A 60,948-nucleotide genomic window follows, 5' to 3' on the forward strand; every position below is an offset into this window, starting at 1 on the left:
TTTTTTGGCATTTTTGAAAGCTTTCTTACCAGTCCCAATGTGAGATTTAGCATTTACGTTACATAAAAGGGTCTGAATTTGTCTTTTCACCACCCACAATTTCATATTTATATCACACACAATGTCAAACCGATTTTAAATATATCAAATGAAAGCTCTCACTCAAGATTATCACTGTATACTTTCACTAATTAAACACTTTATTGTAACACAACACAATAATTGTCAAGTGAAGTCAAGTCAGCTTTATTTATATAGCGCTTTTTACAATGTTCATTGTTATATTGCTATAAATTCCTCTATGCAGTGTTAATGAAATAAAACTATAAAATTCTAGCAGCCAGGCAAACAGTGCAATGCTAGTATGCTAACGGTGGCGAGGAACCCAAAACTCCATTGGAGGAGAAACAAACCCTCAGAGGGAAACCAGGCCTAACCAGCGGATCCCAGTTCTCCTCTGGCAAAAGCTGCAGCCTCTGCACAAGCTCAACAGTGCGAGCACAACAAGGCAAAATAGATTATCATTAATAATCTAATAGCGGCTAAAATTTTGTAGTTGTCACGTCCTTTGTCCAGCTCTATCATCACAGATTTTGTCAGGTCTGGGTATGGACTGTGTCCTGCCCGCTCTGGTACCCTTGGAACAATGAGACTGGCTGAGAGTAGAGGACTGTTCTGCACTATTTGAAGCAACAAATGCATCAGTTGTTATTGGAAGTGTTCCTGGTTCCGGTTGATCTGACTAGTGCAGCCTAAACCTTCATAATATTTATATTATAATAGTGTAGTGTATGCAAGATTAGTCCCCAAAGACTACAAGAGGGCCGCGGTCCTCCGGGAATGATGAGATTCAAATATACAGGAGAACTAAACCAGACACAGGTGAAACTAACGATTGACTATATGAACAATAAACAGAACCTGAACGTGACACTTATAGATTATAAATGTTATTTTTTCTGGAACAGAGAAACAGTTTGATGCTGCAATGCTGGACATTAGTCTGATTTGAAAACATATCGTCTCATAGTAAGGTAGACAGTCACAAGATACAGATATTCGGTGAACCATTTAAAAGCTTGGCATACTCTTTTGACAAAATTGCACGGATCAGATATTTACTGTCAACAGCTATATTATGCAATTATATTATAATTTAAATGTCTAATATAATTTACATTTCTTTCAGTAAACACATTATAAAGCATTCAGTATTCAAAGATGGTAGTTTCTTACATGACAGACTATAATAACTGTTAATTATGTGATGTGATTGAAATATCGATCAAATGAATAAACAAACATTCACTTTAAAATATTTCAGGTTTTATGTTGTTTTATGTTTATGTTGTTTGGTACCGTTTCATTATTGTCAGCTAGAAATAACTTTCTACACATACCTGGTTTAATGGAGCTGAGCTCAGATGATCGCCAGTGTCAGATGCATAAAAACACAAAATGGAAAAGGAAAGAGTCTTCTAGCTTTAAGTGTGAGAGGCTTGTGGTGAAATGATGATCTAAACAAACCGACTTTACTTTTAAGATGTGCTGCTTGCACAACGTGCACACGTCTGAAGATAAGCAGAGCAACTGCGTGCATGGCACCACAAGAATGAGACGAGAAACACTGAATGATACAAAGCAGATGGTAAAATGACATATCAGTATTTTATGCAGTTTTTTATTAAGTCCAAAGCTTATAGCATATAGTACCACAGCGTTATGTTCTCTGACCTGAATCACAGTTTGTAAATGTCAAGAGATTCACTTCTGTGTCCACAAACTGTTCTTCTGTATATCTGACTTTTCTCCAATAAATGGATTTATCGCAATGTACTGAATTTAACATTAAAATGCAAAGTGAAAAACTGAACTCTTGTAATTGATGACAATGTTTAAAGAAGAAAACCAGCTGTGCTTTATTTTCTTTTTTGTCGCTTTATTTTAGTTGATATGTTTTAATAGGCCTAAATCATTTACATTGTAAATAGAGAATGTGAAGCTATGATATGGAGCATTGCATGCTGGGACAGCACCATCAGTTTTACAGGATCGCTCTCTGCTAGTCTTGTCTTGATTATAAATGAATTGTAATAAAGTACATTTAATAAGTAAGGGATAATGTACAGGCAGCCGGTTGTTATCGCAGAAATAAGCCCTGACAGTACGATCAGGTATCAGGTAGGAACAGCCGACTGCTTGTACATTATCCCACTTATTACACGGCTACTTACTACATGAGAAAAAAATGAAATGTGATTTTGAAATATTTGATAAGCTCATTTTACCGAATGCAGACCTTCCACGTTTACTGTAAGAAACGACATTCAAATGTCACGAACAAGCGTTTGGTTTAATCATTTGTGAATCTAATGTATGTTATTATAAAACGGTCAGTTCTGGTCCTTCATTATGATTGGTTGAGCCGAGTTCCAAGCTGTATACAACAAAATACCCTGAATTGTAATGACAGACCCTAAATTTCACTTTATTTACTTAATTTTATGAAACATATACTATGCAAATGGAATAAGCCCCACAAAGCAGTGCGTTACAGTGCATTTTATAACAACTAAGGGGGTCGTATACATATATATATATATATTCATATTTCATTTGTCAAAAAAACCTAGCAAAATGATTCGCTGCATCCGGGTGACCGTGTGTTATTAGTTTTGAGAGGTTGTTATCTGGGAATAACAGACCTGCAAATGTCCCGACCGGCCAATCAGAACCAAGCGTCCCAACGGGTCGTGTAATAAGCGTCTGATAAAACGACTGATACCTGTGCGATATGATCCAGTCGAGTCTGCAGGAGTTTCACTGGATCTGTGAAATACATCTTTTCCTGCGGTTTCATCTTCACAATAATGAAAGGAATATGCAGGAAACAAAAGAGACGAGAAAAGCTGATAAACAAAACCTTCACTTGGGCTGTCGACTGTTTTGCCAATTTGCAAACGATTGTCCCCTGATAGCAAACTACACCTGACAGACGTCTGCATTCACATCTGGAAGACATTGTGTGCTCATCTGCTATACGTCTGATGTTAGATGTCACACAGACGTCTGTAATATATTTATCATTGAGAATGGATTTAAAACTGATATCAAGCAGATGTTTTTACACAGCAGATGTTTTCCAGATCTTTAGCAGATGTACCTGTGCTAGCCGGATCCTTTCCACACCAGGTGAACTCTGTCCATACAGCACACATAAACTCAATGAACTCTCAATAATATCATATATGGCAGTGGCTTTATCTATAGAATGAGAGTCGTTGTCAATGAATGTGTTGTTGGTTCATTGTCTGCATTTAGCATCACAACTGGGGCTGATCATTGTTCTGCTGTAGACGCAGTTTCTGGGTTTAGTTTGACTCACCTGGTCAGATATTGTCAGGTAGTTACAGTCGGCCTGACACACTCTGCACTGACCACTAAACTCTGGAAGACAAAATGTTTGTTACCCGACTAAAAAAGGTCTTAAATAAAAGTGAAAATCACATTTAACTGTTATTATACCAAAGTAAATCCCGCACTCACTTGTATTCATGCAGTCCTGACAGAATATATGACCACAGCTGGACACTACAAATGGTTTCCCTCTTCTCAGAAAACAGTTATTACAGTGAAACCAATCCATGTCTCTGCAGGACCAACAAAACTAATTCTCATATTTACCTCAGAAATGATTTCTTATATAATCGTCGTGTAAAGGTGAATGTTGCGTGTTAACACGTAAGAATGTTTATCTTGGTGTTTGTGTGAAGGGTTTAGCTGCAGTTCACAGAGTAACAGACCGAAACTGAAGCGAAACAAGTCCTGTCAGAACCGGCTCGACTCGAGTGACGTGTCGTTGAGTAAAGTCTCCAGTAGAGGTCGCCAACGCCTCACGATGCTATTGCTGTGTTTCGATTGCGTCATAGATTTACTTTACATACGCGCTTGTTTATAAAATGATTCATATTTCAACCATTTAAAGTCTCTCATTACTATACAAACAGCTAAACATACGTCATCAAGACAAAAAAAAGTAAGTGGAGTAAAAAATTGTCGAAGAAGAAGAAGAAGAAGAAGGCTCCTCTGATATGACAATTTCTCCCAAATGCTACAGTAAAATAAGTCCATATATGGTGTGCATATAGTGTGGGATGCCCCGTACAGGAACCGACCATCCGTTTGTGAAACGTATTAGAAATCATGTTTCTATAGGCATTTAAAGTGGAAAAATCGCCATTTCTACCAAATGCTACAGTAAAATGAGTCCATATATGGTGTGCATATAGTGTGGGATGTCCCCTACAGGATCCGATCATCCGTTTGTGAAACTTATTGGAAATCATGTTTCTATAGGCATTTAAAGTGGAAAAATCGCCATTTCTACCAAATGCTACAGTAAAATGAGTCCATATATGGTGTGCATATAGTGTGGGATGTCCCCTACAGGATCCGATCATCCGTTTGTGAAACTTATTAGGAATCATGTTTCTATAGGCATTTAAAGTGGAAAAATCGCCATTTCTACCAAATGCTACAGTAAAATGAGTCCATATATGGTGTGCATATAGTGTGGGATGTCCCCTACAGGATCCGATCATCCGTTTGTGAAACTTATTAGGAATCATGTTTCTATAGGCATTTAAAGTGGAAAAATCGCCATTTCTACCAAATGCTACAGTAAAATGAGTCCATATATGCTGTGCATATACTGTGGGATGCCCCCTACAGGATCCGAATATCCGTTTGTGAAACTTATTAGGAATCATGTTTCTATAGGCATTTAAAGTGGAAAAATCGCCATTTCTACCAAATGCTACAGTAAAATGAGTCCATATATGGTGTGCATATACTGTGGGATGCCCCCTACAGGATCCGATCATCCGTTTGTGAAACTTATTGGAAATCATGTTTCTATAGGCATTTAAAGTGGAAAAATGACAATTTCTCCCAAATGCTACAGTAAAATGAGTCCATATATGGTGTGCATATAGTGTGGGATGACCCCTACAGGAAGAGACCATCTGTTTGTGAAACTTATTAGAAATCATGTTTCTATAGGCATTTAAAGTGGAAAAATGACAATTTCTCCCAAATGCTACAGTAAAATGAGTCCATATATGGTGTGCATATAGTGTGGGATGTCCCCTACAGAGTCCGACCATCCGTTTGTGAAACTTATTAGGAATCATGTTTCTATAGGCATTTAAAGTGGAAAAATTACAATTTCTCCCAAATGCTACACTGTTAACGATTTGCTTGTATTTTTACAGTACGTTACTGGCAGCACGGTTGCCAGTAAGTTACTGTATTTTGATTTACAGTGCTGTACTGTAATAGATTACTACAGTACAAAAGATATTGCTGTATAGATACAACAGTACTTTACTGTATTTTTACTATATTTTTACTGCAATTTACTGTAATTCCTATATTGACAAATTACTATTTAATTCGTATTGGCAATAATTACAAATATTATTATATATTTTAGCTAGTTTGGATATAAATCTGTAGTTATTAATATTATAAAACTGCTATACTTGACATTATGAATCAAAAGGCAATCCAGGCAAATTTTTTATTGAATCATTTCATTGAAACAAAAAGTATTAAAACATTTAAAACAGTATTGAAGAATGATGTATTACATTAACAACATATAATGACTATGTACAGTAGTCAACATTTAAAGTGGATCAAAAAGACGAGAACAATACCTATTCTTGTAACTTTTTTGACTTACTTCAAATGTTGACTACTATATATATTACAACATTTAAGTGAGCAAAAATATTCATACATTACATATCAAAACAAACAATAGCAACAAAGTGACAGGTGTCATCTAACACTGGCAAAGAAAACACTGGTCTGTAGTTAAAATGTTCCATTCAAACTGAGTGTCGTGTGTTAGAGTGTTGTGTGTGGCTGTGTGAGAGTGTTGTGTGTGGCTGTGTGAGAGTGTTGTGTGTGGCTGTGTGAGAGTGTTGTGTGTGGCTGTGTGAGAGTGTTGTGTGTGGCTGTGTGAGAGTGTTGTGTGGGGCTGTGTGAGAGTGTTGTGTGTGGCTGTGTGAGAGTGTTGTGTGGGGCTGTGTGAGAGTGTTGTGTGTGGGTATGTGAGAGTGTCGTGTGTGAGAGTGTTGCGTGTGGCTGTGTGAGAGTGTTGCGTGTGGCTGTGTGAGAGTGTTGTGTGGTGCTGTGTTAGAGTGTTGTGTGGTGCTGTGTGAGAGTGTTGTGTGGTGCTGTGTGAGAGTGTTGCGTGTGGCTGTGTGAGAGTGTTGCGTGTGGCTGTGTGAGAGTGTTGTGTGTGGCTGTGTGAGAGTGTTGTGTGGTGCTGTGTGAGAGTGTTGCGTGTGGCTGTGTGAGAGTGTTGCGTGGGGCTGTGTCAGAGTGTTGTGTGTGGCTGTGTGAGAGTGTTGTGTGGTGCTGTGTGAGAGTGTTGCGTGTGGCTGTGTGAGAGTGTTGTGTGTGGCTGTGTGAGAGTGTTGTGTGGGGCTGTGTGAGAGTGTTGTGTGTGGGTATGTGAGAGTGTCGTATGTGAGAGTGTCGTGTGTGAGAGTGTTGTGTGTGGCTGTGTGAGAGTGTTGTGTGTGGCTGTGTGAGAGTGTTGTGTGTGGCTGTGTGAGAGTGTTGTGTGGGGCTGTGTGAGAGTGTTGTGTGTGGGTATGTGAGAGTGTCGTGTGTGAGAGTGTTGCGTGTGGCTGTGTGAGAGTGTTGCGTGGTGCTGTGTTAGAGTGTTGTGTGGTGCTGTGTGAGAGTGTTGCGTGTGGCTGTGTGAGAGTGTTGCGTGTGGCTGTGTGAGAGTGTTGCGTGTGGCTGTGTGAGAGTGTTGTGTGGTGCTGTGTTAGAGTATTGTGTGGTGCTGTGTGAGAGTGTTGTGTGGTGCTGTGTGAGAGTGTTGCGTGTGGCTGTGTGAGAGTGTTGTGTGTGGCTGTGTGAGAGTGTTGTGTGGGGCTGTGTCAGAGTGTTGTGTGTGGCTGTGTGAGAGTGTTGTGTGTGGCTGTGTGAGAGTGTTGTGTGGGGCTGTGTGAGAGTGTTGTGTGTGGGTATGTGAGAGTGTCGTGTGTGGCTGTGTGAGAGTGTCGCGTGTGGCTGTGTGAGAGTGTTGCGTGTGGCTGTGTGAGAGTGTTGCGTGTGGCTGTGTGAGAGTGTTGTGTGGTGCTGTGTGAGAGTGTTGCGTGTGGCTGTGTGAGAGTGTTGTGTGGGGCTGTGTGAGAGTGTTGTGTGGGGCTGTGTGAGAGTGTTGTGTGTGGGTATGTGAGAGTGTCGTATGTGAGAGTGTCGTGTGTGAGAGTGTTGTGTGTGGCTGTGTGAGAGTGTTGTGTGTGGCTGTGTGAGAGTGTTGTGTGTGGCTGTGTGAGAGTGTTGTGTGGGGCTGTGTGAGAGTGTCGTGTGTGAGAGTGTTGCGTGTGGCTGTGTGAGAGTGTTGTGTGGTGCTGTGTTAGAGTGTTGTGTGGTGCTGTGTGAGAGTGTTGCGTGTGGCTGTGTGAGAGTGTTGCGTGTGGCTGTGTGAGAGTGTTGCGTGTGGCTGTGTGAGAGTGTTGTGTGGTGCTGTGTTAGAGTATTGTGTGGTGCTGTGTGAGAGTGTTGCGTGTGGCGCTGTGTGAGAGTGTTGCGTGTGGCTGTGTGAGAGTGTTGTGTGTGGCTGTGTGAGAGTGTTGTGTGGGGCTGTGTCAGAGTGTTGTGTGTGGCTGTGTGAGAGTGTTGTGTGTGGCTGTGTGAGAGTGTTGTGTGGGGCTGTGTGAGAGTGTTGTGTGTGGGTATGTGAGAGTGTCGTGTGTGGCTGTGTGAGAGTGTTGCGTGTGGCTGTGTGAGAGTGTTGCGTGTGGCTGTGTGAGAGTGTTGTGTGTGGCTGTGTGAGAGTGTTGTGTGTGGCTGTGTGAGAGTGTTGTGTGGGGCTGTGTGAGAGTGTTGTGTGGGGCTGTGTGAGAGTGTTGTGTGGTGCTGTGTGAGAGTGTTGTGTGTGGCTGTGTGAGAGTGTCGTGTGTGGCTGTGTGAGAGTGTCGCGTGGGGCTGTGTGAGAGTGTTGTGTGTGGCTGTGTGAGAGTGTTGCGTGTGGCTGTGTGAGAGTGTTGTGTGGTGCTGTGTTAGAGTATTGTGTGGTGCTGTGTGAGAGTGTTGTGTGGTGCTGTGTGAGAGTGTTGCGTGTGGCTGTGTGAGAGTGTTGTGTGTGGCTGTGTGAGAGTGTTGTGTGGGGCTGTGTCAGAGTGTTGTGTGTGGCTGTGTGAGAGTGTTGTGTGTGGCTGTGTGAGAGTGTTGTGTGGGGCTGTGTGAGAGTGTTGTGTGTGGGTATGTGAGAGTGTCGTGTGTGGCTGTGTGAGAGTGTTGCGTGTGGCTGTGTGAGAGTGTTGCGTGTGGCTGTGTGAGAGTGTTGTGTGTGGCTGTGTGAGAGTGTTGTGTGTGGCTGTGTGAGAGTGTTGTGTGGGGCTGTGTGAGAGTGTTGTGTGGGGCTGTGTGAGAGTGTTGTGTGGTGCTGTGTGAGAGTGTTGTGTGTGGCTGTGTGAGAGTGTCGTGTGTGGCTGTGTGAGAGTGTCGCGTGGGGCTGTGTGAGAGTGTTGTGTGTGGCTGTGTGAGAGTGTTGCGTGTGGCTGTGTGAGAGTGTTGTGTGGTGCTGTGTTAGAGTATTGTGTGGTGCTGTGTGAGAGTGTTGTGTGGTGCTGTGTGAGAGTGTTGCGTGTGGCTGTGTGAGAGTGTTGTGTGTGGCTGTGTGAGAGTGTTGTGTGGGGCTGTGTCAGAGTGTTGTGTGTGGCTGTGTGAGAGTGTTGTGTGTGGCTGTGTGAGAGTGTTGTGTGGGGCTGTGTGAGAGTGTTGTGTGTGGGTATGTGAGAGTGTCGTGTGTGGCTGTGTGAGAGTGTTGCGTGTGGCTGTGTGAGAGTGTTGCGTGTGGCTGTGTGAGAGTGTTGTGTGTGGCTGTGTGAGAGTGTTGTGTGTGGCTGTGTGAGAGTGTTGTGTGGGGCTGTGTGAGAGTGTTGTGTGGGGCTGTGTGAGAGTGTTGTGTGGTGCTGTGTGAGAGTGTTGTGTGTGGCTGTGTGAGAGTGTCGTGTGTGGCTGTGTGAGAGTGTTGCGTGTGGCTGTGTGAGAGTGTTGTGTGTGGCTGTGTGAGAGTGTTGTGTGGGGCTGTGTGAGAGTGTTGTGTGCGGGTGTGTGAGAGTGTTGCGTGTGGCTGTGTGAGAGTGTTGTGTGTGGCTGTGTGAGAGTGTTGTGTGGTGCTGTGTGAGAGTGTTGTGTGGGGCTGTGTGAGAGTGTTGTGTGTGAGAGTGTTGCGTGTGGCTGTGTGAGAGTGTTGTGTGGGTGTGAGTATTTTTGTCGAGAAACTACATGACTTGCAGTTGTAACTGGACATCCTGGGATGACTTGCTTGGTTTAAAAATTACCAAATCCAGCCAAAATATCAATGGTGAGACTGTAACACAAAAAGCCACAAATAACAAAATCTGTTAGCCATTGAAATAAGTACAAATTGTGAAGTAAATGGTGAAAGAAAATTCAGTAACACTTTACTATAAGGTTTTATTCCATAACATTTATTAATGGTTTAGATAATATGAACTAAGAATGAACAATATATTTTTCAACATTAATAATATTTGAGAATTCATTATGAATTAACTAATGTGAACAGAGATAAATTGATTGATTTAAAATGTATTGCCAAATGTTAAAATGTATTAACATCCTATGTTAACAAATAGAACCTTATTGTAAGTGTTACTAAAAAGTCAGAAGTAAAACCAGAAACAAATTTGAATAAAAGTTGTATTATAAATACATGGTCAATACTTACAGAAACTCATAAGCCCAGGGTGCAAAAGTGGACCAAACTGTGACGTTAGAGCTGTAAGAAGAAATATATAATGATATGTTACTTGCTGAAATTTAGAAACCATTCTGTTTATTATATACGCTTAAGATAGTCAATCAAAAATGTAGCAAAATGATCATTTAAATGTTTTCCCCTCTATACATTAACATTAAGAGTTCAAATATTTGGGATTGCATTGTCTATACCGTTGGTGTAGCGAAAGTCAATGTGTTTTTGGAAATGCATTTAAAGCTGATCGCGCTCCTCTTTCCGTACAGCGTCATTACGTAAAGGCGGAGTCAGCAGCGCTCTTTAGCAAAGTACGTGCATTGATTTGAGGTGTTGGAAGCAATATCGCTACAAATATATTGTCATACAAAACTTTTTGGCCAACTGAATGTAAAACACTCTAAAGAACATCATATCTGCTTCTGCGGATATACCGTAAATACAGAAATAAGCGCCGCAAACACATTTATAAATCTGTTGGTAATGAAATCTGTATGTATCGCACTCATCACAGTTAAATATGAGGTTTCATTTTGTGTGAAGCAGTTTGGTAGCTGTGTGGGCTACTTTACAGTGACTTTGTTATTTCGTATGAGATTTATTTTGGAGGAATCTTAGTTGAATTGGTCAAAGATTATTTTATTTGAACACAAACGCGAGTTTATCTATTACCAAATACAAGTCGGTTTACCTAGCTTGCCATATAAACGAACTTCAACTATTCGACAGAAAATAAACTCACCAAAACCCTCATAAATGGTTGAAATAATCCTATATTCATTAAGTGAGATGTATAAAACGGGTTTAAGCAGTGGGCTGACTTAGTTTAATTTCTGAGGTAGAAGCAACGTTTGTTGGCGATATCGCTCTCATATCACGTTTAAAACAACACTGTGACAAACTGTTGTGCAAAATACTAAAACAAAATAATTTTTTTGTATGAAACACATAAAATAAACCAAACTACAAACTTACCAAACTGCCAGAAATCGATTATCCTCCTCCAGCTGCAGCCAGGATGGGCTCTGTGTGATTTGACGTGATGACGTTGTGGCGCACTTTCGTTACACGTTACAGCAAAGCTACAGCGAGGTTACAGCGAGACCAAAATTTACTGTAAAAGTTTCGCGCTCAATGAAAATTACCCAGAATGCATTATGAGCTGCAGTATTTTACTGTAATATACAGATGCAGTATTGTACTGTGGATTTTTACAGTAATGTGCTGCTAATTTACAGCGACATCTAACAGTGTACAGTAAACCATTACCATTAGTTGTAAGTCATTATAGTAGGAAAGCATGGTTTTTAAAAACGCTATAATACGCTTTCAAAAGCCATTCCACAGTTAAACTTGTACAAATTTATGTTACTGTATTAAAATCATGTATTTGCATTTTGTAGCTAATCATTTAGACACTAACAACACATTTACTATAGGATAGGCCTACACATTAAAAAAATAATTTCATAGGAGGCTACAGGTAAAACAATTTTAACCCGTTTTATTTCATGGAAATATCAGTAACAGTAACTGTTAAACAAAAGTTGCAGACGGAGACATTGCTTTCACAACATGCATAATGCAAACATTCTGACAAAAATGTTCATCAATTACGGAAATTCTAAACGTAAAACAAAATATATAATATTAAGGAGACACAGACGATCTGCATTTAAATAAAGCTTTAAAAGCGGTGTTTCTAGAAATTACCGTAGTCTACGAAGTATGCGCGCATAATGAATCAAACGGCGGCTGGCTTGACCGCGGTCTCCGTCATTACATGTAACTTATGAAAGTGAAACTGTTACAGCAGAAGCCATTTTACAGTGAGAAGAATCGCCATTTTTATTACAGATAAGAAAATACTGTGAGTATCACATTTATTCAGTAGATTCAATCGCCTGTTTTACTTCATTTACATCGCGTTTATTGTTGTGTGTTGTTTTTTGTATTGAACTATTGCTCCTGTGTGACATATCGCTCATTGCTCCCTGAATTCTTCATAAGTCGCTTTGGATAAAATCATCTGCTAAATGACTAAATGTAAATGTTATTCTTGTCATTAGGAAGCGTGTTTATAAACAGTAATATGTGACTTGTTTGCCGATTCTCTTGTGAAAATACTCGATATAATGTCTTAAGTGAAAGTGGAAAGATTCATTCCTGCACCATTTTTCTGGCAACAGAACAAGTCCAGGGGCGGATGACCACAAATCTCTTTAGGTTTCTAAAATGAAGTCACAATCCAGTCCGCTATTTAAACTCTGTATTACTCCAGTAACTTAACAGAGGAAGACGTTTAGATTAAAATAGAGGTAAATTAAATGTGTGAAAATTAAAATGCTGAATCTTCTGAAAGTTAACATGCTTTTTAAATCGGTCATTATTACAGTGCCTACATTTGCTATGTTATGGTTTCAAAATATAAAGAACACTTAGAAAATAGTAGGCTAATATAGCCGCCATAAATGGGGAAAACTTCTCATTGGGGACCAAAGCCCATAGTATTGGGTTAAGCCCCCAATGTCTCCCACGTCTGGCTCCGCCCCTTCAGTCCATGTTAGAAATGTAAAGCACAATAGGGCAGTTCAACAATAATATGAGACACTTCACTGTTTAAAAGATGAAATGTGCAGCTTAGCTGAGGATGACTGGTTTATAGAAGTGTCTAACACAGTGTTTTTATTGCAGGAACAATGAGTCTCTCCAGAAGGATTAAAAGGTGAGATGATTAAAGATTTTAATATACAAATTTGTCCTTTTTAACTGTAATTGAGAAACGTGTTACATGTGTTTGGTTTGTCTGATAGCTGTCAGAGTTTATACTTAAAACTACTTTCATTTCAAATTAATATTAGTTTGTGTGGGGAGGGGTTTCTTTGGTTTTCTTTATTGTTTGTATTATTAAATTCTCTTTAGATAAGCAGGGTTCATATCTCACTATAGCACTGAATTACAGTGATTAATCTTACTGTATCACTTGCAGAGGGATTTTAAAAGGTTGGACTACAGACAGATTCAGTTTTCTTGCTTCAAACTGGGATGTACGAGATTTAGCTAAATTTATGCATCAAACATATTATTACATGTACGCAATATAGTTGTCCTTACAAATATGTTCATTTATAATAGTTTATCTTAGCAGAAATTACTTTTTACTTTATTTTCTGAATATTTTTGTTCATATATCCTATATTTATTCTAGTATACTATACACATTTATCACATTACTGATACATTTCATAAACTCATTACATAAATGTTGTTTTAGTTTGACTGGTGGAGAATCTCCTAAACCCAGCTGTGTGTCCATGAAGAGTGAAGCATCAATGGAACCTCCACTTAAGTTCAGTTCAGGAGACTGTGATGATCCAGATGTGAGGTGAGAACAGTCTGATGGTTTAGACGAGTAAATCACTTCATCAGTCTTTATTCTCTGATCTGAGTCTGTGCTGTTGATGTTACTGCAGATATTCACTGAACACTTTACTGACAGATACACACATTAATCCATGTGTTCACTGTATGAAACACATATTTACTTTATTGTTACATTACAGAAACACAACAAATGTCTCATTCAAAGGGAAGCACATGGAGTCTGTTTTCAAGGTGAGTCTGTGTCTGTGTCTGTGTCTGTGTGTGTCTGTGTCTGTGCGTGTCTGTGTGTGTGCGTGTCTGTGTGTGTGCGTGTCTGTGTGTGTGCATTTGTCTGTGTGCGCTTGTGCGCGTTTGTCTGTGTATGTTTGTGTGTGTGCGCGCGTTTGTCAGTGTGTGTGTGTGCATTTGTCTGTGTGTGTTCGTGTGTGCGCGTTTGTCTGTGTGTGTGTGCACGTTTGTCTGCGTGTGTGCGCGTTTGTCTGTGTATGTTTGTGTGTGTGCGCGCGTTTGTCAGTGTGTGTGTGTGTGTGCATTTGTCTGTGTGTGTTCGTGTGTGCGCGTTTGTCTGTGTGTGTGTGCACGTTTGTCTGCGTGTGTGCGCGTTTGTCTGTGTGTGTGTGTTTGTGTGTGTGTGTGTGCACGTTTGTCTGTGTGTGTGCGCGTTTGTCTGTGTATGTGTGCGCGTTTGTCTGTGTGTGTGTGCGCGCGTCTGTCTGTGTGTGTGTGTTTGTGTGTGTATGTGCGTCTGTCTGTGTGTGTTCGTGTGTGTATGTGTGTTTGTCTGTGTGTAAAGTTGAGAAATGGATGCAAAGCAATTACCGTGTAACAACCGTTTATATATAAATATTTATTAGGGATTTTTTTACAGAATTCTCTTTTAAAGAATGTGTCTTTTTTAGTATTTGCTTTGATTAACAATCATTTATTTTACATTCATTTGATTTATTTTCAATATCATGTTTCATTCACAGTTTATTCTGAAATGTAGATGCTCTTCTTCAAATGAGGCTTTAAAATAATTTTACCACAAAATATGTTTCTAAGGCCAAAATCAAATCTGTATGTTTAAGGGGCGTTTCATGAGATTCTTTTACTGTCAGTCGTACTGCAGCTTTACACAGATTACTGTTATTATTACTGATGATTCTGAAACATGTTTAGATGTTTAGTTTCAAACTGATTCATTGTAGTAAGAAGTCACGATCATATTGATTTGAAATAGATCTCAGTGTGTTATCAATGCTGATGTGTATTTGATGCTTTGAGAATCATTTGAAGCCAAAATATGAATGAAAGAAAATATGATTTTGTTTGTGTAGTTTTGATGTGTGTTTATAGTGTTTAAATGTGTTACAGGTTCCATGAAATGAGGTTCAAGCTATTTAGAAAAAAACTGTGTTCACTAAAATGAGCATTAAAACCTTTTTCTGCCCTCATAAGAAAACAAAATCATGTGTGTTTGAACAATGTTTTCAGGAGCTTGAGCACAAACTCATCTCTCTGATGAAGAAAGAGCTGAAGATCTTCAAGAGTCTACTGAGTCCAGATTACCCATCATGCTCTGAGAGAGAAGAGGAGGATGATGAAGATCAGATCAGAGTCAGAGAGATGTTTCTGAAGATCACACTGAACGTCCTGAGGAAGATGAAGCAGACAGACCTCGCTTACAAACTACAGACCAGTAAGAGCTCTCAGTCATGTGACTATGACATCACTTTACCTTCAGACGAACAGACACAGTGTCTGTATTTACTGATGATTATTAGTGAAAATACATTTACAGTTAATAAATCAACAGAATAGAACCATGAAGCTTTTTGTGTTCAACTAATGTCATGATCAGCAAAATCTTAAAACCCTCTTAAGGTCAAATATAAGAACAAATTAGGCAAAATATATATTTTTTTTCTAATCGTATACATGTATATTTTATTAATATTCTCTTTGTTTATCAGAACTGGCCCCTTTATACATGAAGAAACACAAATCCAGACTAAAAGAGAAATTCCAGAGAATGAATGAAGGAATCTCAAGTCAAGGAAGCTCAACACTTGTGAATGAGATCTACACAGAGCTGTACATCACAGAGGGAGGGAGTGAAGACATCAATAATGAACATGAGGCGAGACAGATTGAGACGGCATCCAGAAGATCAGAGACACAAGAAACACAAATCAAATGTAATGACATCTTTAAAGTCTCACCTGAACTAAACAAACCCATCAGAAGTGTGCTGACTAAAGGAGTCGCTGGAATTGGAAAAACAGTCTCTGTGCAGAAGTTCATTCTGGATTGGGCTGAAGAAAAAACAAATCAAGATCTTCACTTCATATTTCCACTTCCTTTCAGAGAACTGAATCTGATCAAACAGACAAATATCAGTCTGATGGATCTTCTTCATCAGTTCTTCACAGATACAACAGAACTGAGATCGACAGACTTTGATGATTATAAAGTTGTGTTTATCTTTGATGGTCTGGATGAGTGTCGTCTTCCTCTAGATTTCTCAAAGAATCCGAGTTTGTTTGATGTCAGAGAATCAGCGTCAGTGGATGTGCTGCTGACAAACCTCATCAAGGGGAATCTGCTTCCTTCTGCTCTGATCTGGATCACCTCTCGACCAGCAGCAGCCAATCAGATTCCTCCTGAGTGTGTTGATCTGATCACAGATGTACGAGGATTCAATGACCCTCAGAAGGACGAGTATTTCAGGAAGAGAATCAATGATGAGAGTCTGGCCAACAGAATCATCACACACATGAAATCATCCAGAAGTCTGTACATCATGTGTCACATCCCAGTCTTCTGCTGGATTTCAGCCACTGTTCTCCAGAGAATGTTGAGTGAAGCAGAGAGTCCAGCACAGATCCCCAAGACTCTCACTCAAATGTTCACACACTTCCTGATGTTTCAGATCAAACTGAAGAGTCAGAAGTATGATGGGAAATGTGAGGTAGATTTTCAGCAGGCTAGAAAGAGTCTTGAGTCTCTGGGAAAACTGGCTTTTCAACAGCTGGAGAAAGGGAACCTGATCTTCTATGAGGAGGATCTGAGAGAGTGTGACATTGATGTCAGAGAAGCGTCAGTGTACTCAGGAGTTTGTACTCAGATCTTCAGAGAGGAGTTTGGACTGAACCTGGGGAAGGTGTTCAGCTTTGTGCATCTGAGCGTTCAGGAGTTTCTTGCTGCTTTATTCAAGTTTCTGTCATTTCTTCAGCAAACATCAGAAAACTTCAGCGGATTGAGATCAAACATGAGTGATTTACTGAAGAGTGAAGTGGACAAGGCCTTACAGAGTGAGAACGGACACCTGGATCTTTACCTCAGATTTCTTCTGGGTCTCTCACTGGAGTCCAGTCAGACAATCTTACGAGATCTGATGACACAGACAGGAAGAAGCTTTGACAGTAAACAGGAAATAGTTGAGTACATTAAGATGAAGATCAGAGAGAATCTCTCTCCAGAGAAATCCATCAATCTGTTTCACTGTCTGAATGAACTCAATGATCATTCTCTAGTGCAGGAAGTACAAACATATGTGAACAGAGGAGATGAGTTTAGTCTTACTGGAGTCCGTCTCTCTCCTGCTCAGTGGTCGGCTCTGGTGTTTGTGTTACTGAACTCAGAAGAGAAGCTGGATGAGTTTAATCTGAGTAAATATGATCCATCAGATGAATGTCTTCTGAGGCTTCTGCCAGTGATCAAAGCATCCAGAACAGCTGAGTGAGTCTTTACCTGCAGTTTCACCTGAACATCTAACAGTCCACATTACTGTAGTTAATGTCCTACAGAGACACAATAAAACATGATGGAATTGTTCACTGCATCTATAGAGTGAGAGCTGCTCTCTTGTGGCTTTTTTCTGATTTTCATTCATTTGTTTTTTATTTATAATTGTCTGTCAGGGTTCAGTTCTTGCAGTGATTCTCTATCAGGTGCAGATGTTGCTTCAGCTCTTGTGCAGATGATTCTCATTGTTCAAACATTATCTCTTGATGTGTTTATATCTTCACTGTTATCTTGTTATTTCTCTTTCAGTCTGAGTCGCTGTAATCTGACAGAGGAAAGTTGTTCATCACTGGCGTCAGTTCTCAGATCAAACTCCTCAAGTCTGACAGAACTGAACCTGAGTCTCAATAATCTGAAGGATTCAGGAGTGAAGCTGCTCTCTGATGGACTGAAGAATACAAACTGTAAACTGAAGACATTACAGTAAGAAAATCCTTAAAGCAATAAAGTTAAACATGTGTATGTATTATGTAAATGAAGGTCTTCATAAGTTTATCAGAATCATCTTTATATGTAAGAGACTCAACAGTGACTGTCAGTCAATGACTCTCTGTTGATTCAGATTCATACAGAATTATCACCAAACTGAGATCATTTTAATAACTAACTTCAATATATTAAACTATTCATGATATTATTGTGATTTACAATCATTTAATTTATTACTTGTATCATGTAAAAAGGGACATAATTTGATGAATAATAAACGAATAATATATAAATAATAAAAAATATATTAAAGTATAATTAACTATATTAAATAATTGTACTATTATTGATTGTCTAAATGTTATTTTCTTCTCTCTTCAGTCTGTCGTTCTGCAGTATTGGATCTGAAGGTTGCGTTGCTCTGACTTCAGCTCTGAGATCAAACCCCTCACATCTGACACAACTGGATCTGAGATATAATAATCCAGAAGATTCAGGAGTGAAGCTGCTCTCTGATCTACTGAAGGATCCTCAATGTAAACTACAGAAACTACTGTGAGTTACTGATCAAATTATCATTTAGTTATAAACAATGTTTGTTTAATACAGTACAAGTGACTGTCGAGTATTTTATTCTTGTGTAAATTTGATGTAGTCACTTTACTTGTATTGTTTTCTCTTGGATAATCTCATTTGTAAATCTCTCTCGATAAAAACATTTCCCCAGTTAATAAATGTAATTGTATTATGCAGAAGGTTTCTCTACATTTACATTAAGTTAACATGACATACTTTTCTTGTGTTTCTGGACACACACATCATGTTTTATTGAAGTTCACTGTCTGTCGTGAAACAGGGTGAACGTGGTGGAAGAATCCAAGTGCAGGCAGCAGTGAAGGGGTTAACAGATTTGAATATATACACAACAAAAACACCCACGATGGGGTAACAAAACAAGAATTAAACACACTTGACAAGAACACTAACTACAAAATACCAAGACTAAACAAAACACTCACTAGCATATACTTCGAGGATTATCATGACGATGGTCCGATGAACAAGGCATCTAGACAGGGAAACAAGTACAACAAACCAGCACAAGACAATAGACAAGAGACAAGAGGGCATTATATAGGGAGACTAACAAAGGAGATAACGGTGGGCAGGTGTGGGTAATGAGACACAGGAGGAAAGCTATACTAGGAACGAGAGGGGCGGGGCCAAATGACGAGACTGGAGAGAACGCATATTATGTCCTGATTGACAATAACATGCTTCTCTCCACATAAAACACGTGGGTCTGTCATGATTCTGCCCCTAGACCAGAAAATCAAGACAAGAGAAGGCAGAATCATGACACTGTCACTCATAGAAGTTTTCAAGCTTTCATTGAAATGAGATCAACTTGTTTTGATTAAGTTTATTACAAAAATGTTAACACACTTATCTTGTTATTTCTCTTTCAGTCTGAGTCTCTGTTATCTGACAGAGAAAAGTTGTTCATCACTGGCGTCAGTTCTCAGATCAAACTCCTCAAGTCTGACAGAACTGAACCTGAGTCTCAATAATCTGAAGGATTCAGGAGTGAAGCTGCTCTCTGATGGACTGAAGAACACAAACTGTAAACTGAAGACATTAAAGTAAGAAAATCCTTAAAGCAATAAAGTTAAACATCTGTATGTATTATGTAAATGAAGGTCTTCATAAGTTTATCAGAATCATCTTTATATGTAAGAGACTCAACAGTGACTGTCAGTCAATGACTCTCTGTTGATTCAGATTCATACAGAATTATCACCAAACTGAGATCATTTTAATAACTAACTTCAATATATTAAACTATTCATGATATTAATATAAACTGACAGTAATTTACAATCATTTAATTTATTACTTGTAGCATCCCTTCAACTTGGAATAAACAGGCTTGGGAGTGTTTCCATACGGGTGTACTTTAATTCAGTCGAGTGTGCAATAACACCAACACCGTGAAAACTTAGGAAATAACAAAGGCAATTTAGTTCGATACAAAATAATCACTTAACAAAAGCACTTTAGCAAGCTAGCATCACATTAATAACAACAGGCAACAGCCATAAAGAGAAATGAATCTCGTTACCATTTACATGACAGCATAAATGCATTTAAATGAAATAGTACATTACAATGGACCACATACCTCGCTCCGCATATCAAAAGGGTGCTAAAAAGTGGTGATCCAGGGAAAGCTGCCGTCATTTACTTAACTTGGACTTTGGAGAACTAGCTAGCAACTTCATAAATTATTCTCATATTATTGCTGCCAAACAAATCAAGCACAGAGTGGTATAACACTTCAAAAAACACTTTAGTTACAGGTTACAGTAATATTTTCCGATTTCTGACTATAAACATGCATCGTCTTGTAACATGCCTTCTCGAGTTTTGTATTGAATAAGTGTGAGCTCGGAGTGATTAGCCCCCCCTACAGATAACGTGATGACAAAATAAAAGTCACATGAAATAAAAGGTATGCAACAGGATAATTATAATAAAACACTGTTAGAGGTCATCTACACTCCCATCACTCATGTTATTAAAGTGAAGACAAGGATCAACCTGGCTGAACGGCTCGTACTTGAGTCCTATGTCTGTATCAGTGTTTCTAGATATGTGTAGGTGAGTAATACTTAATAACTGAGAGTGTAGCCTATATCATAAGGGTATAAATGAGCAGAACTAGACTGATAACTCACTCTCGAGAAGGAAAACTAGTTTCTGAATGGGCCTTTCTATAATCACAGGTTTGGTAGGGCGATCTTGTTTTACTGACGTTCTTTCTCCGAGTAACACCTTGACGAGACGCACTAGTCCATCGCTCTCCTTTGTGGTTTCAACCACTCGTCCCAGGTGCCACTGATTTCTAGGGGTGTCTTCCTTTATAATGACCAAGTCATCTACCTTGAGGTTGCGTCGAGTCGTATGCCACTTTTGGCGTGTGGAGATGTTCATGAGATATTCTCTCTTCCACCGGCTCCAGAACTGTTCGACGAGGTACTGGACTCTTCGCCACCTTTTAGTTGCATAGACATCCTCCTCAAATTTGCCAGGCGGTGGAAGAGCAATCTTGGACTTCATCAGTATGAGATGGTTTGGAGTTAATGGCTCGAGCGAGGTAGGATCATTTACCCCATCTACAGTTAGCGGACGGCTGTTCACAATGGCCATTGCTTCATAGAACAGCGTTCGAAGGGAAGAATCATCGAGTCTGCCTGGGTATTGACAGAGTGTAGCATTTAGGACATTACGGACAGTCCGAATCTGGCGCTCCCAGACGCCGCCAGCGTGACTTGCTGAGGGAGCATTGAAGATTAACTCACATTGCCTTTCTGCGAGGAAGCTCTCGATTGTTTTGGCGTCACATTGCTTCAGTGCTTCTTTGAACTCATTTTTAGCTCATTTTTAACAAAATTGGTTCCTTGATCGCAATAGAGTTGACGAACGGCTCCTCTGAGACTGATGAAGCATCTTAAGGCATTGATAAATGCATCTGTGGATAAGTCCTCAAGCATCTCAATGTGAACCGATCGAGAGGCAAAGCAAGTGAAGATTAAGCCATAGCGCTTTTGCTCTTTGCAGGCTTTCTTGGTGATAAATGGGCCGAAGCAATCGATGCCGCAGTATGTGAAGGGAGCAGAGACTTCTACACGCTCCTTAGGAAGCTCTGCCATGCGTTGTTCTTCTGCAGGTCGTCTGAGTCTTCTGCACTTCACACATCTGTGTATCAGCTTAGCAACTGATTTACTTCCACCGATGACCCAAAACCCATTTGCTCGAAGCTCTGTTAGAGTTTGATTCCGTCCTTGGTGACAGATCCTCTCGTGACAATGGGTCAAGATCAGTTTGGTAATATGTCCTTCTTTGGGTAGAATCAAAGGGTGTTTGACTTCTTGGCTTAAGGATGACTGATTTAGTCTCCCACCGACACGAAGTGCTCCTCCCAAGATGGGATCCAAGCGAAACAGAGGGCTGGAGTTTTGAAGACCTTTTCCCTTTTGAAGTATCTTCATCTCTTGGGAGAATGCTTCTTCTTGTGCAAGCCTCAGCTCTTTCGCGTTCTTCCACACTCACAGGTTTGCCAGGATGAGTTTGCTTTGAATTCAGCCTCTTGTTTCTTGCGATGACTTTCAGGAGTTTTGACCAGGAGGAGAATCTATTTAGACGGGTAAGAAGGTCTGACTTGGAAGGTTCAACTTTAGTTGTAAACACCTGCATTGACCTGACCTCAGGATCACCAACAAGCAACTCAGGAGTGAGGTGAGACTCTAGATGTATTTCTTGTTCCCACAGGAATTTTAGTCCTGGTAGCCAATTTGTTGAGGAGATGTCTACTGCATTGAGACCTCTCGACGCATGGTCAGCAGGGTTTTCTGTTGTGTCTACATAGTGCCACTGGCTGGGGCTGGTGTGTTCTCTGATCATTTGCACATGATTTGCAATGAAGACATGGAACCTTCTAGCTTCATTGTTTATATAAGCCAAAACAACTTGGAAGTCAGTCCAGAAAAATTCTGCATGGATTGGCATTTCAAGCTCGTTTCTCAGCATGACACTTGATCTTGCAGCGATCACTGCTGCTGAAAGTTCCAATCTTGGAATGCTTGTGAGTTTTGTAGGCGCAACTCTAGCTTTTGCCATCACGAGGCTGCAGTGAACTTTACCATCTTCATTCTTGCTTCTCAGATAGGAACACGAGCCATATCCTATATTGCTGGCATCCGAGAAGTGGTGTAGTTCCCTCGTGACAGTTTTGCAGAAGCCTTGTGGTAGCATCTTGGTATAGAGACTTCATTTAGCCTTTGTAGGTCGCTCTTCCATCTCTCCCACCGTGGGCTTAAGTCTTCGGGAAGTGGGTCATCCCATCCAATGCCTCGACGGCACAGCTCCTGGAGAATGCACTTTCCGGTTAATATAAACGGAGCCACAAATCCGACTGGATCGTACAAAGAAGCGATGACGGATAGGATGCCGCGACGTGTGGAGGTCTTGGTCTGTGGGTTTACATTGAAGCTGAAGGTGTCATGTTCAAGGGACCACTGTATACCGAGAGCACGTTCTGCTGGAGCTGCATTTAGGTCCAGATTGAGGGGTTCAGATGTGACTGCTCTCTCAGTTGGGTCCACAGAGTCCAGAACTGACCTTTCGTTTGAATTGAACTTGTGTAGACGCAAACCTCCTCTCTTGCACAACTCTCGTGCTTCAGCGATCAACTCCTTTGCTTCTACGGAGGGGACGCTGATAAGCCCATCATCGATGTAGAAGTTCTTTTGCACGAAGGCTGACGCTGAAGGATACTCTTCCTTGTGTTGACGTGCCAAGTGCTTCAGACCAAAGTTGGCACATCCGGGTGACGAAGCGGCGCCGAATAGATGGACAGCCATTTGATACTCTTGAGGCCTTGCTTCGAGGTCTCCATCCTCCCACCAGAGAAACCTTAAGTAGTTCCGTAGTTCAGGAGAAACGTAAAACTGATGGAACATTTTTTTGATGTCGCATATGATGGCTACAGCCTCTTTTCTGAAACGACAGAGCACTCCAAGGAGAGAGTTGATCAGGTCAGGACCTGTTAGCAGTGTATCATTTAGTGAGACACCACGGAACTTCGCTGAACAGTCAAAAACGACCCTTAGCTTCTCTGGCTTCTTGGGGTGGAACACCCCATGGTGTGGTATGTACCACATGGTCTGCTGTCCTGTCGCAGGAGGGGCTGGCTCTGCGTTGCCTTTCTTTATCATGGCCTTGTTCATTCATAGTGTCCATCTTTCCTTTGAGTTATATTGCCATTCAGGAGCTGAATGAAGCGAACATCGTCTTGTGACATACTTGTCTTTGTCTGCATACTTCTTTTCATTGAAGTCTGATTCCAAGACTTTCAGCAGATCGGTGGTTGATGGCGCTGGTATTTCCTTCACCGTGACTCGATGGACAAACCTCTGGTTTCCCTGGCGATCCAGATGTGGATTGGATGAGCCTACGATGCTCCAGCCGAGTTCCGTTCTCTGGGCGAATGGATCATTTTCACCTCCTGTGACGACTTCCTGGGGGGCTAACGCCAACGGGCAATCACTTCCAATTAACAGTCCCACCTCACAGTCCTTCAGCAGTGGGAGTTTGTTTGCTAGATGCTTTAGATGAGGCCAGAGCAGCGCTGTTTTTGAAGTCGGGATGTAGGACTTGTCAACCGGGATGAAGCCACGAGTGTAGGCTTGGCGTAGCTGAATCTGTTTTTCAGACTGTTGACCATAGACACTTTTGCTTGCTATGGGTGTGTCAACAGCTGTCATGGTGCTCAGTTTGAGCTGTACTGGTTTAGTCTCCACGTTCAGCTCTTCGAGTAGGTCTTCCAAGACGAATGTCGAATCACTCTGCGTATCCAGAAGAGCATACGTTATTACTTCTTTTTGTGGTTCATTTACAGATGACATGAAAACAGGGACGATGCTTGATGTTGCAAAGACACACTGCATGGGACGTCACTTTGATCTCCTCCTGACTAGTGCCTTTGTCTGTGGAAGTGGACTGTTTCTCTTTTGCTTCCACAGATCGGTTCTCTCTCTCTTCATGTAGACAGGTGGGTTGACGTCTGCTGCATATGCCACAAGAGTGTCGCATTTTGCAATCCTTACTGTTATGTCCCTTTCTCAAAGATCCGTAGCACAAGTTTTCCCGTATGAAGGCCTTATCTTCCAGAGATTTTGCTGCAAAGGTAGGGCACTTTACGACGCCGTGCATCTCATCTTTGCAGATAGGACACGGTGGCTTTGACTTAGTGCTGAACACTTTCTCAACCTTTTCCATGGGATTGTTCCTTTTAGTGTTTGTGTGAAGTGCTCTAGTTCTCTTGGGCTGCCTGTCATCTGTGGCCTTGATCAGAAGTGGAGAGGCGACAGGGTTACAAGCTATCCGAGCCTCCTTCTGGATGAACCTTTTGAAACAGGAAAAGCTTGGGTATTCTCCAGATTCATCTAACCTTTCTGTTACGACTCTGCTCCATCTTCGTGTTATCCAGTCTGGTAATTTCCTCAGCAACTTGTGGTTCTCTTTGATTTGATTTTGATTTGATTCAATTTATTGTCATTACACACATACAAGTACAGTGCAACGAAATGTATTTTTAGAAGAAGATAAAGCATAACATGGGGAAGGTAGGGAGAAAAACATGTACACAATACACCATAGACAAGACTTGCAACAGGGATAAGTAATCCAGTTCCGACAAGCAGCCATCTGATCCTGCTGCCATGGTGGCGCCGTATACAGATCCGCTTATCAGGCTGGCGGGTCAAAGCGACGGAGGCGATGGATCTGGGAATGGGTGACCGCCCTCGAGTGTGGCCTGTGTTTGTGTGTGATAGTCTGTGTGTGATAGTCTGTGCAGGTGTTTCAGTAGAATGGTGGAGGAACGCAAGAGCGTCTCTCCGTACTGCTCCACTCAGGGTTGAATTCCAGCAGCAGCCTTGGCCAAGGCTGATACGGGGGAGTCGAAAAAGATAAGATTGATTGTTTAGTCTTGGGGCGAGCAACCGCATTCCATTTCCACGGCTACTCTCTTTGTCCATTTTGGTCTCCAACAATATCAATTTTCCTTTGCAAAGTCGTGAGCTTTTCAGTGATAGAATCCATATTGCGGTTATTAGTCTCATTTCCAGAGCCGACCGCTCTTCCCACGACTTCCATCATAACGGGCAGCCTTGTGAGACTTTTGAGAGCTGTTACCGTTTTCTTAATTTCTCGATAACTAAGGGCACAGCCTAATCCAATCAGCATAATGCCTGTTATCATGGTTCCGAATAGGTAGATATCTTCAATGTCCTCCACGGAAAGAGGAGCCAGACACACGATCCGCCATCTCTCCCAGGCGTCCATCGTGTAGCCAGCTGCGAACGTTCCGTCAGGGCAGACAGGTTCCCCCGAACCCAAGCTTCTCGTCGAGAAGATGGTGTCAATAGCGTTGAGAGACCAGTTGATCAGATCCATAATTTCAGTTGTAGAGCAGTGCAGAGAGAATCTCTCAATAGATGAGACGAGACACGAGATCAGCAGGAAAAAAAGGGGAGGACAGGAGCAAGAAAAATGCGACTACCTCCGTTGAGAGAGCGAAGAGGACTCTTCACAGTCGTCCAAGATGGCAAATCCTTTCACATGAGGCATCGCTTCAACGCATCCTCGCAGGAAGTCAGCAAACTCTCGAAGAGCAGTAGGATCACTGGTACCAATCTTGGGCCATTTCATGAGCTTGTCTCTAAAGGCCTTTTGCACAATGAAGTGGTTTCCGTACCTTTCTTCCAGGACCTTTAAGGCTCCCTGATATGCTTCTGAGTTTCTATAGAAGAATCCCTCTACAGCTTTACGTGCTTCTCCACTCAGGTAGTTTTTTAAATTGAAACATTTTTTCATGAGTTAGGAGAGGCTGGTGGTCTATGAGTGCCATGAAGAACATCTTCCAGTCTACATACTTTAAGGCTTCGCCAGAGAACTTTGGTGGCTCAGGAGCAGGTAGGCGATTCATACTGAGTGAGTGTATGAGTGCTTGGGTAAGGCCGTCTTTCTCAGGAGATGTTAACGCATTGGCGTGTGCTTGTAGAGGCTGGTTTGCGTTGGCCTTTGGATTAAGCTGGCTGAATTTAACTGTGAGATCAGTCTCTTTTAGCCAGTCTCTGGAGTCACGTTCAAGGCTCTCGTATGCTTTTACTCTTGCCTCTGCTATTCTTACTTCTGACTCTGCTTGAATTTGTTGTAGTCTTTTTTCTTCCTGATGCATGTTTGCCTCTATCCTTTTAAGAGCTACTTGCTTTTCTTCTTCCAACCTTTTAAGAACCAGCTGCTTCTCTTCTTCTAACTTGCTAAGAACTTCTTCTCGAGCTTGTATTTGATATACTGCTTTAACCCTTTCTTGTTGAGCTGCGAGTTCTGCTCCTGCGTCTACATGTTTGCTAGAGCCCTGTGAGTGGATTGAATTTTCTGCGAGAGAGAGAGTACAGCATCGGTCTTTGTGTGTCTGAAGATAGATCCATACTCATCCTTTTTAAGTGCCATCCTCACTCGTAGTTTCTCAAGTTCTGGATTAAAGATCTCATCTACAATTTCTAGCCGCTTCTCTATTATTTCACTGATCTCTGCAGTGAGTGCTATACAAGCATCTATTTCCGGTACAATGTCTGGGGTAGCATTGTGGTTGCATTGAATGGGCTCATAACATTCACTCACTACACTGTGTCGACTTTGGGTTTCTTCTCTGATTTTATTTAGTTCATCTTGAGAATAGAATGATTTTAGTGCGGGCTTAACTTTTCCTGCTACCTCTTTCCAGGAGCTATAAGCTCTCATGAATTCTTTCTTGTGTTTAATGGCTTCCTGTTTGTGCATCTCTAGTCCCTTTTCTGTAAATGTTCTTTCACGTGAACTTCTCCATTAAGTGACATTTTGTTGAAGTTGTGCTTCTGTTTGGTTATATAGAACTACTGAACTATAGTTTAAATAACTCAACTAATACTTAATATCAAAACATGCACTGGGCGATTATCAGTAACGAAAATCTAGGCTAACACACAAACAACTAGCAAAGAATGCTATCATACAGATTTACCCATGAATGAATTTACCTTTTACAGGTTCAATCAGTTCAATAGTTTTTTTTTAAATTACCCTTAAGTATCTTTAAGTTCCCCTTTTAAATGTATGATTAAATCAGAGCATCAAACACGTACAGTATATTGATATAACTGTTCGCAATCAAAGAGTCCCTGAGATTTTATGCAGCAATCAGCATAAACGAAATAGACCAATCTTGCCTGGGTGCCGGTTGAAGTGAGGGCGTTTGAACAGAAGGTGGCAGTCTTGTACACAGAATGGCGAATGATGGCAGTCCTTCTAACGTCATGTCAAATTTTCGTCATAAATGCATTTAAATGAAATAGTACATTACAATGGACCACATACCTCGCTCCGCATATCAAAGGGTGCTAAAAAGTGGTGATCCAGGGAAAGCTGCCGTCATTTACTTAACTTGGACTTTGGAGAACTAGCTAGCAACTTCATAAATTATTCTCATATTATTGCTGCCAAACAAATCAAGCACAGAGTGGTATAACACTTCAAAAAACACTTTAGTTACAGGTTACAGTAATATTTTCCGATTTCTGACTATAAACATGCATCGTCTTGTAACATGCCTTCTCGAGTTTTGTATTGAACAAGTGTGAGCTCGGAGTGATTAGCCCCCCCTACAGATAACGTGATGACAAATGTCATGAAATAAAAGGTATGCAACAGGATAATTATAATAAAACACTGTTAGAGGTCATCTACATTACTTGTATCTTGTAAAAAGGGACATAATTTGATACATCAATGAATAATCATTGAATAATATATGAAATAATAAAAATATTAAATAAAGTATAATTAACTATATTAAATAATTGTGCTATTAATTATTGTCTAAATGTTATTGTCATTATTTCATTTATTTTCTTCTCTCTTCAGTCTGTCTGGCTGCAGTATTGGATCTGAAGGTTGTGTTGCTCTGACTTCAGCTCTGAGATCAAACCCCTCACATCTGACACAACTGGATCTGAGATTTAATAATCCAGAAGATTCAGGAGTGAAAGTGCTCTCTGATCTACTGAAGGATCCACACTGTCAACTACAGACACTACAGTGAGTTACTGATCAAATTATCATTTAGTTATAACCTCACTTTTTTTACAATCTCAAGTGACTGTTGAGTATTTTTGTTGTTTGTTTTGCTGTTTCACTCTTGTTCTTGTGTAAATTTGATGTAGTTGCCACTGGAGGCGTTTCAACAAAACCTCGGTTATGATAAAACAATTATAAACAGTTTTTTTTTACGGAAACGTCAGTAACAGTTAACTGTTAAACAAAAGTTGCATTCAGTGTTTGGATTCTTGTGAAGGATTTGTTTAGATATGATGTGGTATCATTTATGGTGACTTTACTTTGGAATATCGCTGTTGTTTGGCCGGAGGAAATTTTGCCTATAGCCTACTCCTGTGAAATTCTTTTTTTAATGTGTATCCTATAGTAAATGTGTTAGTGTCTAAATGATTAGCTACAAAATGCAAATACATGATTTTAATACACTAACATAAGTTTGTACAAGTTAAACTGTGGAATGGCTTTTGAAAGCATATTATAGCGTTTTGAAGAAACATGCTTTCCTACTATAATGACTTATAACTAATGGTAATGGTTTACTGTAGCAATTGGGAGAAATGGTAATTTTTCCACTTTAAATGCCTATAGAAACACGATTTCTAATAAGTTTCAAAAACGGATGGTCGGTTCCTAAAGGGGGAATACCACACTATATGCACACCATATATGGCCTCATTTTACTGTAGCATTTGGGAGAAATGGTCATTTTTCCAATTAAATTGCCTATAGAAACATGATTTCTAATAAATTTTAATCAATGGATTAAAAAGAGCATTTAAGAACAATGATGAGGAATTGATTCTTGAAGTGGTAAGCACTGTTAATGACACACAGACAGAAGTCGATCGTCTGTATGGGGAAATAAGAAACATCACAAGTCCTGAAACGGAAATTTTTTGCTAACGAAAAGGCTCAACGATTTCTAAATGATGAGTCTGAAGACATTCTCTGGCCTGAATCAGATTCTGTGTTTGAAGCCACCTTGTCCAGTATCATTTCAGCAACCTCGGGTAGAGCAAGATCTGTTTCTAAGAGCCAGGTTTCTCGTGATTCTTTGCAGAGAAAACAAGAGGCAGCAGCTGAAGTGGCAGCCACCCAAGAGGTGATTAAAATCATGAAAACTCAACATCAATATAAAGAAGAAATCAGAAAACTTGAGGCAGAGGACAAAGGAAAATGAAGTTGGAAGAGAAGAGAAAGGAAGTGGAACGATTGGAGGAACTTAAAAGGCATAATGCAGCACAAGCAAGGTTGCAAGTTTATGATGAAAGCATCAAAGGTGATGCTGGAGATTTGCATTCTGATCCTCTTCATCAAATGCCACCTGTTTCTCACCCACATGTTCCTTTTCCTCTCTCTCAACCAGTCATACCTCCTCAAGCTAATGCAACATTAAATCAGCCATCTCGTTCTCCTCAGAATGATTCTATCAACAAAGCTCACGTCCTCCACAATTTTCTATATTCACTAATGAAACCTCAAATGACCTTGTGAGCACTCGCTGAAGCGATTCCGGCTAATAGGATACCGATCCCAGAACCTACTGTTTATTCAGGTGATCCTCTGAAGTACAATGACTGGAAGTTGTCTTTTCAGACATTAATTGATCGCAAGAACTTGCCAGCTCAAGAAAAGGAATTCTTTTTACGTAAGTATGTCAGTGGTCCGGCCAAGAGAACTCTCGAAGGACATTTCCTAGCTGGTACAGAAGCTGCTTACGTTGTTTCTTGGAACATACTTGATCGTTTTGGGAATCCATTCGTAATTGGAAAATCATATCGCGACAAGATACAGTCATGGAATAAGATTACTACCAAAGACACCAAGGATCTCCGTGAGTTTGTAGATTTCTTAAGCAGCGTTGAAACAGCCATGCCTTACGTTCAAGGGTTACAAGCTCTGAATGATTGTGTTGAGAATCAAAGGATGTCAGCCAAATTACCAGAGTGGTTGAGTGCAGGTTGGAATAGAGCAGTCATAGTTCCAAGATGTACACAAAAGATTTCCTGATTTCAAATACTTTGTGGGATTTCTAAAGAAAGAAGCGAGAATAGCATGCAATCCTATCACCTCACTGCAAGCACTTAAGCCTACCGAACAAGAAAGATCTAAGCAATTGGATCATGATCATAATAAATTTCAACGGAATCACAGCTTAGGAGCAAAGACATTCACAACTACTACTACTGAGAGAACTGGTATCTGGTGTGCCTTTTGTAAGAGATATGGCCACTCTCTCCATAAGTTGATGGAAAAACCGGTAGAAGAAAGAGTGAAGTTCGTACAGTCAGAGAGGCTGTGCTTTGGCTGTCTTAAAACAGGCCATAATTCCAAGAGCTGCACTGCCAGAAGCGTGTGTGACAAACATGGGCGTAGCTAGCCCCTAAAACTTGGAGTAAGAAATGTTGTTATTCTAAAAAAAAATCTTCTTTTACAATGTTAAATAATTTGCAAAACATACTCCGTAGTTTTTTGTTTAAAATCTCTTCCCTTCTTCTACTTCTCCTCTGTACCCGCATCGCTCAGCGCGACCGTCATCCAGCGCGAGACACGTGCGGAGTGAGATCCCGTTCCCTTTCTGTCGGTCTCTCGACGTTGTGTCGACAGAATGGGGTTTGACTTGAGAACCTACCTTCTCTGACTGACTTGAACAGGCCAATGAAAATTGGCGAATGAAATTTGCATGCCGGACTCCGCCCCCGGATATCCGGGTATAAAAGGGAGCCGGCGTGCCGCATTCATTCACCTTTTGTTCTTCGGAGCCTTCGCATCTCATGCTGACGACTCTGCAGACAATCTCTACGTGTTGCTGGTCTTACGACGTGGTGCAGCGGACTGTCCCGATTCCTGTGACTTCCCCTGGGCGTCTCGGCAACTGCCAAAGCGTCTTTCTAAAGAGCGAGCCCTTTTCAGGGCTTAAGAGATTCTACAGCGCGGCATGTCCCGCTGTGCTCGTGGGTGCGGCGCACTCATTGAGGAAGGGGACGGACACGATGTCTGCCTCAGGTGTCTGGGACTCCAGCACGCTGAGGCGGCATTTGTGGATACATCTTGCCCGCACTGCGGGCGGATGGTGATTCAGACATTGCGGTCACGGGTGGCTGCGTTCTTGCGAGAATCAGCCACCACCTCGAGTGCTTCCCGTTTTGCGGCAGCAGCGGCGTCAGCCCTGCCGTCTGCTTCGGCGAGCACCGAGGGTGATTTGGGAATTACCGTGAGCCTCAATCCGTCAGCCACCGGCTCGCGGACCGTTCACGCCCCACCTCGCTTGTCTGACCGTCCCGGAAGAGGCGGTACGCCGCCTTGTTCCTCCGTCACGCTCTCGGACACGGGGCGTGACGACGATGAGATGTCGCTCGCAGCATCGGAGGGCGACCTCCTGGCATCCGACCCCGACGAGTCCTTGGAGCTTCCTCCCCCGGGGGGTCGAGCTCAGGATGAAGCGGACGTCGAGATGTCAGCCATGCTCTCCCGGGCCGCCGCGAGTATTGGGCTGCAGTGCACCGCACCGCCTCTCCCCCAACGCTCGCGGTTGGATACATGGTATCTCGGGACCGGCCGTGACTCTAAGCCACGCTCGGCCCCGGTACCATTTTTTCCGGAGGTGCATGAGGAGCTCAGTCGGACTTGGAACGCCCCCTTTTCGGCGCGTGCACGTCAGACTGGCTCGGTCGCCCTGACTTCCCTCGATGACGGGGCAGCTAAGGGCTATGTCGACATCCCACAGGTGGAGCGTGCAGTCGCGGTGCACCTGTGCCCGCAGACAGCTGCCACCTGGAGGGATCGACCAAGGCTCCCTTCCAAGGCGTGTAAGTTTTCGGCATCGCTGGTGTCGAAGGCTTACAACGCTGCGGGTCAAGCTGCCTCGGCTCTTCACGCCATGGCCATCCTGCAGGTCCATCAGGCCAAGGCGTTGAAAGAGTTGCACGAGGGAAAGTCCGACCCAGGGCTAATGCAGGAGCTCCGCACTGCCACTGACCTCGCTCTCCGGGCGACGAAGGTGACGGCGCGAGCCCTGGGTCGTACGATGTCCACACTGGTGGTCCAGGAGAGACACCTTTGGCTCAACCTTGCGCAGATGCGGGACGCTGAGAAGGTTCGCTTTCTCGACGCTCCCATCGCGCAGGGTGGGCTGTTTGGTGATACGGTCGAGGACTTCTCTCAGCAGTTCTCGACTGTAAAGAAGCAGACGGAGGCGATTAAACATATCCTGCCCCGCCGCGACCCGGCCGCCTATCGTCCGTCGAGGTCCCGCGCGGCGTCTGCTTCCCAGCAGCCCCGCCCCTCTCCGACTCAGACTCCGGCCCCAGCGCCCCCTGCACAGGCGGCCTCCCGGAGAAGGACGTCGAAGAGGAGAGCACCATCCCGTCACCAACCTCCGCGGAAGCAGAAGCGTTCCTGACGGGGTGATCCCAGGGAGATCGAGTCCACCGGGCCCGACCCAGGCAACTACATCGCCGGAGGGTCGGATTGGGACGGTGCCTGCCCCGTCCCAGCAACACCAGCCGGGCCCTTTTCAGGGCCTGGTGCCCACATTCTCACGAAAAGAGCTGTCTCTCCCCCTGGGTCTTTCTCACAGCCGCTCTCACCCTCCGCAGGGCGGTGCTCGGCTACCCCACGTTGTGTTTCGGCGAGACACACGGTTGGGTATAACTCTCGGTGGCCACCAGCACCCTCAGTCAGACGGTGCGGTATGCCACGATATCGCCCGACAGGCACCTCGGCAGAGCCGCTCTCCTCCCCGGGGTCCCCCCCGCGTCGAGGGAGCCGTACTGCCAGCCGTCGAACCATCCCCCACGGGGGCAATGACTCAGATCGAACCTCTGGTCCCCCTGTCTCGGTACCTGGGAGCCTGGTTGGCTCTTCCCAGACCAGCACGGTGGCTAGAGAGAACGATCCGTCTCGGCTATGCGATTCAGTTCGCCAAGCGCCCACCCAAGTTTCGGGGCATCCTCTTCACATCAGTGGGAGTAGATGCTCCCGTGCTTCGGGCCGAGGTCGCTACCCTTCTGGCGAAGGGGGCGGTCGAGCTCGTCCCTCTGGCCGAGATGTACTCCGGGTTTTACAGCCCGTATTTCATTGTCCCCAAGAAAAGTGGCGGGTTGCGCCCCATCTTGGACCTGCGTACCCTGAACAAGCACCTACACAAGCTGCCGTTCAGGATGCTAACGCAGAAGCGCATTCTGACGTCCGTCAGGCGTCAGGATTGGTTCATGGCGATCGACCTGAAGGACGCGTACTTCCATGTGTCCATCCTCCCTCGTCACCGGCCGTTCCTACGGTTCGCTTTCGAGGGACAGGCATATCAGTACCGCGTCCTCCCATTTGGTCTGTCCCTGTCTCCTCGAGTCTTTACGAAGGTCGTGGAGGCCGCCCTCACTCCCCTCAGGGAGCAGGGGGTGCGCATACTCAACTATCTCGACGACTGGCTCATCTTGGCGCACTCGCGAGATCTGTTGTGTGCACACAGGGACCTGGTGCTCCGGCACCTAGACCATTTGGGGTTACAGGTCAACCGAGAGAAGAGCAAGCTCTCCCCTGTGCAGAGCATCCTTTTCCTCGGTATGGAACTCGACTCTGTCTCCATGTTGGCACGTCTTTCTTCCGAGCGTGCCCAGTCGGTGCTGACCTGCCTGAGGAGCTTCAGGCAGCAGCCAGCGGTCCCCCTGAAACATTTTCAGAGGCTCCTGGGACACATGGCGTCCTCGGCGGGGGTGGTCCCCCTCGGGTTGATGCACATGAGACCGCTACAGCACTGGCTACAGAGCAGAGTTCCTTGGAGTGCGTGGCACTCCGGCAGCAGGCGCGTCCCGATCACGCCCTTCTGCCGGCGCACCCTAACCCCATGGTCTTCAATGACCTTTTTGCGGACAGGGGTCCCTCTTGGGCAGGTTTCGAGGCGCGTCGTGGTGACGACCGACGCCTCCCTGCAGGGTTGGGGTGCTGTGTGCAACGGGCACGCAGTGTCGGGTCTCTGGACGGGCCCCCGCCTGCGCTGGCATATCAATCGCCTAGAGTTGTTGGCGGTGCTGCTTGCACTGAGGAGGTTCCTTCCCCTCGTGCAGGACAAGCACGTGCTGGTCCGGTCGGACAGCACGACTGCTGTGGCGTATATCAACCGACAGGGTGGTATTCGTTCACGGCAGCTATCGCAACTCGCCCGACGCCTCCTCCTGTGGAGCCAGCAGGTGACGAAGTCCCTGTTAGCCACTCACATCCCGGGCGACCTGAACCAGACAGCCGATGCGCTCTCTCGTCAGTCGACGCCCCGTGGAGAGTGGCGGCTCCACCCCCGCGCAGTCCAGCTCATTTGGGTGCAGTTCGGGCAGGCACAGGTGGACCTGTTCGCCTCCCTGGACACCACCCATTGCCCGCTTTGGTACTCCCTGACCGAGGCCCCCCTCGGCACGGATGCTTTGGCGCACAGCTGGCCGCGGGACAAGCGGAAGTACGCCTTCCCCCCAGTGAGCCTCATTGCACACGTCCTGTGCAAGGTCAGGGAAGAGGAGCATCAAGTGCTACTAGTTGCGCCTTACTGGCCCAACCAGACTTGGTTCTCGGAGCTAATGCTCCTGACGACAACTCCCCCCTGGCCGATTCCCCTGACGAAGGACCTTCTTTCTCAGGGGAAGGGCACGTTGTGGCATCCGAGACCAGACCTCTGGAACCTCCATGTCTGGCCCCTGGACGGGACGAGGAGATCCTGAGTGGTCTACCCCCGGCGGTGGTAGAGACCATTGTTCAGGCTAGGGCCCCGGCCACGAGGCGGTTATACGCTTTTAAGTGGCGCCTCTTCTCGTCCTGGTGCTCTTCTCGTGGAGAAGACCCACGGATATGCTCGATCGGGAGCGTGCTGTCCTTCCTGCAGTCGAGACTTGAGAGCAATCTCTCCCCTTCCACGCTGAAAGTGTATGTAGCCGCAATTGCCGCTCATCACGAACCAGTTAGTGGGAAGTCTCTGGGACAGCACGACCTGGTCATTAGGTTCCTGAGGGGCGCGAGAAGGCTGAATCCGGCCCGTCCGCGCTCCGTTCCCTCTTGGGACCTCAATGTGGTCCTGGCGGGCCTCCAGAGGCCCCCCTTCGAGCCCCTCGGAGATGCCGCTCTTTCTCATCTCTCGATGAAGACGGCTCTCCTAGTGGCGCTCGCTTCCATCAAGAGGGTAGGGGACCTACAAGCATTTTCCGTGGCCACGGATTGCCTTGAGTTCGGGCCTGGTCAATCTCACGTTATCCTGAGACCCCGGCCGGGCTACGTGCCCAAAGTTCCCACCACTCCCTTCCGGGACCAGGTGGTGAACCTGCAGGCGCTCCCTTCTGGGGAGGAAGACCCAACCCCTTCCGTGTTGTGTCCAGTACGCGCGCTGCGCCTCTACTTGGACCGCACGCAGGGCTTCAGGAGCTCTGACCAGCTCTTTGTCTGTTTTGGAGGTCAGCACAAGGGGAGGGCTGTCTCCAAACAGAGGTTGGCGCACTGGATCGTGGACGCCATCACTATGGCTTACCGATCACAGGATCTCCCGTGCCCGCTTGCAGTGAGGGCACACTCCACCAGGGGTGTGGCCTCCTCGTGGGCACTGGCGCAGGGCGCCCCTCTGGCAGACATATGTAGAGCTGCGGGTTGGGCTACGCCCAGCACCTTCGCGAGGTTCTACAGCCTCCGCGTGGAACCGGTATCTGCCAGAATCTTACGAGACACCGCCAGGTAAGTCCGGCAGCCGGTGGGCGTACGCCTGCGATAGCACTCCTCCACAGGTGAGACGTGGTGCTATCCAGCCTCCCCTCTTCCCCCCCACGTGGGCGAAGAGTAGGCATTCCATCCATCACTAAGCACTCCTCGGCGGCGGGCTCGGCGGAGCAGCTCTGCCCCCCTTGGCCTGTTTCTGAGCCTTAGCAGTGACTCAAACAGGGCCTAGTGCACCACACGTAGTAACCCCCCCACAGGGCGGTTCCGTCTGTTGTCTTCTCATGAATGGCTCTCAATCGATGGCCCATGACCTCTCCCAGGTGTACTTCACCTGTTCGCGACACCCTCTCGTGTCTGCATGTTCCCACGTGCTCTCCCCTATCCGGTGAGACCGTGTGTGAGTCTCCACTAAGCTCCTCCCTGCGGTAGGAAGTGGTCTCCGTAGCGCGTTCCCTCAGGGGGGAATGACGCTTCCCAGTGGCCCTTACGGTGCCGGGCGGCTTCTCGCTGTTAAGAGAACTAGGCCGCCGTCCGTGACGGCCGGAGGAAGGGGCTCCCATCTTGTAGGTAAGCTCTGGACCCCTTCCCTTCCACTGGAAGGTTGCAATTCATGCTAGCGCCCACGTTTTGACACGCCCAGGCCAGTCAACGTCGCTTCGTGAGGAATTGTGACGCGGCACAGCGCTGTGGCGTTTTCCGAGGAACCCCATTCTGTCGACACAACGTCGAGAGACCGACAGAAAGGGAACGTCTCGGTTACGTATGTAACCTCCGTTCCCTGATGGAGGGAACGAGACGTTGTGTCCTTCATGCCACAACACTGGCCGCCCGCTGCAGCAGTCGGGGCAAGATCCTCAGGCTCCTCAGCACAAAAGGTGAATGAATGCGGCACGCCGGCTCCCTTTTATACCCGGATATCCGGGGGCGGAGTCCGGCATGCAAATTTCATTCGCCAATTTTCATTGGCCTGTTCAAGTCAGTCAGAGAAGGTAGGTTCTCAAGTCAAACCCCATTCTGTCGACACAACGTCTCGTTCCCTCCATCAGGGAACGGAGGTTACATACGTAACCGAGACGTTATGTAGTGTTGTGAATCAACCAAGTTGCTCCTAAGCTGTCTCACACTTCTTTCCTTTTACATAGAGTTGTTCCGATTGCGAAACCATATCGGTGAGTACTGGAGTTAGTATCCTGAATCACCTTGGTACACCTATAACAAGTGTTTATTTTCTGACTATTTTAGTCTAGCGGGTCGCCGCCTCTGTGGAGTAGCACAGGACCTGGGTGACTCGTCCATAGTCATAAACGTCGAGAAGTTGAGCCGGTTAATATGTTCTTCCGCAAGACGCATTCAGTTCTGTTTATTAACTGCTAGAGCGTGAACTAAAAACAACTAAACTGCGGACCTGTGTCTCTGTTGTTAAAGTTTATAATTTTTTTAGATCTTTGATACAAACAGTAAAACACACAAATAAAGTCATTAATACAAAACAACAAATAGTAGACAAGAGCAGAGCCAGGGGGAATTTCAAATGAAAACATTAAAGATAGAGCATAACTGAATGGTTTTAGCAGCTTTCTTATTCCTTGAATCATAAATGGATTTGATGTACTGTTCCCTCTCCTTACCAAAAGCAATAAAAGAAGGTTTAGAGTGACTAAAATTGGCTTTTTGAATATGATATTTCCCTAAAATGATCAAAAGATTAATTGGGTATATTTCTTCTTTTTATTTTGGTTATCATTGAAACCAAACAGTACATTCTTCCAAAACAAAGAAAAATCAGCGATCGTAATGTATCGGGACAGGTCTTTCCAGAAAGTGATAGTGTAGGGACATTGCCAGAACAGGTGTATCATTGTTTCTGGACATATTCCACATAAAGAACAGTTAACACATATGTCAAGCTTAAACCTAAGGAGATATTGCTTAGCAGGATAATACCTATGTATGATTTTGAAAGAAACTTCTCTTATTTTATTCATAAGGAGGTATTTGTAAGGAAGGTTCCAAATATTCCCCCAATTCAGGTTGTCAACAAAATTAGACCAATAAGGTACAACATTAGGGATGCTGGTTACATCTCTCTGGAATAAAGCGCGAATATTACGATTATTATTCCTCGTTGTAGTTACGAAACATATATTACCAACTGAGGTCAACTTAGGGTCCAAAGCTGGTAGGCAATCTGGTTTTCCAGCCCCTTTTAAGAGAGTTCCCTTTCTGTCGGTCTCTCGACGTTGTGTCGAAGCCGACAGATGGGGTTCGCCCTTGAGAACCAATCATCTCTGACTATTTTGAAAAGGCCAATGAAATTGGCGAATGAAATTTGCATGCCGGGCTCCGCCCCCGGATATCCGGGTATAAAAGGGGAGCCGGCGTGCTCATTCATTCACCTTTTGTGCTTCGGAGCCTTCGCATCTGATGACATTCTTCGAATTGCCGGTTTCTACGACGCGGTGCAGCGGAGATTCCCCTGGGCGTCCTGGCAGTTCCTGAGGTATTTTTCTAAAAGAGCAACTTCCTCAGCGTGGCATTGCCCGCTGATCTCTTGGGTGCAGTACACTCATCGAGGACGGGGACGGACACGGTGGTTGCCGCAAGTGTTCGGGGGTCCGATCGCTGTGGCAGCCTCGTGGATTCGTCCTGCCCGCACGGCGCGCGGATGGCTATTCAGACGTTGCGTCACTGCGCGCGGATGGCTAGTCAGACGTTGCGTCACTGCGGGCGGACGGCTATTCAGACGTTGCGTCACGTTGGCTACGTTCTGTCAAGAGCAAGCCACCACCTCGTTTGCTTCCCGTTCTGTGACCGCAGCGGCTACGGCCCTGCCGTCAGCGGCGGCGAGCAGCGAGGGTGATGTGGGGATTATCGTGAGCGTTAATCCGTCAGCCGGTCGGCTCGCGGACCGCTCGCGCCCCGTCTCGCTTGTTTAGCAGGTCCCCAAGGATGGTCCTAAGCCATCTTATTCCTCAGCCACGCGCTCGGACACGAGCCGTGGAGATGAGGTGTCTCTTGCAACATCGGAGCGCGACCTGCTGGCATCAGACTCTGGCGATTCCCTGAAGCTCCCTCCCTCGGGAGGTCGAGCACAGGTGAGAGCAGACGTCAAGATGTCAGCCATGCTCGCTCGGACCGCCGTGAGCGTCGGGTTGCGGTGCAGCCCTGGTGCTCGCGGCTGGGTACTCGCACATTGGGCCCGGCTCAAGTGCCAAGTTTTACCGAGCTGCATAAGGAGTTCAGTAAGACCTGGAGCGTCCCTTTCGGCGCGCTTCCGTCTAGCTGACTCTATCGCCCTCTCTTCCCTCGGGGCGGGGAGGCAGCTAGGGACTATGTCAATGCACCCTGGGTGGAGCATGCAGTCGCGGGTATCCGCAGACGGCGGCCACCTGGGGGGCTTGACCTAGACTCACCGTCCAGGGCATGTAAGGTCTCAACATCTCTGGTGTTGAGGCTGGCAGTGCCGTGGACCAAGCTGCCTCCACTCTTACGCATGGCCGTCCTGCAGGCCAGGGCGCTAAAGAGAGCCCCACGGGGTAAGACCGACCCAAGTAGTGCCGCCGCCGACTGGCCCTCCGGGGACCGCGGTGGCAGCGCAGGCTGGGTCGGACGATGTCCACATCAGTGGCCCGGAAAGATGCCTCGGACCCAATCTTGCGCAGGGGGGCGATGTCGAGAAAGGCCACTTTCCCGACTCCCCTCTCGCAAGGTCGGCTGATTGGTGGCGCTGTCAAGGACTGCTCCAGCAGCCTTTTGACAGTGTAGAAACAGACCGGCCTGCTGTGACCCGGCCGCCTTTCGGCCGTCGAGGTCTCGCACGTGGTCTGCCCCCAGCAGCCCTGGCCTTCTCCAGCGTCGACTCCGGTTCTGGTGCCCCCGCAGGTGGCCCCCCGGAGGAGGACGTCAAGAGAAGGACCACCTAGAGAGATTGAACCATCGGGCCCGACCCAGCCTGGGTTGCTGGATGGTCGGACTGGGGCGGTCCCTGCCGCGTCCCAAACACCTTCTGGGCCCCTTCGGGGGCCTAGTGCCCGCCTTCTCACAAGGAGAGGTCTCTCTCTGGGTCCCACTTGCAGCCGCTCTCACCCTCTGAAAGATGGTGTTCGGCAACTCGACGTTGCGTCGTGGCGGCACGCAATGACGAGTATAAAGCAGCCCTCAGCACTCTCGCTTCGACGGTGCGTCGAGCTGCGCCATCGCCTGGCAGGTGATTTAGCGGAGCCGTTCCCCCCGGGGAGAACAGCACTGCTAGTCATTGAACCAACCCCCGCGGGTTGATGAAGTAGATCGCAGCCCCCCCTGTGAGGTCTCTGGGTGCTTGGTTAGCATTTCAAACCATCACGGTGGCTGGGAGTGTGGTCCGTCTCGGCATTCGATCCAGCTCGCCAGACCTCCGCCGGACTTCAGGCATCCTCTTACCTCAGCAGAGGCAGGGATGTTCCTGTGCTCCAGGCCGGGGCTGCCACCCCTCTGGCGAAGGCGATCGAACCGTCCCCTCGGCCGAGATGTCCAGTGGCTTCGACAGCCGCACTTCATCATCCCCAAAACCAGGGGTCGCTGCATACCTTGAGCAGCACCTTGCAAGGGTGCCGTTCGGGAGGCGCAGAAGCGCGTCCTGGTGTCTGTCAGACGCCAGGAGTGGTTCATGACAACTGACCGCATACTCTCATGTACAGTTTCCCTCGGCACTGTCGAGGGGCTGGCATGTCAGGAACGGGTCAGCCGGGAAAAAGAGAGCAGCTCTCCCTGGCGCGGAGCTCCCCCTTTTCCTGGTAGAGAACTCAACACTGTCTCCATGACGGTGTGCTCGCTCACGAGCACGCACAGTCAGTGCTGAGCTGCTTGAACTTTCAGGCAGCAGCCAGCGGTCCCCTGAAATCAGTTTCAGAGGCTCCTGGGCATGGTGTCCTCGGGGGTGGCCTGTCCCCCTCGGGTTGATGCACATGGGACCGCGACAGCACTGACTACAGAGATGAGTTCCCTGGAGAGCGTGGCGCACTGGCAGTAGGCGTATCGTCATTACGCCTGCTGCCGTCGCATCCTAACCCCGAGCAGGTCTTGAGGCCGGTCGTGGAACGACAGACGCCTCCCTACGGGGTGCGGGTGCGGTGTGCAATGGGCGCGCAGTGTCGGGTCGCTGGACGGGCCCCCGCCTGCGTCGGCAGATCACTGCCTTCAAGTTGCTAGCTGTCCTGCTTGCACTGATGAGGCTCCGGCCTCTCGTGCAGAGCCAGCATACTGGCCCGGACAGCACGACCGGCGTAGCGTACTAAACCTCAGGGTGGCACTCGCTCGCTGCAGTCATCGCAACTCGCCCAAAACGCCTCCTCCCGTGGAGACAGCAGGTGGCAAAGCCCCTGCAGGTCACAGGCCCACCGGGTGTCCTGAACCAGACAGCCAAGCGCTCTCTCGTCAGTTGACACCCCGTGGGAAGTGATGACTCCACCCCTGCGGGCTGGCCTGGGTGTGGTTTGGGCGGGCACAGGGGGACCTGTCGCCTCCCTGAACACCACCCAGTACCGCTGGGCATTCCTTGGACGAGGACCCCCTCGACACGGAGGCCCTAGCGCGCAGCCTCCAGTGGAGACAGCAGGTGGCAAAGCCCCTGCAGGTCACATAACCACCGGGTGTCCTGAACCAGACAGCCAAGCGCTCTCTCATCAGTTGACACCTCGTGCGAAGTGACGACTCCACCACTGCGGCCGGCTTGGGTGTGGTTTGGGCGGGCACAGGTGGACCTGTTGCCTCCCTGAACACCCCCCAGTGCCGCTGGGCACTCCCTGGTCGAGGCTCCCCCCTCGACACGGAGGCCCTAGCGCGCAGCTGGCCGCGGGACAAGCGGAACTACGCTTCCCCCCAGTGAGCTTCATTGCGCAGGTCCTGTGCAAGGTCTGGGAAGGGAGTATCAAGTGCTGCTAGTTGCGCCTTACGGGCCCAACTACACTTGGTCCTCGGAGCTGATACTCCTGACGACAACTCCCCCTGGCCAAATCCCCTGACGAAGGGCCTACTCGCAGGGGATGGACACGTTGTGGCGTTCGAGCCGGACCTCTGGGTCTGGCTCCTGGATGGGACGAGGAGTTCCTGGATGACCTACCCCCCTCAGTGGTGGAGACTGTCACTCAGGCAAGGGCCATGCCCACAAGGCTGGATGCCTTTAAGTGGCGCCCCTTCTCGTCCTGGTGCTCTTCTCGAGGAGAAGACCCGCGGAATTGCTCGCTCAGGAACGTACTGTCCTATTGCAGGAGAGGCTGGGGAGTAATCTCCCCTTCCACATTGGAACGTGGGTACCCGCTGTCGCGGCTATCACGTACCAGTTGCTGGTGAGCCTCTGGGGCGGCATGACCTGATTATTAGGTTCCTCTAGGGCGCGAGGGGCTAACGCCTCGTCCGCGCCCCGTACCCTCTTGGGACCTTAAGGTGGACCTGTGGGTCCCCTTTTTTCGGGCCCTGCCGAGAGCCCCTTCCTCGTTCTGCGAGGGGGGTTGGCTCTCCTGCTGGGGCTCGAGTCCATCCAGAGGGTGAGGCACCTGCAAGCATTCCGTGTCCACCGATTGCCAAATTTCAGGCCCGGTGACTCTCACGTGATCCTGAGACCCCGGCCGACTTACGTGCCCAAAGTTCCGCCACCCCCCTTTGGGACTAGGTGGTGAACTTGCAGGCGCTCCCACACCGGGAGAAAGACCCAACCTGTACGTGGGGTGTCCAGTAAGCGCATTGCGCCTCTACTCGAACCACACTGAGGGCTTCAAGGCCCTGAGCAGCTCTTGTCTGTTATGGAGGTCAGCAAAGGGAGTGCTGTATCCGAGGAGAGTTGTAGCGCTGGGTCGCACACGCCGTCACTACGGCGTGCCGATCCTAGCCCGTGCCCATTTGAGTGACGGTACACTCCGCTCGGGGTGTGACCTCCTCGTGGGCATCGGCTTAGTGCGCCTCTCTGGCAGACATCTGTAGAGCTGCGGGTTGGGCTACGCTATACCTCGCAGAGGCTTGCAACCTCCGTGGGGAGTCGGCAGCTCGAGTCTTGCCAGCAGGTGAGACCAGCAGTCGTGGGGCGTACGCCTGCGCATAGCGCCATTCCCCTTCTGAGGTGGACCAGTGCGCTATGGGCTGCCTCCCTTCTTTCCCCAAGGGTGAAGAATAGGCAGTCCGTCCATCCATCAATAGCACTCAGGGCGGCGGGCTCGGCGGAGCAGCCCTGCCGCCTATGGCCGGGTATCAAGCTGAGTTATTACATATAGCTCTAACCGGACCTAGTGCCCCACACGTAGTAACCCCCCACTAGGGTGGTTCCGTCTGAGATGTCGTCATGAGATGGTTCCCCGCGTGGCAACCCATGACCTCCCCAGGTGGACATCCACCTTGCGGCATTCCGCACATACCTCCCATGAGTTCTCCCCTATTTGGTGAGACCATGTTGGTGTCTCCACTGTATTCCCACCTAGGGTGGGAAGTGGTCTCCGTAGCGCACGTCCTCATTGAAGGAACAGCGCTTACCCAGTAGCCCTACGACTGGATGGCCCTCGCCAATGGGGCCGTCTGAGTTGGCAGAGGGCAGGGGCTACTCATCTTTGCCAAAAGCTCTGGGAGCCCCTGCCTGCCCACTGGAAGGTTACAAATTTCGCGATAGCGCTCACGTGTGGCTCGCCCAGGCCGGTCAACGTCGCTTCGCTAGAGATTGTGACGCGGCTAGTGCCGTGGCGTTTTCCATAGGAACCCCATCTGTCGGCTTCGACACAACGTCGAGAGACCGACAGAAAGGGAACGTCTCGGTTACGTATGTAACCTCTGTTCCCTGATGGAGGGAACAAGACGTTGTGTCCTTCTTGCCACGACAATAGCCGTCCGCTGCAGCAGTCACGAGATGCTCTCAGGCTCCTCAGCACAAAAGGTGAATGAATGAGCACGCCGGCTCCCCTTTTATACCCGGATATCCGGGGGCGGAGCCCGGCATGCAAATTTCATTCGCCAATTTCATTGGCCTTTTCAAAATAGTCAGAGATGATTGGTTCTCAAGGGCGAACCCCATCTGTCGGCTTCGACACAACGTCTTGTTCCCTCCATCAGGGAACAGAGGTTACATACGTAACCGAGACGTTATAATACCAGAAGGGATGGCATCCATAACGATTGCAAACTCTCTTGGGGTAATTGGAATGCCAAAAGTGTGAAGGAGTTCAGAATAATTCCATAATGACCCATTATCATTCAATAATTGGGATACAAGTAATATGTTATTATTGAACCAATTTTTATAAAATAAGGATTTATTCTTGAATTTAATAAGATGATTATTCCAGATGAAGCACCTATGTGGGGAGAAATTATGTTTGTAGATTAATGACCATGCTAGAAGCATTTGTTTATGAAAATTTTATAATATTAAGGGAATTTTTTCTATTTTATAATCACATGAAAGTAAAAACTCTAGACCCCCAACCTTAAAGAAAATATAATTAGGTATAAAATTCCATGTAGAAGTGGGATTTTTTTAGAAAATGTTTTAAGTATTATTAAGGGTTGTAAAATCAAGAAAGTTTAGACCACCACGTTCAAAGGTGTTCATAATAACAGACTTTTTCACACAATGCGTTTCCAAATAAAATTGAAAAGATACTTATCAATGGAATCACAGAGCTTTTTGTTGACAAACAGGGGGATAGCTGCATATGTAAGACGAGATAAACCTTCTGCCTTTGTCAACAATACTCGACCTTTCAAGGATAAATCCCTCTGCAGCCATTGATTTAGCTTTTCTTTCTTATCACTAATCAAATTAAAGTTAACAGAGCATCTCTCCTCCTCATTTGCAAAAGAGGTTTGATTGTGCAAGCAGGAAGTCCAGCCAGAAGCGCATTGCAATAATCCAGTTTGGACAGGACAAGAGCCTGGACTAGGACTTGCGTAGAGTTCTCCGATAGGAAAGGTCTAATTTTCCTAATGTTGTAGAGGTTGAATCTACAGGACCGGGTGGTGCTGGCAACATGACTTGTGAGGTTAAGCCGATCATCGATTACCACTCCCAGGTTTCTGGCTGTGCTGGACGGTGTAATCGTTGATGAGCCTAGTTGAATGGCAAGGTTGTGGTGAATCTTTGGGTTGCCCGGGATCACAAGCAGTTCCGTTTTTGCAAGGTTTAGCTGCAGGTGATGATCCTTCATCCAAAGCGAGATGTCACTAAGGCATGCCGCGATGCGAGCAGCGACCGTCGGATCGTCCGGTTGAAATGACAAGTAGAGTTGTGTGTCGTCCGCATAGCAGTGATAGGAGAAGCCATGCTTTTGAATGACTGAGCCGAGGGATGTCATGTAAATGGAGAAGAGTAGCGGTCCAAGCACTGAGCCCTGTGGCACCCCCGTGTTGAGCTGTTGGGACGCGGAGACCTCATCTCTCCAGGATACTCTGAATGACCTACCCGAGAGGTAGGACTCAAACCATTGCAACGCCATTCCAGAGACACCCATAGCACTGAGAGAAGCCAGGAGGATGTGATGATTGACAGTGTCAAAGGCAGCAGACAGATCCAGTAGGATGAGCACAGAAGACATGGATGATGCTTTTGCCAGTCTCAGGGCTTCGATGACTGAGAGCAGTGCAGTCTCTGTGGAATGACCGGTCTTGAACCCAGACTGATTGCTGTCCAGGAGGTTGTTTTGCATGAGAAAGGAGGAGAGCTGATTGAACACAACTCGCTCCAGGGCTTTGGCGATGAAGGGAAGAAGGGAGACAGGCCTGTAGTTTTCTAGCAGTGTAGGGTCCAGGGTGGGTTTCTTTAGAAGCGGTGTGATGCGAGCCTCTTTGAACGCTGTGGGAAATGTCCCAGTGGTGAGCGAAGAGTTGATGATGTGGGTCAGAGCAGGCACAACCGTTGGAGAGATGGCCTGGAGGAGATGGGTGGGGATGGGATCCAGTGGGCAGGTGGTAGGGTGGTTGGAGCCAATGAGACATCAGCTTCAGACAGAGGAGAAAAGGCAGGGAGCACACACGTGTCAGGGATGTGGGCGGGTTCGACCGATGGTGGCGTAGAGAACTGGTTGCTGATGGCAGTAGTTTTCTTTACGAAGAACGATGCAAAATCAGCAGCTGTTAACTCCGATGAAGGTGCGGGAGCAGGCGGACAGAGGAGAGCAGAGAAGGTTTTGAAGAGCGTTCGAGAGTCCGGAGAGTTGCAGATCCTCGAGTGGTAGTAATCTGTTTTTGCAGAGGTGACATCTACAGAGAAAGAAGAGAGAAGAGATTGGTAGAGAGAGAGGTCTGCAGGGTCTTTTGACTTGCGCCATTTTCTTAGCTGACCGGAGGCTGGCGCGATGCTCACGCAGTACATCCGATAACCAGGGAGCCGACGGGGATGGACGGGCTGGTCCAGATGCAAGAGGGCATAGGTTGTCCAAGCAGGATGAAAGCGTGGAACACAGAGTGTCTGTGGCATTGTCTGTATTCAAAAGAGAGAGCTCATCAGAGGGGGGGAGTGCAGAGAGGACAGTAGAGGAAAAACAAGAGGGAGGGAGAGACCGCAGGTTGCGCCGGAAGGTGACCATCGGTGAGACATCTGCGATATCCGGAGCAGTGAGGTCGAGGTCAAGGGTGACGAAGAAGTGATCAGACGTGTGCAGCGGGGTGACCTGAGGGTGATGAGTGGAGCAGTACCTTGTGAAGATCAGATCTAGATGGTTTCCAGACTTGTGGGTTGCTGATGTGGAAACCTGCTCGAGGAGAAATGATGCGGGGAAGGATGGGAAGGGCAGGATGAAAGAAGCACATCCAGCTCCTCCAAGAAATGTCCAAGCTGACCTGGGGGACGATATATAACTACAAAATGACTTTTAACAGGGTGGGTGATAGTAACAGCATGAAACTCGAAAGAGGTGTTGTCACACATGGGTGTTAGCTGATTGAATTTCCAGTCTTTGGGGATGAGTAGACCGGTGCCTCCACCCCTTCCTGTGATGCGAGGGCTGTGGGAGAAAGTGTGGTTATGGGAGAGGGCAGCGGGAGTGGCTGAGTCCTCTGGTTTGATCCATGTTTCTGTAAGTGCTACAATGGAAAGACCAGAATGTTTAACAAAAGCTGTAATGAAATCAGCTTTGTTCACAGCAGATTGGCAGTTCCACAATCCTATTGGGAAAGTAGAAGGGGCAGTTGCTAGCAGTGATACATTGTGCAGGTTATTAGCATTGCGTCGCCTTCGGCATGTGGCAGATGATTTTCGTGTTGTGATAACAGAAAGGATTTTAAAACACATATTTAAGAGAAGCAGAAAGAAAATAGGGAGAAACATTTAAGATAACAATAACGGAATAAGTGTTAGTGCAAACAAGTAAGACAAAAAGTGCAGGTGTTGATACAAAACAGAAAAATAATAATACAAAAGAAGTGCAATACTCAAGTGCCCTGTCGGTGTCCCGGGCTCGGTGGAGTCGCGCGCAGGTAGAGTCGATGTTTTTACTCTCTTCGGTCTTCACGCGATGAGGGCTGCACGCGACCGCTGCCGCGGTGGGTAGACGCTTTTTAAATACGCGTGCAGTTCTGTACGCTTCTGCTGCTAAATTGCTTCTCCTACAGATTGCACCCTAATCTCCGTTTAAATAACAGTGCTGCCGTTTGGCCCCGCCCTCAGATGACACGCGCACACAAAGCAAACAAATGAAACTAGCCCAAGAACGAACGAAGGACCGATACTACCCGCGGTTTCACCACGTGACAGAGCGGAAGTAAATACAAAGCGATTTCTCAGTTTAACACAGTACTAAAACTCAACAAGACACAATTTAAATACACTTACGCAGTTCTGTACGCTTCTGCTGCTAAATTGCTTCTCCTGTTTCCTATCATCTTGAGAAATTGGAGTGACGAAAAGAGTCTAAGAAAGCAGAAGTTGATTGATGGCAATATTTGGATTTGTATAGATTTCTATAGAAGTCCGCACAGAAAACAGCTATACTCTTCGGATTATCAGTTATAGTATTATTAATATTAAATTACTGGATTAAATTCGATTTCCCTTGATATCTTTCTAATATGAAAAAATAGGCAGAGTTCTGCTCCCCTTCTTCAATCCATCTTTTTCTTGACCTTATAAAGGCACCTTTTGCTTTGTTGGAGTAAATCTCATTAAGTTTAAGTTGTTCCGAAATTAAAGTTAGTCGTTCCTCTTCTGCTAAATCTGCAGGGTCCTTCTGGTACGAGGAAATAATTTTAGAAACCACTCTTTCTTCCTCCAATTTACGATTTTTGGATAAGATACTACCATAATTCCTCAAATATTGTCCAGCTTTAAATTTCAGAAGTTCCCAATTGCTACCAAAAGCACCCTCTGACTTTGCTCTATTCCAAAATTTCAATATTAGATTTTTAATGACTGAATTTACCTCAATGTTTTTTAGAAGTGAACTGTTTAGCTTCCAGTAAGCATTCCTGCATCTAGTGGAGGGGGCAGAGTGCAAGGGGATAAAGATGGAGACTGCATTATGATCTGTTAATGGTGTTGTGATGATATTGACTGATATTTTATCAGTATTCAAATGATCAGAAACTAACCAATAGTCCAATCGTGAACGTCTGGTGGCATTTTTATTACTCCAAGTAAAAGCACTTATGTTAGGATTGTTTAATCTCCATACATCAATCAAGTTAAATTTTTGCATAAATAATGAGAAGTTAATATTAACTGCAGTGGAAGCACGTGGAGGCCAACAGTCAATATTGTGACCCAGAATCATGTTAAAATCCCCCCTATTACTATACCTGAATTTGGAAAATTAAGGGCATTTAGTATATGCTTCTCTAAAGTTTCAAGCATTTTGTCATTCTCATGGTTAGAATTATAGCCATATATGTTAATAACTATCAAAGTAAAATTTTCAATGGTTAATACTTGAAAAATAAAATGACCTGATGTATCACTGACAGAAAGAAGATTAGTCCCTGGAAAATTATATTTTAGAGTCGCAACACCAGCAGAGTGTTCAGACCCATGAGCCTGCCATAGATCATTTCCCCATTGGGATCTCCATAATCTACCATCGTCCGGAACAGAGTGTGACTCTTGAATGAAACAGAGGATTTGTGCTGCTTGACAAACAAAAATAACGCCTTGCGCTTAACAATATTCCTTATTCCCCTGGCATTGAGAGTAACGATAGATAAAGACGTATTAACAACAACGGATAGAACAATGTAAGAAGTAAAGTCTGGATGAGATTAGAATTTATCTTACTGTACGGAGCTGCACAGAATAACTACAATAGAAGGTGCATAGCGAATCTTAGTGAAACAGTAAAAACTAAGATACCTAGGTTCTCAGTCGACAACTTAACACATACCAGTTATTAGCAATAAATAGACATAAAATGCTAGCCTATAGACATTGCACAAAAATGAACAGGATGTAACATTAGTTGTCTTGTAAACGTATTCAGTTGTGTCATTAAAGTGCTATTAAAGTTTTTTTTTGTGTGAACAAATCTAGTGTCTCTCATAACAGATAGAAAAACGTACAGTGAAATGGAGAACATTAAGGCTATTATAACTTAACTCGGCTTAAGGCACATGTGTGACGTTTACCACTTTCAGTCTGGAAACAGTTCAGTCACGTTGGCAAAGGCTCGACCTCCCACGAAGTAGGCAACCTTCCCTTGCTCTCGCGCTTCAGCCACCAGTGGCCACAACTGCATCCTTCGCTCTCTGACAGCTGGGGTCAGGTCTTCCGCAAACCGTAACTTGTTGTTTTGCAGGAAGGTGGACTTCTTTGCAGCCTTCCAGACAGCGTCGCGGTAAATACGAGCACCAAACTGTAGAATTATCCCTCGTGGTTTGGTGGCACCCTTCTTTAGTTGGCCAAGCCGGTGCACTGAGTCAATAACATCAGGGAGTTTGGCCTTGAGCTCCGGCAGGATAGACTGACAGATGTGAATAACCTCTTGGCGGACTTTCTGGTCTTTGTTTTCAGCCATGCCGTAGAGTCGCAGGTTCCACCGTCGTGAGTAGTTTTCCAGCTCAGTAAGTCGTTGTTCCAGTAGGCTCGTCTTTCTCTCCGCCACGTTGACTCGGTCATCATTGTGTGTCACTTTACCTTTCACTTCACGGATCTCGGCGCAGGCAAAATCAACAGTCTTCTTTAGCCCCTCAATCTTCAGTGTATTGTTGGAAATCATTTTCTCCACACTCTTTTCCAGAGAGTCGATTCTCGTGTTGAAGATGACTGAAATTTTCTGTACAATACCATCGCTGTCTAGATCACCGGAGCGCGATGGTTTCATTATTTTTGGTGCAGGAGGTTTAGAGGGCGTTGTGGAAGAAGTTATGGGGAGAGGGGGAAAATCTGGGTCCCCGAGGGAGATCACAGGAGCATCCGCCACGCGGTAGTCGTGTAGGTTGTTCACAAGCGGATTATCCGTCGGTACCTCTACCTGCATGATGCCGTAGTTGTGGTATGCTAGCGATGCCGTTAGCCGAGGTTTTTCCCACGTGTATCGTTAATATGCGAGAAATCTACACAATACAATCTTAACAATAAGTTAACACGGTGCACTCAACTCTGCATTAAAGTAACTTCAAGAATATACTTACAGTAACTAAGAATCACTAATATGCAAAGTTTGAAGGTGAACAGCTCCGAAGCGAACGTGCACTCACACCGCCATCATGGGGTCAACCCCTGATACTAATTTTAACAGTCTGGAGTCATGTAAACATGACGTCACATGCGTCTTTTCTGGTCAGTCGTCATGGAAACATGATCGCCCTGGCATTTGGACCAGAGTGTCAGAGGAAGTGATTCTTTCTGAAGCGCAAGAGTGAGGCTGGTACAGCTCAGATTCGTGTTCCCTTCACTGAAAGCTGTTATTCGGTCTTTTAGTGCCTTGCGTCGGATCCATACATGGCTCAGGAGGACCACAGGCCAAAGCAGATTCCAGCACCTATAGCTGTGATGTCTATTGAGAAGGAGTTGCTTGAAATAATTGAACCACAAAGGGTCATTGACAGGTTTGCCTCTCCCAAAGTAGAGCCAAATGGGGATTCAGGGGAAGTACTTTAAAGATTTCCCTATATTTCATTTTTTATATTTTTACTTTCTAAGTATTTTCAAGAAAATTATCTGGATATTTTGGACTTTTTGGTTTTAGCTTCTTTAAATTTATTTTATTTATTGATGACTTATATTGGTTTATGAAAGTTCAGACTGGCGTGCGACCAGATATGTTAAAGATTGTCATTTGTAAATAATTTACAGAAGATGAATTACATTTTGTTGTCCAAGTACCTGTTACTTTGTTCAATGACCATAAAGATCTAATCTAACCAATCTGTTGATACAAAAGGAGGAATATGGAGTTAAGGGTCAGGAAAAGCTGTGTGAAGAAGGTTTTGTGTTTGTTACAGGGGCTGTCTGTGTGAACTCTCACAATTAAACTGGTGTCCTGAAAAGGTCTCAAACCTTGTTTGGATGTGTTAGTGACCACTCATTCAGTATTTTAGGTTTAGTTAGTTAAAACGGCTCCGTTCTATCGTTCTTACTTTAAAGGGATTGCCATGCAAGGAGTTCTGTTCTGCAAAAAAGGTGTCAAAAAATCTGCATTTTGGAGTTAGTTGAATCAATGTTAAAATGATTAAGTTATTTTTCAATAGACACATTTTTTGTTTTTGTGTGAAAAGCGGGTGGGTGGTGGCAGTGGGACTCATTGGGTGAATACTCTAACCCTAAAGCTCTGACCCTAAAATCGCCCCGTTGACAAATGTGAAAGGTCTCACGACAGATTCGGACTGCGAGGAGTTTGCTGACAGCTATTCTAGATCAGCATGCCACAAGATTGGATACCTCTTCCTTAAGAACGTTCATGTATGAGGTAATGGCAATCATTAATAGTCAACCTGACCCCAACCTTTAACATCCATGATCCCATGGGACCAGAACCTTTGACGTCTAATCACATACTAACAATGAAATCCAGCATCATTGCACCACCTCCAGGAGAATTTGTAAGACAGGATATCTATCTTCGAAAGAGATGGAAGAGAATTCAGTTCCTTGCGGATGAGTTTTGGTCTAGGTGGAGGAAGGAGTATCTCTTAACTCTGCAACAGAGGTCTAAATGGCATAAGAGCAGAAGAAATGCCAAGGCAAATGATATTGTTTTGCTCCAAGATGATTCCGCCCCTCGAAATCAGTGGAAGCTAGCCAAAGTGTTAGAAGTCTTCCCTGGAAGTGATGGCAGGGTTAGAAAACTCAAACTTCTTGTCAGCAACACAACGCTAGATAGCAAGGGTGCACGCACGAGCAAGCCAGTCTATCTAGAAAGACCTATACACAAAACAGTGTTATTACTTGAAGCTGAATAGTGGGTTAAGTTTAGTAAGATTTGGTCAATTTGTATATGGTTCTTGTATAAAAATACCTTTTGAATGTTTATTTAATTCATGTTCGATTACTTGAGTATTCCTCCATAACTTAGATTGAGAATCACACTTTGTGTGATGGTGGGAGTGTGTCCGTTGACACTGGGACTTGATTTTTACGTCCACTGGGTGGCGCCTTTGTGCGTCCATGCTGTTTACTTTGTTTATTTATTGATAAGTTTAACTTGTTTATTTTTATATTTCAACAATTTTATGATGGTTATTGGACATACAGAACATTATCGCTCATTTTGTACAATCAATTCTTTTATTAAAGGGTTTGCGTTTATTTTTTGGCATTCCCATGATGCCTTATGGTACATGTCACTTCCGGGTTTTACCATTTTCGAGAGATGCGATGTTTCTTTCAAAGTGTATAATGAGTTCATGAAGACGTCTTTAAATCATTTCACTATTAGATCCTTGTTCATTACTAAATGTGACGCTGCTTGTGAAAAAAGTATTTTCACTGTTTTCTACATAAAATCATCCTACAGAATATTCTGTGAAAATATAACAACAATATCTTCAATATTGACTGAATAATGTCATTTTAAAGATTGAAATCTCAGTGAAATTAATATTTGATGCTTGTTATAATAAGTTAGATTTTGAGACTTTAGTTTGGGTTTTCACAGGGTCACAAATGTTTACATGCTGATCAATAATGCTAATGCTCAATATAGATAAAAAGGTTGTGGTTCATAAAATATCATAAATCTGGTGGAAAGGTTGAAGACTTTTATCAAACAGTAAACAGACTGACAGATAGAAATCCTTTAAAGTTGCTGTATTTTGTTTATTGTTGTGAGTCTATTGACCAGGGGCCTGTACCATGAGGCTGGTTTAGGTGGCTAGCCAGCTATGTTTGTGCCAACCCTGGGTTTTAGGTACCATAAAAGTAGCTTGGCTTTAATCGGTGTTCGTCGCCATGGTGTCTTACGCTGCACGGCTAACCTGCTCCGGGGCAGGCTATGTTCTGGATTCAAGATCTCAGACTGAAGTTTGACCAATCAGCTGTGAGCAAAGAAACATATAGATGACGTAACTGACTCACAGTGCGTGTTAGAATGTCTAGTTATTTTTTATACTGTTTAATAAAATACTAATACTAATATAACCATATATAAATATATATTACAAATATAAAATAACATTTTGGATACTATATAGGTAAAATCTGATTTTACAAATTTGCTGGCTTTCCCTTACTCACATGAAATTAAATTTACTTACTTATATTCCACTTTTATTGTATCACGTGTATTTGCATTGCATTTTTTACATTCTTGTCTGTGGTGCAGAACATCTAGGAACACTTTCAGTTTCACTGTATTAAGAAATTTTTCTTTGTCCACTAAACTAAACAGCTACAGTAAGACACAGACAAACCCATACATTGACAGCACTGTTACATTACACTACATTAGCACTGTTATGCATGTTATTGTGGCACATATGTAGCGGTTTTAGCTGCATGTTAAAATAATGACGAGCTTAGCTCACCAAATAAATTCTTCACCAGATCTGTCTAGATCAAATTAATGAGTTATTTAAACATCAGTACAGTCAAGGAATTAGTTTAGCTCAATGTACAACATGTATAATAATCATTATTAAATATACATATTTTACAGTCTCTGATTAGTAATGTACAGTATAACAATATTGGTATTCATTCGTCCAGCGAATGCATCAATTATTAATACACTTTACGTTATCTCATGGCCATAAGTTACGTTACTTCACTAAACAGAGGCTGGGGCAGAGGTAGCCTGGATCTAACACGGTTGAATTGACTTTGCGTTGTGAGCATTGATCACAGAAACCCATCACAGATGAATATATGGTTGTTTATTAAACTATATCTAAATAGTACACTTAACGATCGCAAATACAAACAATTTATGTGTATTTTAGGTTTATGGTATTCCTCTCAATGATCCATACACTACACATACATACTTTTCTGTGTATCATTTTGATTATTGATAAAGACGGTTTTATTATTTTAAGGGATTTGCAGCATCATACATTGTCATTTTACTGTGCTGGACAATTTCCGTGTCCTGAACCGAAGTTTTTATTAAGGCTTCAATGAAATGACTGACCCTGGTTAATGGCGCAAAGACTAGTGTATTAAAGGTAGAGGCTTATGCATTCTGTTGTTTTATTAAGTGTAATTCTTATATTTTCTTCCGCTTCTCTGTGTTGCAGAACACACCGCTATTTTATAATTCTGAGCTCCGTTGTCTTTCTGCAAACAAATTAAATAGTTTTTTTCTGCAGAGCATCATATCAGACTAAAAGGAGACCAACATGCAACCAGTCCGCGTTATTTTTGGGGCAACTTGTTTGACATGAACCATCAGAACACGGTGCATGTTTCATTGATTTTAAACACGTAAGATGTAAGAGTTTACAATGCAGAAGCGGTGCGTGTCATTTGCCTGTGAAATTAGCCGTTTAGAGCTTTAACAAATTAGTACAGAACTTCAGAAATACATGAGAATGAACTTTATTTGCACGCGACTCCTCTCATGTGTATTCGGAAGGGAAATGATGAAGCAGATGTAAGGTTAACTTTCTTGCTTCTGCTGCCTGAATGGATGTTTTTTGTCCGCACGAGGGTTAAAATTGCAATATGCAGGAGCTTCAATGAACATTTGTTGTAATATTTCTGTACGCATGCCTTACATAAAAAAAGTTGCCCGCAAGGACACGGACCCCTTGTAGTTCCACCGAGGACCCCGCGGATCCTGTTTGCCCTACAGCACTACAGTAAATGTGTGTACTATATAGTCGTTTAACTTGCGCATTAACACAATCAGCAGTGTTTCTGAAACACTTCTCTCTTGCGTAGACAGCAGAAACATATCAGTCCATGGCTGAAATTCATTTTTGTGTTCATATTGTGGAAATCGCTTTATTCATTTATAATGCGATTGGTTTAGTCATGCTGACGTCACTCGTTCATGTGCACGCGCGCGTTAACTAGAGTTGACAAAGAAACTCCATGAGCTGCTTCATGGTACCAACAAAGCTTGATCACGTTGGTTTGGTTTTGTCAACCCAAAACTAATCCAATTACCCTGAGTTTATTCAGCTACATTCATGGTACAGGCCCCTGCTCTGTGTGTCTGCACTACTGTTGTTAACATGAACACGTGTCTGCTGCTCTTCATGCGGCGTGTCTTTGGTGGAGAGAAGCAGCGCACGCGGATCAGAAAGGGTTGACCTCTGACCCCGCTGTCTGCACTTGGGTTCTCTGTCCTTGTTCCCTCAACACGTTCCAGACACCTTGATGCTTCATACGATATCCTGAAACATAGAAATGAGATCAGAAGTGATCATTAAAGATCCATCTGTTAATGCTTTGACTGTTATTCATCTCTGTGGCAAGTGCAGCGTTATTCACATCAGAAAGATCCATCATGCAGTCAGAAAACAGTCATAAGTGTCTTAATAACATTGTGACTCACTGTTATCTTGTTATTTCTCTTTCAGTCTGAGTCTCTGTAATCTGACAGAGAAAAGTTGTTCATCACTGGCGTCAGTTCTCAGATCAAACTCCTCAAGTCTGACAGAACTGAACCTGAGTCTCAATAATCTGAAGGATTCAGGAGTGAAGCTGCTCTCTGATGGACTGAAGAATACAAACTGTAAACTGAAGACATTAAAGTAAGAAAATCCTTAAAGCAATAAAGTTAAACATGTGTATGTATTATGTAAATTAAATTAAATTTTATTTATATAGCACTTTTCACAATTTGCATTGTTCCAAAGCAGCTTTACAGGGAAAAACGAAAAACACAAAAAAGGGTAAAACGCAGAACATGATTAGTTTGAATTGTTATATAAACACCTAGTAAATAATATCTAATGTCAGCATCTCCCGGTGGTTTATTTAACATATTTTGCATTAAGTGAATGCTTGGCTGTAAAGATGCATCTTTAATCTAGATTTAAATTGGGCGAGTGTGTCTGATCCTCTTATAGTATCAAGGCAAGGCAAGTTTATTTGTATACCACATTTCATACACAATGGCAATTCAAAGTGCTTTACATAGAAAAAATTAAAAATATCCATTTGATAAAACAGTTAAGAAATAAGAAAAATAAAAGTAACCAGTTAAGAATAAAAAAATATAATTATCAGGAAGGCTATTCCAGAGTTTAGGTGCTAAATCTTAGAGAGCGTGATGGGTTGTATTGTGATAGAAGCTCTGTTAGGTAGGTAGGGGCTAAACCCTTTAAGGCTTTATAAGTGATTAAAAGAACTTTAAAGTCAATACGATACTTAATGGGTAGCCAGTGAAGGGTTGATAACATTGGGGTTATGTGATGATATTTTCTGGATCTGGTCAGAACTCTGACAGCTGCGTTCTGAACTAAATGTAGTTTGTTTATTGATGATGCAGGACGAACACTAAGTAGCGCATTACAGTAGTCAAGTCTTGAGGTCATAAATGCATGAATAAGCTTCTCCGCGTCAGCAACACACAGAATATTTCATAATTTGGCAACATTTCTAAGGTGGAAAAAGGCTGTTTTTGTGACATTTGAGATGTGATTTGAAATGACAGGTTGCTGTCTAATATAACGTCTAGATCTTTTACAGTATTAGTTGGAGTAACAGTACATCCTTCAACTTGCAGTTTATAATCAGAAATATTCGGTTTGCGTGTCTTTGGTCCGATAAGTAATATTTCTGTTTTATTAGAATTTAAAAGGAAATTACAGGTCATCCAATGTTTTATATCTTCAATGCACTCTGCCAGTTGGATAGCTGGGAGGAATCATCTGGTCTTGATGAGATATAACCCTAACCCTATCTTGTAAAAAGGGACATAAATAGATACATTGATTAATAATAAATAATATATCCTCCTGGTTATTATCTAAATGTTATTGTCATTATTTCATTTATTTTCTTCTCTCTTCAGTCTGTCTGGTTGCAGTATTGGATCTGAAGGTTTTGTTGCTCTGACTTCAGCTCTGAGATCAAACCCCTCACATCTGACACAACTGGATCTGAACTGTAATAATCCAGAAGATTCAGGAGTGAAGCTGCTCTCTGATCTACTGAAGGATCCACACTGTCAACTACAGACACTACTGTGAGTTATTTACTATTTCTTAAATCATTTTATTTCTATAAACTATTACCACAGTGGGCTAATAAATATATTGACGTTGTTCTAAAGTCATTGGCCACAAACAAACCTTGACAAATTATTAAAATTTATTTTAGTTGTTGTTGCTCTTGTGCAATAGATGAAAAACACTTTATTTGGTTTTAGATGCTTTATATTAAGAAACTAAGAAAATAAAGTCCACCCAACCTTACTTTCTTCTGCAATACACAGAAAACTGTTCGTAGCCATAAACTTCTATTGTATGGATACAAAACCAATGACAAGACAATGAGGACAAATGTTTTATCAAAATATCTTTTGTGAGAAGAAAGTCCTACAGGTTTGGAATGACACAAGGTGTAAATGATTAAATAATTGTGTTTTTTGGGGACCAGTTGTTATAAACCTGAATACATTTCTTTGTTGTGCTGAACACAAATAAACACGAGAGTTTGTAACTCAGCCGTTGTGGGTCACCATTGACTCCCATAGTAGTCTTTTCATTTTTGAGTGAACTGTTCCTTTAAGTATCCAGTCAACAAATTTTAGGACTAGTCTTATCAGTATATACAAAAATATCTATTTGTTTGCGAGACATTTTTAAGTAGATTTATTGACAGTGGACAAGTGACAGAAATGTTTTGTACTCACACTTGTGTTAATGTTGGTGTGGTTGCACTTCTTGTATTGTGTTCTCTCTCTCAGATTAATTTAATATGATTTGTAAGTATAAAGTCATTGTGACATGATGTTGATAATGACTGAGATGAGTGAATATTAATATCATATCTGATGTTTCTCCTCAATGTTTTACAGTATTGAGCCTCGACTGTAACAATCACATGAAGAGTGAAAGGATTCCCTTCATTCAGTAAAGATCATCTGAGCCTTTTTCTCTCTGAAGACTGTGACATCACCGCTGACGGCTGTGAAGCGCTAAAAAGTGTCTTATTTATCATTATTTCCATTTGTATAACATTCTGATCTCATATTCTGTATCATCCTGTATCTCTGAGCTCATAAAGTCTGACGTGTGTCTGGTCACAATACATTATTACATGGTCAATGGACACCTACATTTACTGCTTTAAAGTTCATTTAATAAAGAATAAACTTAAAATAAAATACTTATATAAAATAATAGTTTTAGGCATCAGACAAATTGATTCTTAAATGATTGTTGACATAAAACAATATAATGACTTTTTCCACATGTGAGGGAGTGTAAGTGATGATGAATATTGATGTGTTTGACACCTGGAGAGATTAACACCAAACACCTATAATGGACATCAAGGTGAAATATTCTGAAGCAACTAGAACAAAGAATGTGATCAAACTTCATATGTTTTATTGGTCATTTCTTTATCAAATGGTTCAGACTATGATCAACATGAGCACACAGTTACACATCATATGTCTGTCATGTGTTCTGTCTTTAACATGAACTGATTTAATAAGCTCAGAGATTCAGTGATGCAGAAACTTTCCTGAAAGAAAACCGTAAATAACTGTTAACATATAATGTGCAAAGTATTGATCAATAATGTAAATAAATATGAATACTAACAAAGCCCACGCATAACAAAAAACACTTTATTGGTGGTGTGGAATGATCTATAGCCGAGCACAGTATACAGATCTGAGTGTTTCTGTGATGTATTCACTGAGTTTTAGTCTTTATATTGAGATGTTTTTTCAGGAATATATTACAGACAGTGATGGCTGAGAGCGCACCCTGTATATTTTCTTTATTTTATAAATGCACTTTTGTTGTCAATGTAATTGTACACAAATAAAAGTTTAAACACTTTACACTGTCAAATGATGTCTTACACACATATGTTTGATCACTAATGACGAGTTGATTCTGAGACTGGGGGGGGGGGTGTCTCCAAGATGGCGCCGTGACACGTGGTTTTGTAAGCTGAGAAACAAATCAGGTAATTCTCACAAGTTCAATTCAATTTTATTTATATAGCGCTATTCACAATTTCCAATGTTCCAAATCAGCTTTACAGGGAAAAAACACAAATCAGGTAAAACACAGTACAAATGAAAACACAAATACCATTAAGTTTCTAGCTACTATCGTTATGTTGTTTATTGTGGTCGATTTAGATTCAATATTGAAGTTCGAGTAGCGCAACAATTGATCCATCATCAGTTTCACTGCACAATTCAGAAAATGTCTGTAGATCTTGACGCAGAGATGGAGATCAAAACTATAAAAGAGAAGAGAAGTTTTACTGATACTCACTCGTATGCATGTAAAGTACAAAACTCAGGAAGTTGTGATTCTTGCTCAAGCACACCGAGTATAAATCAGCCTCCCAAAAAGCAAAAGAATGATGTTGACACACCTCTGCCAAACGAAGTGAACTTTCTCTGAGTGATGTGCAGGAGAATATCATCCGAATTCTCTCTGAGAAAATCAACCAGTGATCCGATCAGAAAATATTAAACTAGGAAACAGAGGATTGCGGTAGATGGATATTACTCGTGTTAGATCAGAATGACGAAAACAATTTATTAATACACTGTTATGCCCCCAACAACAAAGTGAACAACGATTTACTTTTTTCAAATATTGAGTCTCCAGCATTTATTTTCCGATCCTTCAGCCAAAGTTATGTGGGGAGGAGATTTCACTAGTGTGTTGAATGAAACCATTGATAGATGGCCTCCTAAAACTAGCCCAGACCCTTCTAGTGAACTGGATCATGTATGTTTAAGGGTCTTATAGATGTGTGGCGATGTCAGAATCCAGACAGGGAAGAATATACATGAGGACTCATCTCTTCATTCTCATATTGACTATTGACTTGTGTCTAATGATTTAACTAATAATGTTTAATGTATTGACAGAACCTTGCATAATAAAGGAATATTTATAATAAAAATACACTGTTAACGATTTGCTTGTAAAATGTAAAATGTTTATTCTTTTTTCTTGTTTTCCAGTAAAATTGTCTACAAATTCTTGAATCAAGATGCATTTTCTTGATGAGCAAAATGACCTTAGAAAATAAGTCCTGTTTTTAGTAAAAGAAAAGACATTTCAGTATATTTGTGCTTAAAACAAGCAAAAAAATCTGCCAATGGGGTAAGAACATTTGAATTGAGTGACTAAGAAAAAGGTGAACCTTAATTCAAGATTATTTTCCTTTCCCATTGGCATGTTAAAATGCATTAACATCATATGTTAACAAATAGAACCTTATTATAAGTGTTACTAAAAAGTCAGTAGTAACAAAAACAAATTTGAATAAAAGTTGTATTATATATACATGGTCAATACTTACAGAAACCCATAAACCCATAAACCCATAAACTCAGGGTGCAAAAGCGGACCAAACTGTGACACAGAGCTGTAAGAAAAAAGATATAAGATGTGTTACTTGCTCACAGTTTGACACGATTCTGTTTATTATAAACGTTTAAGATTAAAATGATCATTTAAATGTTTTCCCCTTTATACATTAACATTAAGGGGTGTAAATATTTGGGATTGCATTTGCTATACCGTTGGGTTTAGCGAAATTCAATGTGGTTTTGGAAATGCATTTCAAGATCGCGCTCCTCTCTCCTCCG

The 60,948-nt window shown here is 44.1% G+C and overlaps 1 protein-coding gene across 1 annotated transcript; it reads left to right on the forward strand.

Moving 5' to 3' along the window:
* Nucleotides 1-11,599: 11,599 nt before the first annotated feature.
* Nucleotides 11,600-59,176, forward strand: LOC306891699 (NLR family CARD domain-containing protein 3-like). The gene is made up of 13 exons (XM_079452173.1): nt 11,600-11,684; nt 12,509-12,539; nt 13,089-13,199; nt 13,378-13,429; nt 14,675-14,879; nt 15,154-16,921; nt 17,237-17,410; nt 17,798-17,971; nt 18,886-19,059; nt 27,944-28,117; nt 55,724-55,897; nt 57,163-57,336; nt 58,171-59,176. Exons 2-13 carry the CDS (start codon nt 12,514-12,516, stop codon nt 58,187-58,189), a joined length of 3,225 nt encoding a protein of 1,074 aa, XP_079308299.1. The 5' UTR covers nt 11,600-11,684; nt 12,509-12,513; the 3' UTR covers nt 58,190-59,176.
* Nucleotides 59,177-60,948: the final 1,772 nt, after the last annotated feature.

This window comes from Barbatula barbatula (genome assembly GCF_947034865.1).
Source record: "Barbatula barbatula genome assembly, chromosome: 3".
In the NCBI taxonomy this organism is placed as follows: domain Eukaryota; kingdom Metazoa; phylum Chordata; class Actinopteri; order Cypriniformes; family Nemacheilidae; genus Barbatula; species Barbatula barbatula.

Excerpts from the sequence above, each read along its gene's own strand:
- LOC306891699 (XM_079452173.1), top strand. The coding sequence starts at position 12,514 with ATGAGTCTCTCCAGAAGGATTAAAAG. Across the intron at positions 16,922-17,236 it reads AAAGCATCCAGAACAGCTGA|TCTGAGTCGCTGTAATCTGA; the intron begins GTGAGTCTTTAC and ends TTTCTCTTTCAG. Across the intron at positions 55,898-57,162 it reads TGTAAACTGAAGACATTAAA|TCTGTCTGGTTGCAGTATTG; the intron begins GTAAGAAAATCC and ends TTCTCTCTTCAG.